General features: G+C 34.9%; 4 protein-coding genes across 7 annotated transcripts; 3 read left to right on the top strand and 1 right to left on the bottom strand.

The window, feature by feature from the left end:
- Positions 1–9,811: 9,811 nt before the first annotated feature.
- On the top strand, positions 9,812–18,569 carry LOC147394607 (ruBisCO large subunit-binding protein subunit beta, chloroplastic-like). Of its 2 annotated transcripts, XM_086453765.1 has the most exons (14): positions 9,812–9,976; positions 10,067–10,192; positions 10,917–11,054; positions 11,376–11,471; positions 11,749–11,991; positions 12,070–12,304; positions 12,980–13,149; positions 14,026–14,103; positions 14,206–14,277; positions 14,478–14,582; positions 15,534–15,626; positions 15,726–15,818; positions 16,688–16,835; positions 18,097–18,569. In XM_086453765.1, the coding sequence occupies exons 1-14, from the start codon at positions 9,833–9,835 to the stop codon at positions 18,117–18,119; spliced, it is 1,764 nt and encodes a 587-aa protein (XP_086309891.1). In that variant the 5' UTR covers positions 9,812–9,832; the 3' UTR covers positions 18,120–18,569. The 2 variants fall into 2 exon arrangements, 1 of the variants encoding a protein (XP_086309891.1); XR_015181403.1 differs by lacking the exon at positions 18,097–18,569 and having other exon boundaries at positions 15,534–15,597; positions 16,688–16,744.
- Positions 18,570–21,060: 2,491 nt separating this feature from the next.
- On the top strand, positions 21,061–22,307 carry LOC147394606 (chaperonin 60 subunit beta). Its single transcript, XM_086453161.1, has 2 exons — positions 21,061–21,296; positions 22,075–22,307. Exon 1 carries the CDS (start codon positions 21,117–21,119, stop codon positions 21,258–21,260), a length of 144 nt encoding a protein of 47 aa, XP_086309287.1. The 5' UTR covers positions 21,061–21,116; the 3' UTR covers positions 21,261–21,296; positions 22,075–22,307.
- A 370-nt stretch (positions 22,308–22,677) lies between these two features.
- On the bottom strand, positions 22,678–36,497 carry SPPA (signal peptide peptidase). The gene is made up of 13 exons (XM_086453160.1): positions 35,980–36,497; positions 32,515–32,698; positions 31,647–31,784; positions 29,731–29,901; positions 29,540–29,643; positions 28,403–28,467; positions 27,468–27,634; positions 26,449–26,518; positions 25,192–25,346; positions 24,238–24,343; positions 23,961–24,048; positions 23,733–23,876; positions 22,678–23,145 (listed from the first exon to the last, which is right to left on the bottom strand). Exons 1-13 carry the CDS (start codon positions 36,457–36,459, stop codon positions 22,915–22,917), a joined length of 2,103 nt encoding a protein of 700 aa, XP_086309286.1. The 5' UTR covers positions 36,460–36,497; the 3' UTR covers positions 22,678–22,914.
- A 6,994-nt stretch (positions 36,498–43,491) lies between these two features.
- On the top strand, positions 43,492–46,500 carry LOC147394604 (6-phosphogluconate dehydrogenase, decarboxylating 2). 3 transcript variants are annotated; one of them, XM_086453821.1, is made up of 2 exons: positions 43,492–43,651; positions 44,673–46,500. In XM_086453821.1, exon 2 carries the CDS (start codon positions 44,682–44,684, stop codon positions 46,149–46,151), a length of 1,470 nt encoding a protein of 489 aa, XP_086309947.1. In that variant the 5' UTR covers positions 43,492–43,651; positions 44,673–44,681; the 3' UTR covers positions 46,152–46,500. The 3 variants fall into 3 exon arrangements, with proteins under 3 accessions (XP_086309947.1, XP_086309949.1, XP_086309948.1); XM_086453823.1 differs by lacking the exon at positions 43,492–43,651 and adding an exon at positions 43,812–44,488; XM_086453822.1 differs by lacking the exon at positions 43,492–43,651 and adding an exon at positions 43,812–44,597.
- The last annotated feature ends 8,629 nt before the right edge of the window (positions 46,501–55,129 follow it).

The raw sequence follows: 55,129 nt of genomic DNA, 5'->3' as shown, positions 1-55,129 counted from the left end.
ACTACTGTAGACACCTCAATTTGAACGGGCCACTTCTCGAAAGGGCCCAAAAATATCGATTTTCTAAATAAATGGGCCAACGGGCCTTAAAGGCCCAAGTCATTGAAAAGCGACATTTTTACCAACCCGAGGCCCCTAAGACCTCTCAATGGTTTAGGAGGCCACCAAAAGGACTCGGCCAACCTTACGCTTTCCCAACATTCACCGCTCCGCTTCCAAAATAAAAAATGTCAAATTTTCGATAAATTTCACCAACGGGCCTAAAAAGCCCGATTCGCCAACACGTGGCATTTTTGATCAAACTAATGATTGCAAAAATCTAAAAAAATTAAAAAATTAAAAATGTGAGACTTGGGATGCCTACCCCTCTTCTACTACCACCGCTCCGCCTCAACCAATCCCTAAAATCCAAAATCATTTCTAAAACCCAAGCCCAACACTACAAAGCCCACAAATCATTAACCATATCCAATTCATTATCCAACCCACAACCCTAACCCATAAATCACAACCCACATCAACCAATCACTCTTTTATCATCAAAAGATGACACATGTCATCACCCCATCTCACCTCCCTCACCCAACTACCTACCCCATTAATTTGCTTTAAATCCCATCTACCCCACACATCAACCCATCACCTTTTCTCTCAAATCAAACACATCTACCCACACCCCTAACCTATACCTCCCCTAATCTACCCTCATCATTCCCTACAAAACCTATATCTACAACCTAAACCTACACCATCTTCTCAAGTCAAACACTCAACCTCTCCCATCAACCTATCCCAACCCTTCATTTCTACCCACTTTAACACATGGCATCATCTCCTTCACCCTCCCAAAATATCATCAACCACCTCTTTAAATCCTCCATTCTCTTAAATCAAATACCATCTTAAAATCACAACCACCAGGGTCCAAACCTGGGTAAAACTTACCCATTTAACCTCTTTACCTAAATACCCTCCAATCTCCTCTAAATTACACCCACTTCTCTCTCAAACTCATAACCATTCTACCCTTTTTCTTCACTTCACCCCATTATATCCCTAAAATAACTCCTCAACATCTATAAATACCCTCATCCTCTTCCCAAAAATAGCCCCCAACCTTCACTACAAAGTTTCTCCCCAACTCTCTTTCTACTAACAACTATCACCCCTCTCACTAAGAAAATCCTCATCAATTTCCTCACACTAATCCTCCCCAAGTCTCATAAAAAAAAATCACATACTCATCATCACTTCTTTACTCCTTCAACCAAAAAAAAAAGAGTTGTATTTGCTTAAAATACTAAGGACTCAAGAAGACTCAAAGAAGAAGAAGAAAAGAAGATACAAGGTGGGTTCAAGGCAACCCCCCCTCTCTCTTCTACATCCTCTCATCCTCCCTCTTCTATCACCCCTCTCCCCTTCATTTTATTTTTTAGGATGAATGGACCCCAAGGCTAAAGGTCTATAAGGGTCATTTCCATCAATGGAATGACCCTATGATCAAGTCGAAAATGAACTCCTATCTAGGGTACAAATGCACAACACGTGGCACATCATTTTTCGTAATTTTTTTAATCAAATGACAGAGTTGAGTTGAGGTTACCGCTATTTAGTAGGGAGAAAAAGGTGCCTAACACCTTCCCTTTTCTCCAATCGAGCCGCTTACCCCGGATCTTAAGGTTTGATCCGTACCTTATCCACGTGAGTCACTAAAATGCCAAAATGTCACTTTTTCAAAAATGCACATCGGGTGACCATTCACACCCACTTACAATATGAATGGTGGCGACTCCAAATCATAGTAGATGTGGTCGTCGTAATGACGAAATCACATGTCTACAACTACGTTATTTTCGTTGATCACTTTACAAAATATGTGTGGTTCTTTCCCTTACATCACAAATCAAATGTTAAAACAATATTTCATCATTTCTACAAAATGATAGAAATTCGTTTTAACACGAAAATTAAAGGAGTTTATTCCGATAATGGAGGTGAGTTTACTGTTCTTCGACCTTTCTTCATTGCCCATGGCATTAGTCATTACACAACTGCCCCTTATACACCCCAACAAAATGGAGTATCTGAGCGTCGTCATAGGCACATTGTGGAGACAGGTCAAACTCTCCTTAGTCATGCCTCTCTTCCATCAGAATATTGGGCATATGCTTTTGCTACAGCCACATATCTGATAAATCGACTTCCATCACCTGTTCTCCAACATAAAACACCTCTTCAAGTTCTCTTCAAGAAGCAGTCAAGGTATGAAAAATTACGTACCTTCGGATGTTTATGCTTTCCATTGATGAAGTCGTATAACACAAACAAATTCCAAAAGAAGTCTGTTCCTTGTGTTTTTGTTGGCTACTCCACTAGCCAAAGTGCTTACCTATGTCTTCATCTCCCAAGTCAGCGCCTATACATCTCCAAACATGTAACATTTGATGAGTCTGTCTATCCTTTCACACAGATTCCAATACAATCACCCACTGACTCACCACCACCGGAAATATCTTCTTATTCTGGACCAATTCTGCAGCTTGCTTCCAGGGAACTACCATCAATCACACGGCCTCAAAGAGATCTCCCTTCTGCTTCTTCCACTCCAAGTGAAGCTCCAACTCTTGTGCAACCTCGAGAGGCACCAATATACAATCCAGATCAGGTACCTCATATATCCTCTGCCACTCCATTATCTACTTCTGTCACCCAACCAGAATATTCAATACTATCTTCACCCCCACCACGTCCGAGAACCATCATTACTCGATCCATGAACAATATTTTTCGACCAAAACAACTGCACAACACCACCAAGCACCCATTACTTGAACCACCCGAACCTTCTTGTGTCAGTCAAGCCCTCAAAGACCCTCACTGACGCAAAACAATGTCAGAAGAAGTGACAGCCCTTCTTCAACATGGAACGTGGGACCTGGTACCTCCCACTCCCAACCAGAATCTTGTTGGGTGTAAATTTGTGTTTCGCAAGAAACGAAATCCAGATGGCACAATCAGTCGATATAAAGCTCGCCTTGTCGCCAAAGGATTTCATCAAAGGCCAGGCATTGATTACTCTCAAACCTTCAGCCCCGTGGTAAAACCAGCAACAATTCGACTTCTTTTAACTATTGCGGTTATGAATGGCTGGTATCTTCGACAGTTAGACGTCAATAATGCTTTCTTGCATGGCACTCTTGAAGAAACAGTCTTCATGCATCAACCTCCAGGATTTGAAGATCCATCTAAACCTAAGCATGTTTGCAAGCTCAAAAAGAGTATCTATGGACTTAAACAAGCACCACGACAATGGTATTAGGCCCTTCGAGATGCACTCCTCAGCCTTGGTTTTATTCACTCGGCCACTAACACTTCTTTGTTCATTTACAAATATCATGATATCTTGTGTTATTGCCTTGTTTATGTTGATGACATAATTTTCACCGGCAACACACTAAGCTTTGTAAATGACTTTATAAGAAAGCTTGGCTACACATTCTCAGTCAAAGACATGGGCCCCTTGCATTTCTTCTTGGGGATAGAAGTGATTCCCACAACACGATGGCTCTTTCTCACACAACATAAGTACATTCGGGAACTCCTTTCCCGAACCTCCATGGACAATGCTAAAGAAACACTCACTCCAATGTCCACAACAGCTAAGCTTACAACTCAAGACAATTCAGAGTATGTTGATAGCACTGAGTATCGCAAAACCATTGGAGCACTTCAGTATTTGGGATTCACTCTCCCAGATATTGCCTTTGCAGTCAATAGATTATCCCAGTTCATGCAGAAGCCAACAATAACCCATTGGACTGCAGCAAAACGTCTTCTCAGGTATCTCAAACAGACCATGTTTCATGGCCTTCTCCTACAAAAGCATGATCAATTCCAACTAAAGACTTTCAGTGATGCGGACTGGGCATCAAATACAGACACTCGGGTATCAACAACTGCTTTCATCACCTTCATTGGTCCTAATCCAATCTCCTGGTCTGCACGCAAGCAACGAGCTGTATCAAGATCATCCACAGAAGCAGAATTTCGGGCATTAGCAACTGCCACATCAGAAACAGTTTGGCTTCATTCACTTATCAAGGAACTTGGCCTCACTATCAGAGAAGCACCTCAACTGTTCTATGATAATATTGGTGCTAATCACTTCAGTCTAAATCCAGTCCAACACACACGGATGAAAAACATTGAAATTGATCTTCTCTTTGTTCGTGATCTTGTTAAGAAGGGAACCATTTGTGTGCATCACATCCATACAATTGATCAACTAGCTGATCTCCTTACAAAATCCTTACCACGTCAGCGCTTTCAACTATTAAGATCCAAGATTGGTGTTGCAGATGGCACCTCCATCTTGAGGGGGCATATAAGGACAGCTATCATTCATGCAGAAAATTAGCATCACAATCAGACCCCTTAATTGTCTGTGATCAACTAGTTTAGGAAATATGCACAGCTCACATTATTAGCTAATTTAGGAAATCTGTACAGCTCTTACTTTCCTATATCTTCATATATGCTGTTATATGTTCATTTAGGAAATCTGTACAGTTCTTACTTTCCTATATCTTCATATATGCTGTTATATGTTCATTTAGGAAACCTGTACAGCTTTTACTTTCCTATATTTTCATATATGATGTTATATGTCAGCATAAGTTTAGGAGTAATTTAAGTTTTTCAAATCTGTATTTATACATCTTATTCTAATAGAAAAGTGTGTGAACATTTTCTCCATTCCTGTCTAAACTTTTATAGTAACTACGTCCCCAAGTTCTTACGAACCAATCCACTATTTTCATATGTATATATTACGTTTGAACTTACAAATTGATATACAAAATTAAACACAAACATTTAACAAAAAATTAAAAAATTATAATTATTTTCAAATTGAATTTCTACATGTGGATCGATTGTGTCCAATATTTTCACAACGACTACAATGTAATGGTCACACATCTTGAACGCCAGTCTTCTTTCTATTTACCTTTGGATGATTAGGTCAACGTCAAGTCATAGGCGGCAAAATTTGTTCTTCTCGTTAAGGAGGATTTTCTAACTCATATGGATCAGGAATATCTTTTATAGAAGTTGCGTAACACTGTCTATATCTTTCAACACTAAATTCGTTAGAACATAATTGATATTTATCCCATCATTTTATATCACATACTTTGATTGTATGTTGGTATGGAATAAGTGTTTGAGCTCATTTGCCACAAGTACAATATCTATTATCCATTCGAAGTACATGCATTTTTTATTTCTCTCGATCATATACTTCAAATCTCATATCATTAATAATTAAAAGTTCATAACTAATAGTCTTTTGTATTCTTTTTCGAATTTTATTTTCAATCCTTAGAACTAATTGAGAATCTCAAGTAAGACTATTTAATCTATGTCTATTATGTAATTCAATTATTTTATACCTAATACCTTTTAGTAATTCGATTATTGGTTTCATAGGCAATTTTAATATCAATGAATTAAAATTTTCATTTGCATTTGATTTTATTATTTTAAAACGAGGTATTGAAGAATGATTTACTGACCAATGAACTAGTGTATGTTTTAGATCTTCCTCTGATATTATCCAATTATATATTTCAATATTTTCTCTCTTAATTAATTCTAACTTTGTTTTACAATCAATTTCAGTTTAAATTTTAGCAATTTTTTTTCTAAAAATTTACAAAATAAATCTGATTTATAAATTCTTTTTAAATTTGATTGAAAATGTTGAATGTAAAAAAAATGAAATGATAAAAGAAAATATTTATTAATTGCAAATATTATTCCTTTTTATTTATCTGATATAAATGAAATCTTATTAAAATCATAAGGTCTAAGTGACATTTAAAAACAATTTAAAAACTATTCTCAAGTATCTTTATTTTCTTGTTCAATTATTGTATATGTAAATGGAAAAATACCATAATTTGGATCATGACCAATAGTAGCAAACAGTATACCTTAATATTTATTTTTTAAGAATATATCATCTAATCCTACAATTAGTAAACATCTATTTTTAAAACTATCTATACATGCTTTAGAAAATATAAAAATACATTGAAAATGTCTATTTTGATTAATTTTAAGAAAATAAAAGTTTTTTGGATTTGTTTCTAAAATAGTTTGACAATAATATTCAATATTTTTATATGTCTCAATTTCACAATCATGTATTTCACGATTAGCTTTTTCCCCTTGCTTTTCAAGCTTTATATATGTGATAGATACATTATATTTATCTCTAATATCAGTCATTATAGATTAGACATAATAAAATTGATTATTTCTTACTCGAATTAATATTTATCTTTTATCCAGTTACTACTAACTTGAGGATGAGGTCGTGAGTCCATTGTACCCATACATGTGTGAGTTGTGTTAAATTTATGTATAGTAAATAAATCACCATTTGTAATTTTTTTTTTTGCATATATGCGCCAATCACAGTTTTGAATATCGCATTTAACTATAATTTTTTCTTTATTATTAATAACATATGTTATTCTAAAATTATGAGTAATAGTTAATGAAATTATATGTTTTCTTAATTCAATTACATTATTAAAAATTTTATCAATATAAATATCTAATATATTTTCATCATCGATGGATGACGAACTCAAATTGTTATCAACAAATTCATCTATATCACTCTCAAAATTCTTTTGTGTTACAACATTACATTGAGTTGTATTGTATGCAATATTATGGTCAGTATCAGTATTTTGATATTGATTTGAAAAACGAAGTTCACCTTAACTATAATTTGATTGATATATTATAAAATTTTCATGTTGTGTCACAAAAATAATTGTACTTTGAGAATTTTGATTATAATTTAATATATATTCTCAAGTTCCTTGATAAAAAATATCAATTAAAAATTTTTTATTATCTAAATTGATAATTGACCTTATTGAAAATTGTTGTTGAATATTGCAGATTGAAATAATTAGAGCTTTTAACTTCGCATAAGTAATTTCTGATGAAATTAATAAAAGTCATGTATTTCCACCAATATACGTGATACCTTTAACATAATCGCCATATCGACAAATAATTGCTCTTGAATTTATATTTGATGTAAATTGCGAGAAAATAAAAATAGGGAGAATTATGAGATAATCAAAATAGTGAGAATTGTGATAAAATAAGTATGTGAGATATATATATATATATATATATATATATATATATATATATATATATATGGGAAATGTTCAGCACCCTAAGTTTTACCACACACTTTAACAAACGTTTTTTGTCCTACATGGGTTAGAAGTTTTGGAATGAGCTGATTTTTGGTGAGGATGATCTCTATGATTAGAAGATCATCCTCCCCAAAAATCAGCCCATTCCGAAATGTTTAGCCCCATGTTTACACGTTGAAAAATCGTGGACCGTCCATTTTTTGTAAATCAATTTTGATGGGGTTAGAAGTTTTGGAATGAGCTGATTTTGGTGAGGATGATCTCCTCACCATAGAGATCATCCTCACCAAAAATCAGCTCATTCCGAAACTTCTAACCCATGTAAGACAAAACGCGTTTGTTAAAGTGTGTGGTAAAACTAAGGGTGGCGAACGGGACCCTATATATATATAGGATTAGGATCCGTATCCACATAAAGCTACTCATAAAGCTACAACGTGTTTTGTCTTATATGGGTAAAAATGTTTGGATTGGGCTGATTTTTTGTGAGGATGATCTCTATGGTGAGGAGATCATCCTCGCCAAAAATCAGCCCATTATGAAACTTCTAGCCCCATGTTTACAAGTTGAAAATTTTTAAACCATCCAATTTTTGTAAATCAATTTTGATGGGGTTAGAAGTTTTGGAATGGGATGATTTTTTGCAAGGATGATCCCTTCACCATAGAGATCATCCTCACAAAAAATCAGCCCATTTTGAACTTTTTTAACCATATAAGACAAAAACGTTGTAGCTTTATGTGTTTACGGAACCCCACCCATATATATAAAATATAATATAATATAATATAACGGTTAAACAACGATAAAAAAATGGCTAAAAAATGACTACGTAACGGTCGGATTGAAAAAAGAAAACGACTAGGTAACAGTCGGATTGTAAGAAGGAGAATTCAGCCCTTAAATGGTCGGTCAACGGATTTAAGGAGAACAGAGAGAAAAAAAAAACGATCATGAGAGAAAGGACCGGACATTGAATAGCGTTTCTTTTTAAAATAATTCGATTTTTTTATTTAAAAATCAAAAAGAGAGAGAAAAAAATCAGACATTGAATGATAGTTTCATTTTTTAAAAATTCAATTTTTTTATTATTTAAAAAATCAAAAAGAGATAAAGAAATAATCAGACATTGAATGGCCATTTCCTTTTTAAAAAATTCAATTTTTTTTATTTAAAAAATAAAAAAAAGAGAGATAAAGAGGAGAGAGAATCGAACATTGAATGGCTGTTTCTTTTTTAAAAAATTCGATTTTTTTATTTTAAAAATCAAAAAGAGAAAGAGAAAGAGGAGAGAGAAAGAATCAGACATTGAATGGTCGTTTCTTTTGTAAAAAATTTGATTTTTTTATTTAAAAAATAAAAAAGAGAGAGAAAAAAATCGGCCATTCAATGACCGGTTTATTATCCTTCTCGTAATTTTCAATAAATTTGATTTTTATTGTTAAATAATTATTGTATTAGATTTTTTCTGATAATTTTTCCTTTAATAAATTGATGTCTAATAAGTAAAAGTTGGAGTGTCAATATCAACTCTCTAATGTTAATAATCCAAAACACTAGGTTGTACTTGTAAAAGTAGACTAACCTGAAATCTTACCAAGCGTAATTGGGTGTCCACATTGATCACCACATTTGCAATCCAACATTTCACCCTTCTAGATTTCAAAGAAAATCTAAGATTTTAAAAAATAAAAATAAAAATTCCTTCAAATTTTGTGCAGTAAGAAAAATGTTTTTCAACTTGCAATCACCCAACACTATGTGGAAGCTGTAATTTTTTTTTTTTTTAGAATTCAACATATAATGGAAAATATGATAATCCACATGCATTGCAAAATTCGAGATCGAGATCTTGAAAGAGAGAACTCAATTAACTTAGTTTATAATTATTTATTAAAATATATTTACATATAAATAATTATAAATTTATGATCGAGATCTTGAAAGAGAGAAATCAATTAACTTAGTTTATAATTATTTATTAAAATACATTTACATATAAATAATTATAAATTTATTTTATAAAGTAAGGTAGATTATAAGATTATTACTCACATTACAAGACCATATTTTATTTACTAATAAATAGTTAAATTATGAAAATTGTTATTTTCATAAAAAATACAAAATCCCAAATGACTCGATCGAGTTTTATGAACTTTGCCAAAATTTTCAAAATTTCTTGAGAGTTATCTTGTTTATCTCGTGAGATGGTGTGAACTGAACTATACTGAGATGAGTTGGTCTCGAACAAGGTTTTGGAACCATATTACCAACAAATAGATTCAAATCATGCGGACCTGGCAAAGACCCGATCCGGCTTGGACTAATGCTAGTTATGAATTGACCCGTTCGGATTCAATAGACCGGACTTGGGTCGGGCCTTAAACAGATCACATTAATTGGGCTAAAAAACAAATTCAAACCCGGTCTGTTAATTAACTGGGACGGGTCGAATAACCCGGAATCGTCTCTGACTCGGACGAGTTTTAAAACCGTTTTGCTATCTATCTATATCTAATTATCTATAATAGATATAAGATATTTGGCACATTTCATCAGCAACTGAAACATAACCAACAATGGCATGTTTATGTCCACCAACACCTCTCTCTTTTTCCAATCCAACACTGCTAACTTCAACTAGAAGAAGACCTTTAAGTATCAGAGCCATGGCTAAAGAGCTACACTTTAACCATGATGGTTCAACCACAAAGAGACTTCAGGTCATAATTTGTGATGGGTCTTTAAAATTTCAGTCAATTTTTGTATTTAGTGAAGAAGATTTTCATGATTTGTTTGTTTGATTGATGTAGGCTGGAGTTGATATAGTAGCAGACTTAGTTGGGGTGACTTTGGGTCCAAAGGGAAGGAATGTTGTGTTGCAGAACAAATATGGTCCTCCAAAGATTGTCAATGATGGTGAGACTGTCCTTAAGGAGGTAACCTTGGGATTCCAGTCAACAATTTTCTTTCTTTATTTGGTACTAGTGGGTTTTCTTTCATTTTTTTTTTTTCTCAATTTCTAATAAATGTTTTTTTTTTTTTTCAGTTTAGATTAGGATTTATTTGGGTATATGATGTATCAGTTGGAGAAGAAACTGACTGTGTTGTAAAAAATGATAATTATGAGTTTATTCTTTTGATGGTATATATATATATATTTTTTGTTGATGGATTTATTTTCCTTCTAATAAAAATAGAAAAAAAAAATAAAATTGTGGATTATATTTGGCTTGGTAAAGTTCAATTAGAAGGTACTGATTTGGGTTTTTCATTTTTTCTTAGAAATGGGTGGTCTTGATTTTTTTTTTTTCCCTTTACTTTGTTAATGTGGTTATTGTAATAGTTAATTTGGAAAATCTTGAAGTAGATAATAGGTGTTCATCGACATCCATGATTTTTTGTTCATGTGGTTTTAGCTTGGTTGCAAAATTTGAACTTAAGAAACAATTGTTTAACAGCAAGGAACCGTTCTTTTTCTTGTATTGTGTTCTGTTTAAGAAATAAAATTTTTGGTGCCTTTGTTTGGACCTTAGAAGGTTGAATTTGGTGTTCTTCTTAACGTATTAAGATACATTTGTTTGTGTGGGTAGACAAAGCCAAAATCTGCAATTTTTTTAGATAAGTTCCCTATTAATTAGATTTTAATTTGGATATATCAAGATTGAATTGGAGGACCCCTTGGAGAATGTTGGAGCGAAATTAGTGAGGCTAGCTGGTGCTAAAACTAACGATCTTGCTGGTGATGGTTCCACCACTTCTGTTGTTCTTGCTCAAGGTCTAATTGCTGAGGGTATGAAGGTATGAATTGGAGCTGTACTTTAAGTGGCACATGTCTTACTACCTATCGATAAAAAAAATGTTTCTTATTGTCTTGTTTTTTGTTTTAATTGGGCTAAGAGCCAGACCCACTATGCATTGCACCATTTGTCAAGTACAGTGTTAGTGGGTTTTTTCGGGTTCAAGTCGTCCCCGGAACACATGATATATTTGTTCTAATTTCACATTGGTGTCAAAAAAGCTCAAAGAAACTTAAGTAGATTTACTTGCATTCGGACAGTTTATTTCTTGCTATGTGGTTCTGTTTGTTATTTTGCATTTAAGTTCATATTCATTTTATAGGTTATTCCAGCAGGATTGAATCCTATTCAGATATCACGCGGGATTGAGAAGACTGCAAAGGCCCTTGTTTCTGAACTCAAGTTGATGTCTAGAGCTGTATGTTTCAAACTGAACCATCTTTACTTCTGTGTTTTCTATTGGATCATAAAGCTAATATCATTTGTTAGAAGCCTATGTTGCAATAAGAGATTTTATGATTTAATTGATGCCAGCCAAGGATTCAAGTGCTAAAATTTGAGCATTTGTTCCCCATTCCAAGAATCAATAATAATATCCTTCCCAGTTCATGCAACTAAGAATTTTTTTTTTCTTCAATTTTCTGGGTCGATTTTGCCACTAAGAAATAATCTGCCCGAGATTTCACTTCTTGTAGGTTGAGGATCATGAACTTGCAGATGTTGCTGCAGTTAGTGCTGGGAACGATTATGTTGTAGGAAACATGATTGCGGATGCTCTACGACAAGTCGGTAGGATGGGTGTAGTTACGATTGAGAAAGGAAAATCTACAGAGAACACAATGCAGATTGTAGAAGGAATGCAGTTCGATCGTGGATACTTGTCTCCTTACTTTGTTACTGATCGAAAAAAGATGTTAGTGGAATACCACAACTGCAAAGTAAGTTTGCAAGTATTATAATAACATGGTATGTTGTATTATGGAGTAATTAGAGGGCTTGAAATTTTTTGGTTGCAGTTGCTTTTGGTTGACAAAAAAATAACGGACCCGAAGGAGATGTTCAAAATATTGGATGGTGCCGTCAAGGGAAAATACCCAATTGTGATAATTGCAGAGGGGATTGAACAAGAAGCCTTGGCTCCAGTGATTAGGAACAAACTCAGAGGTGTACTGAAGGCGGTTGCTATTAAAGCTCCTGCCTTTGGAGAGCGCAAGAGCCACTATTTAGATGACATTGCCATCTTGACTGGAGGTAAGGAATTGGTAAATAAATGATAGATCTTTAAATGTCTTCAGAGTTTCAATGAGAACTACAAATGTGAACTTTGCCTTAATAGTCATATTGGCAATAGGTCTGAAAAAGTATCTAATAGGGTGAAATTTAGATATTTGTACCTTGTCAAAGTAAGAAACCATGGCATATATGTTTGGAATCGATTCCATTTTGAGCGATTTGAGAAACACTATTTCAATGAAAGGTTCTATACATCTGCCGTTTCTCAACGCATTTCTTCGTATAAAGACTCCTTTTTTTCCTCTTTTCGGATGGTAAATATTTCTCAAAACATGGAGTGTGAATCAAACCCATGTTTGAATTGAAATTGAGATACTGAAAATCAAAATTATTCTTGTGCCCAACATATGGATTTTGGTTAGAATCATTAGCCGAAATAATCAAATGATTCTGTTGATACATTCGAGTAGTTCAACGTTTCACAATTAGTTACCCATATCTTTTGATTACGAAAAAGAATTAGACATTCTATATGTATAATTTATTATTAGTCATTAGTTCATGAATAATGATAAGCATTCTATCTGTATGACTATGGATAGAGAAAAAAAAAGATTTCTTGTTCTTTTTTGATATTCATGTTCATAGATGCACGGGCAAGTCTTATATGCTAAATTCTCCATTGTTTTGCAGCTACTGTAGTTAGAGATGAGATGGGTTTAACACTAGAAAAGGTTGGAAATGAGGTATTAGGCACCGCGACAAAGGTGGTGATAACTAAAGATTCTACGTTGATAGTTACAGATGGGAGTACCCAACCAGCTGTTAACAAAAGGGTTGCTCAGATCCGAAGTCTTGTTGAGGTGTGCAAACTGTTTCTTGTACTGGTTATGAAATGCATTTCCAGTGTTCTGTTATTCAATATTCATGTTTTTAGTTGCTAATACCGACTCTACTTGTCCGATTGGTACCTACTACCAAATCATTTATGAACATTTGGTAGTAATTTTCTTGCTCATGGATACTTAAATGTAGTCAACATCCCCATTTTTTTATTCTACATCCAATTTGTTTCCCTGAGAAATGTTAAGAAAACAGGAATGATGGAGAACGAAAAAAGAACAAAACAAGATGCAATCACACACGCAAACACAAAGATTTTATGTGGTTCCATCAAGATTGAGGTATGTCCACGGATCACACCAATTCCACTATGAAGAGAAAAATCGCAGTTACAAATTACACCCTTTCACCGAAAATATATATATATATATATACCCCCAAGAGAACCTAACTAGGGTTTTACATAATACCAGTGAAATTACGAAAATACCTTGGGAAATTTCTTTTGGGGGGATCTGCCCCCGAACCCCCTCAACACCGAGCTCGACTGGCGGGACGTGTGGTTTGATTAACAGTACTCCTTGCTGACCAGTACCATCAAGCTCCACAAACCATACGAGAAATTCTTTCTAAGAAATATTTTTTCGAGACGACGTTGATTGCAAAACTTGGTAATTATCCATATCTCAGACTATGTCCATGAGATTCATTAGCCAGAGTATCTTTCTTCAGCTTATTAGTCAAAGGCCTATTTCAAATTACATTTGTCAACCCTATATACAATGTGAAACCGGTGAGCATATTTATGAATTAAATTTCTGCTGAGTTGTTGAGAATTTCAAATATATGTTCAGCCTTCTTATCGCAACTAAAAGAGTTGATGGGTTGTTTTGCAGAACTTGGAAGAAAATTTTCAAAAGAAAATTCTGAACGAAAGAATAGCAAGGCTAAGCGGTGGAATCGCTATTCTTCAGGTGTTTTATGTGCTAAAAGGAAAAAAAAAAAAAATGGAATTTATGAAGTTTGGGATGTCCATGAGATCCTATATATATTTTATTTTTTCAATGGATTGGTAGGTAGGAGCCCAAACAGAAGTTGAATTGAAGGATAAACAGCTGAGGATTGAAGATGCTTTGAATGCGACTAAGGTGACTAATTGCTCATCTTGATGGTTTTCGTTGATAAGTTTGGGGTCCAACTCAAAACCAATTGGAAATGAGTGGAGAGGCCCAGGAGCTTACAAGGAAAGAGACAAGGCAATGAGTGGCCGATGTGGGATTAAACTCAACATTCGTTGCTTAAATTAGTAGTCCTTAATATTAAAATTTTCTAATTTTTTATGTTACAGGCAGCTATTGAGGAAGGTGTTGTTGTAGGTGGTGGTTGTAGCCTATTGAGACTATCTCTAAAGGTGGATGGCATCAAGGAATATTTGGACAATGAAGAACAAAAGGCATAACTCCATTTCCTCTTCAACTTTAAAATTTATGTAACTTCACTAGATCTCTACATGAAATAAATCCTCAAGAATTGAAGAATCGTTTTGTTACTATTGTTTAATTTGTCATGTAATTTGTTTGTTCTAGTACTACTTAATCATGATTTTGAATCTGAAACTAGTCACTTTCAACTTGTTAAAGTTTATGAGAATTTGAAATTTTCATTGGTTGAAAGTCTTACTTTGGACGCTCCCCCCCCCTTTCCCTGCATGAAAAATAAGAGAATCTCTTAACTGCAAGAATCCACTATTTTTTAATCATCTTTTTCTCCTACCATGGTTACACAAGACTGTATTTAATTCAATTAAATGCGCAATATTTATAGTTGCCTTCTTTGAATCTGAATGTTACATATTTTTATATAGATAACTACTAAACTAAACAATTTTACATTTTCATCTGTATAGAAAATGTTCCCTTGGACGTGTTGCCTTCGTATCTATTTATTTCTTAGTTATTTTTGTTTAAATATATCTTAATATAGTCAAACTAATTGTTGTGTAAATGTCTTGTATTCTGTTGTGCTACGCAGAGCTCCGGGGGGCAGAGCCCCCGTTCCGAATTTTTTATGGAGTATGAAAAGGCAATTGTGTAATATTTTCTTAAGGGGTTCTTTATTTTTGGGGGTTTCTGTTTTGGGGAGTTTTACTTGTTTTTGTAACTCGGTTATATAAATAGAGATCTCTAGGGCTATAAAACTAATGAGAGAAAATAGTGATTGTTCTTTTTCTGTTCATAGGCACACTGCCAAACCACATAAATCCTTGTTTGTTTGTGCGATTGTGTTATTGTGATTTTTTCTCACTAATTTGTATCTTTACTTATTCTTTTCTTTGTTATATATCAATGTTTTGCTCTTGGTATTTTTGAAGATCATGGCCTTATCTCTGAAAATACTTTTGCAGATTGGAGCCGATATTTTCAAGAGGGCTTTAACATATCCTTCAAGACTCATAGCCAAAAATGCAGGTGCAAATGGAAGTGTTGTAATAGAGAAGGTTTGCATATTAATGCAAAAATCCGAATTGAAAAAAATAGATAGACTTGTTTGTTACAGTGCAACTAAATAATGCAAAATGTTCTGTTTCATCCTTCAGGTTCTATCTAATGATGATGTAAGGTATGGATACAATGCAGCAAAAGACTGTTATGAGGACTTGATGTCTGCAGGAATCATGGATCCATCAAAGGTATCATCGAAGCATTGCATGGATACAAGTATGCATGTCAGAGTTCGACATCTTATACGGAGTGTCAAATTCTGCATGACCCAAAAAAAAAGAAGTCATAGAGTTGGCATAATATTTTAAATAAATTAAAGTATTTTTTATATGATAATAGGATTCCTAATGGATTATATGATGAGTATAAGAGCGTCACGGGGCTTACTGGAGTATGACACACCAAAAGTGGAGGAAAATATACACTCAACACTCCCCCTCACCCATAAGGGTGGAAAGATTCTAACGCGTGACCTATATGGACTTAGCGCTTTGATACCATGTTAACAACCAGCTACTCCAAAAGACCGATCTTTTGGAGAAGGGGAGAACTATGAATATAAGAGGGTCACGCGGCTTACTAGGGTATGACACACCTAAGAGTGGAGGTATGCGGACATTTAGGTATGCAAATATTTAGGTTTGGGACACAGAAACAAGGTATCGGATGTAAACCCAATATGCTGGCTCCTCCATGGAGCTATACGATAATGTTGAAAGATGTAGTACTACATGTATAACAATTCATAAAACCATATTATTCGAATAATATTCGGATAAATGGAGTTGTATTAAGATGACATAAATGGCACATAGAAAATAATTCTAAACAACGATTAAGGTAACCTATAACATGCTAACTATTGTCATTTGACATTACAATGTGTCATCAAAAATAATTTCTTGTTCCCTCCTAAGTATTAGAATTTACTGTCCATTATGTTAGGCTTAGTTTCAAATATTTGTTAACTGATGCTAGACATATAACTTGTTTAGGAACCAATGATTTTGGTTTTCGTTAAGTTGGGCTCAGGATTCTCCATCACACACTGGTGCAGGTGGTTAGATGTTGCTTGGAGAATGCTGCGTCGGTTGCTAAGACCTTTCTCACATCTGATTTGGTAGTTGTTGATATCAAGGAATTAGAGCCTATACCTATGCCTAGGAGAAGGCCGATGCCTATGAGAAAGCCGATGCCAAGCTCAGGTACTCCCTCTTTGTCACATTGATACATGTTTTTTCATAAATGCAAATGCACATAACTGCCCATCAACCATATCCATAGATAATTCAGAAAATTAATATGGTTCATGGCTTATATTTTGTAACCCAACTAGTAAATAACTAATAATACCTTTATTATTAGTTCAAGCATTGCTATGGATACTGAAATCAAAATGCGTGAGAAAATTTTAGAATTAACCCATTTAAGAAAGAAAAGAATTGGCAAACTATGCTATCAAATTAGGTGGTCAGCTTTCCCATACGAGCATCATCCATTCATCAAAACAGTAACAGAGCCCAGTCAAGTGAGCTTGCCCACTCCTCTTTGTTGATTGAATTACCACTCATTACAAAGCTGAGCTTGAGAATGACAAAAACCGTTCTCACAATTAAGAGCTTTGTTCATTTTCCATTTGAGGATCAATGGTTTGTGGCACAAGATGAGGTTTTATTCTCTTCTCTTCTCTTTACTAGTTGAAATTGAAAGTTTGAGGTGTATCACACATGAGAGCTGCTATTACCACACCAAATTTTAATAATGCCACACCACTTCCTATGTAAATTACCAAAGAATTGTACACAGTTGGTGTGGCATTAGTAAAAGTTGCTGTGGCAATAGTAACTCTCATCCCACATACTGTTCTTACTCATTTTTTTTGGGGTCAATTTTCACCAGTGCTGATTCCATTTATTCACATTTTTATTTAACTTGAAGCAGAATTTCTTTTACTTTATTGAAAAGAGAGAATTTATAAATTGGTGGTTCTTATCAAATAAAATATTTTACCATTACATATGTAAATAAAGAAGCATACATGATGTATATAGGGATGCAAATGCTACTTTCATTTTGTATGTATATGTATCTTTGGCTTTCTTTAACTAGCAACATCTACCACTGTGCACAACGTGAAAAAAAGCCTTTGACGGCCCAAGGCAGTCGAATCTTTCATTGTTAATTTTTCTTTTCTATGGACCGAAACCGTCAAATTAATGGAGGATGGGAGAAATTTGATGGCTCTAAGTCGTCGAATTAGGGAACGTAAAAATTTTCAACAGCCATGGGGTGTCGAAATTCAGTTTCTAAAAATTTGTGGGCTTTGGCCCGTCGAATTTTCTTGTCAAAATTTTCAGTTTTCACATAGTGGCAGGAAATAGTTTCATGTCCTTCAAATAACTAGAGTCAGCTATATTTTTGTGCAAACTACGTAATTGATTTTCCCATATGACTTGTACCATTTAGGTGTCGGGCCAATCGGTTTTTAGTGCAGTGAAGTAAGTCAGGTTGGGCAATTCAAACTCTATCCCTGACAGCATTTCCGAACTCGTAAAGGACATTGAGTTATCGAAGGCATCAAATTAGAGAGACGGCCAATCAGATATTCTTCTTCTTCTTCATCATCTATTAAAAAGGTACATTTCTGATGGACAATGAGAGTGGCTGTTTCGAGGTAAGCTTACTTCACACTAGAGAGATCACTCCCTATTATGTAGAATGAGCATTTCATCTCCTAAATCCAAAGTAAATATAAGGAAGATACTTGAAGAGGGTACGATGCAAAATGAAGTGTAGAGGGCAGTTCTTCAGTCTCAGTTTTGATAACAAAATGTTGATCGTCAGCTTACCCACCACGGGAAAATTAAAAAATGTTGTCCCCCTCCCCTGACATTGTTATGACTAAGCAAAATCAATGAAAGCTTACTACTTCATGATAATTTTAGTGAATTGTACTTATAGGGAGTGGAGTCTTTTTTGCTGATCTCAACTTCTTCTCCCCATCAGTACAAATCTAATGTGTCTACATTTTAATATTTTTATCTTCTTGAATTGTGGTTATTTTAAGTTTAGAGATAACAAAGTATGAAATACTAATGCTTAATGCTCATAATTTTTTTAAAAACTAGTTCTTTGTACTCTAACATTGCTATTTGGGGTCCAAAAGTTCCTTCTAAGATCTCATTGAGTTTGAAATACATCTCGCTACAAGAAAAGAATAATATGGACTGTAACCCCTTTTGTTGTATGTTGGGGTATCTGGTTGGAGCAGGATTTTCAAGGAGTTTCTTGAAATCTTTTTCGAGGATTTTTTTATTATTTATTTATTTATTTATTTATTTATTTATTTATTTATAGTTTAAATGAGTTTCTTTTGTTTAAAAGGTTAGTTTTGCCGTAAGATCAAGTTAGCAATATTAACATTAATTTACTAAAAAATATATTCTTAAATAATAAAGTTGTGAAATATAAATATTTTTGGGAAAATATCAGAAGGGTCGAGTATGAGATCAAAATTACTTGCTCAACCAATGTGCAATCACATTTTCTATTTTACTTTCTAGTATTTTGTGAACCTCAAATAAAAGATCGTAATCTTTTCAAAATTATGAGAAAGAAAAAATGTCATTGAAATTTAAACGATTAGATTTTCCTGTTTTGTAGATGTTGCACTATCTCAACCGTTCAAAAATGTACTGCATGTTACTATAGGAAATAAATACTTTGAAGGATCCACTTTCAATTTTCGGTACTAGTGGCTGTTCATATGGTCATCTTGAAGGTATGTGTAGATAAAATGGTTTACTTCATCCCCATATTCGTATCTCAAGAATGATCTCCCTGCTGTTTCATGCAAAAAAATCTCAAATTTGGGAGGGATTCCAAGATCAAGATCCTCTGGTGATCAAGTTAGCAAGAAATCAAGAAGGGTTGAGTTAGAGAACGAGTTCAAAGTCCTTTACTGGAATCTGTTCCATGATTTCCCCTTAACGAACTAATCACTCGGCCGTGCTTAGCCGAGTGCTTTAGCTTCTACTACATGTCAACTCAGACTGGGTCCTTTCGAGGACTCAATTGAGTTGGCATGTGGGTGTGTGGAAGTTTCATAGAAAATAAGACCTATAGAGATAAAAATATGTAATCAACCTATTTGTTAGAAGAAAAAAATTACTCACAAAAAAGTCAATCTAGGATTTCACAGAATCCTAATCAACCAATCACATGAATCCACATGTACTCTGGCCATCCCCAAATAACAAAACTACCCTTGTTAGGTTTTGTGCGATTGGTCATTTGGGATTCAATGAAATCCCGCATTGATTTTTTCTGCGAGCAAAAAGTCTGTCCGATTTGTACTATGTTCATTCCTATCTCTTGATTATATTTTACGATTGAGAGGATTTGGCTGAAACCTGCAAATATTTTCATAGGAGTCCATTTATATATTCTTTTTCACAAAAATAAATGTGACTTTCTTTGTTGGATGACACACCATAGATAAGGTATAAGACATGTCCATGGCCCAATGAGATAAGATAACTGTTACCACCTCAACTGCTCAACATGAGAGAGAGTGAGAGAGTGAGAGAGAGGGCACTATAAACGAGAAGATGGGAAGTTGGCTTTGAGACAAGCAAGTTGCACTCCAAGCCTTTGTTGTTTATAAGAGATTTTTCATACCATGTTGGTCTGGCCTGGTGGTGTGACAACAAATTTATTAATTTCTTTATTTTTGTGTGTGTGGTGTGGGATAATAAAATATTATTGTAGATGGGCTGGGCTTGGGTTGGGCTAGTATGTTAACCCGTCACTACTTTGCCCAACACTGGGCCCAAGATAACCGTATTCGAATATGAGATTCCTAGCAGTTCCGAATGTCAATGGATCAGGTATCATCGATCAGCCCCAAAATTGATCCAATGAGCATCAGATTGAATCCTTGTTGAATCGGTTTTTTTTTCTTATCGAACATTATCCTATTGGATCTGATCTGGATTGGATCAGTCAAGTCATGTTTGATATACAAAATCTAAGTAAACTTCATATAGTGTAATTTACATTGTTTCTCACATGTATGACTGTCAATGGATGGTTCCGAACCGGATAAGATCCAGAAGATTCGATAAAAGCTGGATCAGTATTGGATCTTTATATTAGGATCCAAACCATATCCATTAGCAATCAGATCACACCAAACCCTATTTGCTATACAAAATCTATATATTTAAACAAAAAATGTAAGGCCCAATATCTTTGGTGGCATAGTTTTGGGCCCATATATTATAATGGGTCAATAAAGAGAAGCCCGGGCCCATAAATACACTCTTGCTGTAACTCTGCTAGATGGACAGGTGGGGGGAGGACACTGTGTCAAGAACCTCAAGACATTTCTTCTCTCTTTTGAAGGAAACCACAACAGATTCTCAATCTTTATATATAGAGGAAGAGATAGAGAGAGAGAGAGTTCAAAGTGAAGGAAGAAAGAGATGTTGGGTCTTCTCTCTTTACAGGGCTTTGTTGACATAATTGTTGCTGGAATTTCTTTGATGATTGGTTTGGGAATTTTTGCATTTATTGCTTCTATTCTCTGTTCTGTTGCTTTCTTGCTCAACGCCAAGGACGTCTCTTAAGAACGGAGAGAAAAGAGGGAGAGAGAGAGAGAGGAGGTAATCTCTTTTGAAATTCTTGTGTGGGTAGTCACCCAATTGTGATCATATAATATAAAAACACCTTTTTTGGCAGACCAGGATGTAATTTAAGGATGGATTTGTTGTTTTCTTGTCTATTAGTTTCTGGGTTTTTATTGATTTCAAATGGTTTTCAGGTTTCTTTTGGTTTATGGGGGCATTTTTCTTCCCTTTCTTTAAAAAAAAAATTGTGGGCAAAATATTTTTTTGGGGGGGTGGGGGGTGTCAAGCAGTGGAGATGGATTTTGTTTGAAAAATTGCCAAATCCACTATGGCCAGATCAGAACAAAGTTGCTGGAGAGGTGGTTTGTTCTTGTTTTATGGGTTGGTCTTTTTCTTTTTTAATTTTTAATGTTGTTTGAATGGAGTTCAAAGAGTTTTACCAGCAATTTTCAACTCACCTTTCAATCTTATCTAAAGCTGATATCTTGAAACAATCCATGAAATATTGATTCTGAAACATTTAAGTTTGAAGGATATATGAACTCCAAAATGTAATGAACAGTCTTTTAATAAAGTTTGGGTTAAGGCTGTGTTATTTGTTGTTGTTGATACATGCAATCTTGATTTTGTACCAATCGAGAAATTTCAAACTTGGTTCCAATGACATTTACTATATTTTCTATTTTGTATGATGTTTTTTTTTTTTGTTCTTGGGATTGATCATATTGTCAAAGCTCTTTATGCCACTTATGTTCTTACTTGAGCTGCAAAATAAGAGAAATTATTGATACCTTTGCTTACTCGTCTTTGACAGTTAAAAAAAACCCAGCAGTATCAGCTTCTTCACACACAATGCTGTTTTTCAGACCCACACTTAAAGAAATGGAGGTCTGGGTTTGCTGATGAACATGGAAGGTTCAAAGGGATTAGGTTAGGTGTAGGACTCAAACACCCGTCTATGACTTCCTATTTAGTTAGTATGGCAAAAAGTATGTAAGCCCTTCCGTGACATGTTTGAATAAGAACAAACCTCTTTTGGAAATATAAGAGCTCTTTTAGTTTCAAATACATGCTTTAGGGGAAACTTCTACAAGCATTCAACTTTGAAGCATGGTTTTTAAACTCGTCCGAGACATATTGCCCGAGTTAACTCGGTATTAGAGTTGAACGAGACCAACTCACAAAGTCATTTTTTGACCGAGTTTTGTCTCACGTTCAATTTTTTGAGTTATCTCATGAGACATCTCAAACGTATTGGAAAACTCGTCCGAGATGACTCGATATCGGAGCTTAACGAGACGAGACATGATACCGAGTTTAAAAACCATGCTTTGAAGTCTCCATTACTTTGAAGAAACATAACTCAAGAAGAAATAAATAACAAAAATAAATGCTACTCATCAAGAAGAAAAACATATGTAATGGCAATTGGGGACAATTTCAATTGTTTTCTAATTTGGAGAAATCGTGTGCGACTGTGTGTCTACAACATGCATAATTGTTACATTTGAGATTTTGTATAAGAAGCAAAACAATATATGATAAGAGAATCACTTGTGTCCTCTTTACTGAAGGTGGATAGATCCCAAGGCCCCTCTCAGATCTTTGATTATCTTCAACCAGAAAAGGCAAATTACTGTTAGTAAGTTTAAGGTTAAATGGAGCTTAGGTAATCTTTTATCAAAGCAAATATGGGGTTGTCATTAGAAGCTCCCTCCAATCTCTCAAACATTATTCCATCCATTCTGGCTTGAACTCCATCTGAAGGTGTTACCTCTTGCAACAATACCTTCATGGTCTGGTCCAGTCCAAGTATGGAATTCCCAATCCCACTTATGATCTCTGGCAATGTGGGTGAGGGTCTTGACATTTCCACGAGTGTAACCTGAACCCACAACAGATATATTTAAAAAAAAAGAAAAGAAAAAAAAGAATTAAGTATGCAACCCATGGCATCTGAAAGCACAAAAATCTTAATAATCTCAATTAAAAAAAAGAAAAAGAAAAAAAGGAGAGCTGCTATTGGCACCCCAACTTTAACTTATTACACCCCCATTAAAAAATAAATAAATGAATGGTTGAGAATAAGTAAAAGTTGGGAGTGCCATTAGAAGCTCTCTCAAAAAAATTTGGTCAGATTTCTATTTTTAGGTTTTTGATTTTATATGAGGCTAATCCTAGTTGTAAACAACTACTGAAATTGTTTGAATGAGTGTAATTATGTTTTGTAATGTGGAGATAATAACTTCGGCCAAACCTCTCTAATGTTTGAACAGTGTGTTTTAAGCTCTAATGGAGGCGTAATAAGTAAAAGTTGAGTAGACCATGAAGATAAAAGTAGTTAGACAATTTTAGATTTTTTATAGAAAATAAAATCTAGTTTTTTTTTTCCTCGTCGACGATGTCAGCATTCTTATCTGTCAAATGAAACAGAGGAATATTTTGACTAGGAAATTTCTCTCCTGGATTCACCTGTTTGTCTTGTGGTATACTGGCCTTTTGTTTTGCTATGGCGACAGCTCGTGAGAACCCACCTAAAGCATCGACCAGTCCTCGAGATGCTGCATCCTTACCAGTCCACACCCTGCCTTGAGCAAACTCCTCCATTTGCTCTACCTGTTCACAAGGATTGGGACTTTAATGAAGTGAACCCAGAGAAAAAAAAACCCCGGCAATTTCAAGATACTAAGATTAGCATACAGTCATTGATCTTGAAAAAGCTGCTTTGTCTCGAAACATTCTATAAGCATTTTGTGCAGACTTGGCGAAGAGCTCTGCTTCATCTTGCCTGCAATTAAAATTTTCATTTATGTTACTCGTGCTGGGGTTGGGAAAATAAAGAAGAAGAGTGAAAATGCAAAGGAGAAGCGAAGGTTGTCAACCTTTCTCATATCCAAATATATGTTAGTGTGCGGATTATGTTAACTTGTTTTTTTGCCAAAAAGTTACTCTCTAAAATTGCAAAAGAGCTTCAGACCTGAATGGGCGTTGTTCAGCGACATTGAGTTCAGCAAATCTTCCCCTTGATATAATCTCCTTATTGAAGCCGATCCTTTCATATAATTTTCCCAAACTAAACTTTCCTATGAAAAGAAATATCAGATCATTAGCATATGCATTTCAAAGAAGCTAAAGTGTCTTCAAATGGGGAAAAAACAAAAATTGCTACAAATTTACTGCAGTTTCCATTAAGATCACACATTAATAGCGAGTCCCAATAGGAAAACACAAATAGGAGTTCTATATAATGTAAACATACAAAGTTTCTTCGGTAAATTGTTCGAGTAACTTTAATATTCTTAGTTTCTCACTATGGTTAACATGGAGATGTACTTCTGAAGAATAACGAGACTGACGCTTAACCATCAAATTAGAAGGAAAATTTTATAGGATAACAATGAGACCATCAATACTCTATTGAGTTGAATGTTGGCAATCAAAAAACTTGTTAACGATATGAGCATAACAGGGATAAGAATGTTTAGATGGATGAGTGGAAAGACTAATGAAGATAAAATAAGAAATAGATGCATTCATGGAAAAAATTGAAGGAGATTCAAATGGAATGGTTTGGGCATGTGCAATGAAAACTGATGACCACACAAATGAGACGGAATATGGTTTGAAGATTCTAAAGAGCGAGCAGGAGACCAAAAAAGATGTGAATTGAGATATTAGACAAGATATGAAGATACTTGAATTAAATGGGAGGGTTTAAATAGAATTGAATGGAGGAACAAGAATCCCTTAACCAACCCTAGATTATTGGGATGAGGTTTTGATGATGATGATACTCGGTTAGTTAGCTTGAACCTCGTTTCTAAAGTGCAAAATGAAGAATGATAAACAACCTGTGTACAAAAAATTTCTAGCTCAGGTACATCTTCAATTCCTATCCAGCAATCATCAAAGCACAAGTTGTTAAATTCACCTGTGACAACTCCAATTGAACCTGTTAAAGTAAGATTCTCTGCAACAATACATCCTGCTGCCATTGCCATGTAATACCCTCCACTTGCCGCCACATCAGACATTGATGCAATTACGGGTTTAGAAGCAGCGAGAAGCTTGATCTCCCTCCACATTCTGTGTCAATAAACAGGAGGGACTGATTGGTTCAAATAATAAATTCAAACAATAAACATTTAAGATAAAGTTTTCATGAATATTTTTTTTCCAATTCAATAAAATTTAAAATCCAACATCCATGACTATAAAATTTTATAGTTCCAAAGAAATGACAACCAAAATTAGAAAACCGATTACGTTAAACAAATAAACTGTGATTAGAAATACTCAAGCATCTTCTTTCTGCTTGTAGTCACATTGCATTGTGTTTCTTTCTTTGTTTATTTATAATATCCTACTCTCCTTAAAAAATAGCATTTTAACTTAGTAAAGATTTTGTACAACTAAAGATCTATTTATAGGATTTTTGTTTCCCATAAACTTCCATGGTGTCAAATTAGGCAAACTGATATAGAAGGTTCCAGCTATCACAGATATATCAAAAATATCTGAAACAATCAGTCTTGCGTGAACCTGTTTTGAGGGATCTAGTGTAACTGGCCACACTACATCTAATGTAACTGGCCTCCACGATGTATTCTTCTGTCAATAAGCATCAATGGATCTTAAAAAAGACCCAAACCTGATAACTTTTACAAAATTTTGGGGTTCCACCCTACCAAACCCCATGGAAAAGGTCCTATGAAATATTAAACATATTCGATGGCCTGAAAAATCTGTCTTCTTTCAATTGACAAGCTCTAAATTGTATTAACTAAAACATGGTCCTGTTTCCATCAGCAATCTTATTCTTCCTAATATTTTCAACATTCCGAGGTCAAGCAATCATTTATTGAAACATTAAATTGCAACAACCCAACAAAAGATAAAATACCATAACATTTTGAAGTCAATATCTGCAACTATTATGTGCAAGTAAAAGATGATACAAACAGATAATTTGATAAGATGCTTCTAAGGATTTATAATCAATATCACAAATGACTCAATACAGACAGAAATTTTGGATACTGATATACACATTTTATGCTAAACCCATCTTGACTTTTCTTTTTAGGAGTCTTTTGAGGTTTGATGATAAGGTGCTTATTGCTTATAAAAGAATAAAATTTCACTTCATGAACAACTATATAATATAAACATACTATATGGCACTTACAAGTCAGAAGCAAGAGCATCACCACCAGGACTGTCAATTCGTATGACAACAGCTTTATATCTTTTCGACTCTGGAAAAAGATATTAAACATTAAACTGGAGAGATTTTATTCTTAAGGAAGATCTGCACAAAATAAAATGACCTAACAGAATTTGCATGGCATTCGTATGGAGACACACACACACATGGGGCCTAGAGGGAGATGAGACAAAAACAGATTTTTGGTGAAAATGATCTCACCATGGAGATAATCCTCATAAAAAATCATCTCGTTCTTGAAATTTTAATTACATCAAGAACTTTTAAAAACCTAAGGATTTTCTTCATCGTTTGCCAGTGAGTCATGTATCTCTCCTATGTATAACTGGTCGTTTTGTAATTTTATGAAGGGCAGTTATGTGAATTTTTTAGATGGTTATGTTAAAGAGACGATACAAATCAAGGTTGAATCACAACAGCCCATCTCCATGCCCTTATCAACATATCGTGATCTATTGATTCTTGAACGATGAACCAAGTGAGGGGATGCATCTACACCTAATTAGGTCTCACTTCCAACAGCATAGCACAAAGCAAACAACAAAGAGAAGGAAATAAAACCAATGTCGAATAAAAGTAATGAGATCAATTATTCAAGCAATCCAAGAAAGAACAGAAATGCATTTCATTCAATAACTGAAAAGATTCTGGTCTCCTTATCAAGATGGAATCTAGGCTCTTGCCTTGAGCCAGAGAGGGCCTCAATAATCACCCTGTAAACCCTGTGTTTTCTTCACGTATAACTTTGTACCATTGCTTTGTTTTCCTCCAATAATAAAATGCACGTTACATTCTATCATCTACTCGGGTAATGCACTATTGTTAAGTTCAAAGAGAAAGATAAATGAAAGAATGCAATTTATATTCCATCATCTAATAGGTCCACTACCATGTAATAGTATAATAATAAAAAATATAAAAAAGTAGAGAAGACGGACACAATCATATTGCTATATTTTGACATAATAGATGAGACTTACCTCTTACATTACGGATCTTCTCAATGAATTGCTCACCAACGATACCCGAGCTAGGTACACTAAGTGGACTACGAACACGACTAATGCTTCCGGAAGCTCTGAGTATAGCTATTTGATCTTTACCGCCTGTCAAGCCTAAAGTCCAATTTCTTACTCTAGAGTATTTCCTGTAGTTAGCATGACAAAAATACCCTTCAACATCTTTGCATTCTTTAGTGTGAGCAATTGCACTAAATGAGATCACTGGACAAGTGAGAAGTTGAACTCTGGGCATGCTATGCATATTCACATAAACATGCTTGTAAACTCAGAATGAAAATGGTGAATTCCACAATTTTGCTGAACTATATGATCTCAAATGCCAAGATGTACATACATTAGAGAGCGCTTGTCAAAGTAAATTCTGAATGTCCAATCTTAATTAAGCATATTTTACAATTTCAAACAGGCTAGAGCTGGATCATCTTGCAGAAGACATTCAAGCAATAGAAATGATAACAGGTAGAACAAACTGAGATCCCTTAACAATCTAGTGGAACACCAAGAATCACAGATATGATGGTCAATTTAAGCAAAAATAAATAAAATTGAAGTTTGTAGATAGGATATCTCTATGACATTGGGGTCAAATTTTCCTCCTAAGCAAATGAAGAATTGAGCGGAGGTAGTACAGAGTTCACTTACCATCCAAGAGGATCTTGTCGTGGAGCACAACATATCAATCAAGCCATAAATTGATAGTTAAATGATTGTGTGCAAGTTCAAAAATATTGTAAACATAATGAGAATTCTAAAGATCCAAAAATTTATCACAGCTATCAAAAGAGATGGGACGTTCAATAGATAATAGATATAATGATATACTGCCAATATTTTCTTGATGATATCCTGAGCTAATTTGTTAAGTTGTATTTCACTATTCATAATATAAATACCTGTAATCAGTCATTGGAAGATTTTTCTCCTTTAGTCCCAGTCTCTCTTTTAGCAGTGCAATGACCTGCATGTGTTTACACAAAATTCAGGTAATATTGCCAAATCACATAAATTCTGTGTTCTCTTTATTTTGATTTACTTTTTTCAATTGTTATCGTTGTTACTTGCCGTCTATTTTTCAAAAATATCCATAACTACTTTTTACATGGTGATTAAACAATTGGCCTGAAAAGTAATAAAGGACTATTAACCAAACTTTAATATCCATACTTCACTAATTACGCTCCCATATTTACTATGACAAGCCTGCTTCATAGTATTGATGACATTTCCATTTCTACCTCTACGATGAACAAGTATGCTGGAAATGGAACTGTGATGGGAGATTCTTAGTTTGATCCTTTTATGTGGCTTTGGGAATGTCTACTACACTTGTTTTTCTGGCTTTTATAGAATGGGAACCTAATACATCTTCTACGGTGGCTTCCTTTGTGTGGACAGCTGCCTTGGATAAAAATTTGATTGTTGGCCAGTTGATCAATCACAAAAAGATCATTGTGAATCTTTGCTCTACATGTAAGATAAGTAACATGTCTATGGAACCATCTTATTCATTTTGATTAGGTTAGGGAGGCCTGATCATTATTCTCCCTTTTCAAAATAGAGGTCCATCATGGGGCTTCTTCAGAGTTGGTCCTCCAATGCCTTTTGTACCAACGGTACATGTGCTTTGGAGGTTACTCCCTTTTGCAATTTGGTGGTGCATCTAGAAGGAGATGAACCAGTGTGTTTGATAGCAAGGAAAAAAAGGTGCAATCAGCCATTCTTAGGATCAAAGCTATTTCCTTCAAGTGACCATTAGTGCTCAAAGAGTGTAGAGGGATTTTCTATGATGATTTTGTATCGGATGGGATTTTCTTGTTTCTGAAGGAGGATAGTGCTTTGAGGGAGCAATGATTGGAATTGGTCATTCAGATAAATATTTCTGAAGTGGAACCAACACCAGAAAGAACCATCCTTCTCTAATGATCTCTAACAAATGTTAATAACGAATATCACACAAATGATTACTTAAGTTATTTAAAAAATTATCATATGTGTCTCCATTTCAATGAACAGCTCAAACAAAGTCGTACCTCATCATCATATAGTATATTTGTTATCCAACCTTGTTCTTTCAGCCTCTCTATTTGGTAAACTCCTTCATTGATGAAGTTCTCAATTTCTTCTCTTGTTTTCCCTGGAACCAAAACATTCAGGAAAGCATGAAACCAATATTGATGATTACTAATTTCAAGTCAAATCTTTAGATGTTCAAGGCAGTCACCTTGAGTGGAAGCAATTTTATCCAACCAATTGCCATAGATATTATCAAGCAATGAAGTCAACATCTCACAATTTTCTGGCGACATGTTTTTGCGTGTTAGCTGATCTCCAACACTTTTATATTTACCAATTCGTTCCACTTGGGGCTCAATCCCTACTTTCTCAAAAAGACCTGCAGAACATTTTGAGGTGAAACTATTCCGTTGGATGTTAAGAGAAGAGCAAAATGATGAAAAACAAGTAGCACTAGCTAGTAGAATACCTTTCAATCCAGTAATAAGCTAAGGCATGCATTATTATAGACTAATCATTTGCGTTAGAAAACCATGCAAAAGCATGATTAATTAAAAACTTTGCCTACTTAGATGCAATTTATAGGATGTATGTGGGGGCGGATTAGTTGTTGTCACAAAAGCAACTACCACATGTAGTCTTCACAGCTATGCTATCATTTAGGATTGCATCCATTATGTATTTCTTTACTTTTTTTCTTGCCCATATTATCAAAATATCTAACCACTAACTTGCTTGCTTATCAAATAATAATGTAGGAGTGATAGGAGGACACGTAACCAAAGAGCGCTGGGTGTAGTGGCCAAGACCTCTCTCTAGAAAGGGAGAGGTCTTGAGTTCAAGTCCCCTCATTAGCTACCCACAGGAATTTATCCCGGCTTACCTGGGAAGTGTGGTTTGTGGGGTATTGGAATTTCGCGAGATACTAAGAGGCTAGTTGCCTCGCCCCTGCTAGTCAGGCCTATGGGTCCGGACACTCCTATGAGGAGCACTTTGGTGCAAGATGAAGGCTTTAAAAAGGTAGGCTTAGATGATGAGGATGATGATTGTGGAGTATCTGCATCCAAAGCCTATCTAGCATCTCTATTGCCGGAAAGTAAAGATTATATTGAATCAAACTTGTGATACATAACATAGGATATATTATGTGAGATCTACCACTACATACATGTGAGATGAGAAACATATTGACAGATTAAATATTACCATATTGTGGATTATCTGCATAGCCTATTTAGCATCTGCACTTCCAGGAGGTCAATTACATTGACAACTTCCATATTTATTTTAGGTTAATCCACAAGAAAACCTAATTCTATTTCATAACACAAAAAGTTGCCAGTTGGATGAGCGGGTGGGTGGAAAACTATCTAAATGCTTCAAAAAAATAAAAAAAAACTGAAGAACTTGTTGGAGAAATCACACCTAATATGAAGATCAATGGTGAATCAGGACCACCTAGTTAATAGGATAAACCATGATAAATTGATGCACAAGCCTACATGCATTCTGATAACAGGAATCATTTAAGGAGTCGGGAAGAGGAGATAAGGCATGCACCCCAGTGAATGTAAAGTTGTGAAATCAAAATTATCAACAGAATTATATGTGAACAGAAAGCAGAACCCATAGGGGAGCTGCTGCCCGACAGGGAAACATCAGTGGCCACAATGAGTTTTGGATCACCATAGTTGAATACCTGTTCAGGGCAGAGTGCAAGAAGCTGTCTTTCCCTGCCTGCCCATGTTGTACGTGTGACAAACATATAATGGGGCTTAGACTGGCCATTTAATGGGTCCCACCAAGGCACCTTTTAGGTCAAAAGTTAATGAGACCAGACGAACATAGGTATCCAATCTACTGTAATAATTTTAACAATTGGAAGAAAGTGAGAAAAAAAAGGTATATAGACAAAATGGTCACAATCATCCAATCAGGTTGATTATTAACTTAGAAGATGTCCATGGAATTCCTTATATATGGCATGTAAATGAAGTGAAGATTCTAGCCAATCTCCATTCCTGACACACAAGTATTCCTTAGAAACTCAGTAGTTCTGATCCTTTTAACATATATCTGTATTTTGTCCACTTGGTTAGTAACCCCCAAGGAAAATCAACTTACCCCCAAGGAATGATGCTTGAACAGTCAAACCATACAAAGAAAAATAAGCACTGGGAGGGGCATATAGCTCTCCACAAGCACGACCAAGGTAATATTCCTTCTCTCCACAAGCAGGGACATAGGCCACGATGAATTTACCTATATAGAAATATGGAAAAAGTTGAAAGTTAAAGGTCCTCCAAAACGAAAAGAAAGTTAAAAACATGACTGACAAAAATGAAAAGAAGATGAGGAGATGATAATAAGGGATATAAGATTTCAACAGCTACATAATATCAAAGCAAAAGATGGTAAATAGCACTATCATGAGTATACAAGAATCAGGAAAACAAGAGAAAGGAAATCCAATATCAAGTCAATCAAACAAGGATTTGTGATACGACATATGCTATATGTATGCATATTTGCCTAATATAAGCAGGTGCATATGTGTGTATATCTACAAATAATAAACAGACATTTGTGCATGTGAGTGAGTGCGGAAGTGGAGGTGACTCCCTATTAGTGCATTGTGCACCTAATAATTTAACCCCTGTATTTTGTGTGTCAAGTCTATATCGATAAAAAAATGAATGCATGTAGCATATGGAATTGTACAAGTTAGAAAAATAAAAAATAATTGATGTGCCTTGTTTTCATTGCCATGTACTGTCTTGCATCATATCATAGTGTATAAAGCGATATGGGAGTGTCTTGTTGATGCACATTGAGATGAGCTCGAAATAAAAAAAATGAAGGTATATCTTCCAGCAATACAGGAGGATATTGATATGTCATGAAACTATAGATAGGTAGACTGTAATTTAAAATAATTTTCATTAAGCATGTACAACCGATAGAAGTGAAATTAAGAACATTATAATGCTACCTGACTTCCTAAAGTTCAGTATATGCCTCCGTATCTCTTCAACTTTTCCCCACCCACAGCTCAAGGGATCTATCTGAAGATATACACCAGAGATACGAGGATCGTATGCTGCTTTTATTAAATTCTCACAAATTTGAGGTAGCGATAGCCCCGAAGAGAAACGGCTCTTTAGCTGATCAGATATCTGAAACGAGAAGAGAACTAAATGGAACAATTCAAATTAAGACCTGAATGAAAATGCATAAACGTAGGTTATGACGTAATGAAAACCTAGACATGATCAAATCAACAAGTAAACATAAAAGCAGTGGGTTCATGATGTTTGCACGGGCAAGGTTTGAACTCGTAAAATATATCAAGTAACCTTGGACATTCAAGTTTGGGAGGAATCCATGGTGTCTGGGACGGATCATTTGAAGTAAGTACAGTCCAACATGCGTTATAGTCTTCTAGGGCACATGCAGCTAAATATATTTATAGGGAGCTAGCAAATATTGTCTGAAATAAGAAAACCAATACTCAGAATAAGTAGACAAGTTATTCAGAATAAGAAAACCAATCTATTTCTTCTCTCTTTTCTCGGTCCCTAGAAGTGTGGAGTTGAAGCAAGACAAGTTATTCAGAGATTTCTTGTGGCATGGCAAGGGTGGGAAAAGCAAACTTCGTTTAGTAAATTGGAAAAATGTATGCACAATTAAGAGCTTGGGGGTTTTTAAGAATTTTGCATCTATAAATGGGGCTTTACTCGGAAAATGGCTTTGGAGGTTTGGCGTGGAACGGGGAAATTTAAGGAGAAAGGTCATTGCAGCTAAATATGAGGAGAAATATTATGGTTGGGAAAGCAGGGTAGCAAAGAACTTGTATGGGTGTAGTGTTTGGAAAGGCATTCTCAAAATTCTACCCCAATTCAAAAACATAGTAAAATTTAAAGTGGGAAGGGATGATAAAGTTAAGTTTTGGGAGGACCCATGGTGTGGGGAGGGCACATTAAATGAAAGATTCCTGACAGTATTTGCCTTATCAACTAAAAAGAGCTCCTTGATTGCTAGCTTCACGGTCAACGGCATACGGAACACAGGGTGGGACTTGGATTTTAGAAGAGTGTTAAACGATTGGGAGGTGCCGGAGGTCATAGAATTATTGGGGTACCTAGACAATATTCCAAGAGATTCAAATGGGGAGGACTTGAGGTGGTGGACCAATAATTGTAAAGGTATTTTTTTTTGTCAAAAACTTTTACAATGATCTAAATAAGAGTGGGGACACAACGTTCCCTCATACCGTTGTTTGGAGACCAAGGGTGCCGTCGAAGGTGGCTTTTTTCGTGTGGACAACTATTCAAGATAAGATTCTTAATCTTGATCAAATAAGGAAGAGGGTTTTTTGTGGGCCGAATGTTTGTCGTATGTGTATGAGTGACGAGGAGATGTCGACCCATTAGTTAGTCCATTGCGAAATGGCTAAGAAAATGTGGGCTAATTTTTAGCTCGTTTTAGTGTGAAGTGTTGTTTGCAAGGTTCAATGAAAGGCATGATGATGGAATGGTTTCAATTGGGGCGAGCTTTCATTTGTCAAAGAGATTGTTGTGGAGTCTCACCCTTTTGTGATCACTTGGGGCATTTGGAGGGAAAGGAATGTAAGAACCTTGGAAGGAAAATCGAAATCTAATCAAGATATTTTTCTCGAGATTTTGGGGTTATTGTTCTTTTGGTGTAAGATTTTCAAAGAGTTTCAAGGGATCTTTTTTGAAGACTTTCTAGTCCGTTGAGAAGTTATTTGTAACCTTGTAGATTTGTAGTTCTCTTTTCTTCCTTTTTTTAATCTTTTCCTTGTTGTTTTCTTTTTCCTTGGTTGGTCATCTCGACCTTCCCCTTGTAATGTTTTCATTTCCGTTATTTATCAAAAAAAGAAAATAAATAAGTTGAACCAAGACAAAGTATGTAGAGAGCAAATTTAGTTTTGGCACCCATGAATATTGTCTAGTATAAAACAATGGTCTAGAAATACTCCAAAGCAACTACTTTCATTATCCAGGGTCTATTATACATAAGGATGGAGAGAGTGATGAAGATTAAAGCATTATATTTGATTCATTGTCATAAGAAAACCAATACTTAAAGAATGCGACCTTGGTATCTAGCTTTCTGGCGAGAGGCGCCACCACTGTCATCGGACCTTTTTTTATTCATTGCTATTATATTATTGTTCAAATATTTGTTTTATGGTCAACAGAGAGATTACTTTTTGGAAATTAGAACTAAGAAAAAAAAAATACGGGTGATTTACGAAAGCTTGCGCTGAAAATTGAAAAATTACCAAAAAGTCACTGTTCGTTTTAATTCCGAAATCAGTAATATACCACTTTTGGAATTAAAATATCTTCATTAAAGTAGGGAAAAACTTCACTTTTATAAAACAAAACTTTTTTTGACTGTTTTACAGAGATTAAAATGGGGAAAGTATTTATTATTTTATAGAATAGGAAAAAAAATCCCACTAGTAACGAAAATATCATTTTCAGAATTAAAATAACGTACTGTTTTCGGGATTTTTCAATGAATAATGATTTTATAACGCCCCCCTCTGACATACGCCACCATCATAGAACCGTAGATCATTTCCTCGGGATACATAGAACCATAAATCTTTTTGTTATGTATCCCGAGGCAAATGATCTACGGTTCTGTGATGAGGGCGTATGTCAAAGGGGGCGTCAAATTATTACACTCTTTTTCAATTTTTATCTACCTTTTTGGGAATCTCTCATAAAATAAATGCAATACGTCAAGTATGAGAAATCTTGTCATCAATCCAATTCAATATCATACCCTAAGAAATAAAACCATCCAAATTTTCTTTTCTTTTTATAAAACATGGTTAAGGGGCCGTTTGGGTGGATATAAATGCAGCTTGAACTAATCAAATTAGCGCCAACTGCTGCATGTACATGAATAGATAGCTTCCATTGCCACACCAACTTTTACAAATAGCACCCCAAGATGTGTGCTAATCATGGTTTCAAAACTCATCCGAGACCGAGACATATCGCCCAGCAACGCAACAGACAAGTCAATGTATTGGATGAGATTTAAAACCCCACGTTCATTTTTCTCATTGTTGAACGAGAGGTCTCAAACGTATTGGAAAACTCATCCAAGACAACTTGGTCTCGTTCACAGACGAGACATTAAAACGAGTTTGAAAAACATGGTGCTAATTCTTTGATGGTATGCATATGAAGTGATGTGCTATTAGTAAAAGTTGGTGTAGCAATAGAATCTCTCATATGAATATTGTGTCACCAAACAGTCCCCAAGTCGATCAAAATCTTGGTCCACTAAAATTAAACATTTTTTGAGTTCCTAATCAAAAATGTCACACTCAACTATTAAAACTTATAAGAATCTTTTTTCATTTTCCAAAAATTGAAATTAAAATTTAAAAAGAAGAATCAAGAAGTCGAACCTGCCCTCGTAATTTCATCGACAACACGCTTCCCTTCTTAATTCGCTCCCACGGGAAGGCGAACAGCATTCGAAGCTTCACGATGAAGCTCTGCCACCCAGTAATCTCCTTGAACTCGAATTCACCACTCGGATAATCATCATCACCACCTCTCAAACTTCCATTATCATCCAATGACGTAGTTTCACTCTCAGAAGCTTTTTTCTCCTCCTCCTTCGATTCCTTCTTGTCTGTAGCTTCAGAAGAAGATTCGAAAGCTCGAATCGATAAATCTCTTCGAGGACTTGAATTGGGAAGAAATTGAAGAAGAATTTGAGGTTTTGTGAGTGATTTTTGGAGATAGATTTGAGGTTCAATGAGAGAACGAGAGATTGAAGTCGAAGAACTGAGTTGATTCAGACTCAGAGATTTTGATAAAATTGTATTTGAACTTCGGCGATGAAAGACGCCCAAATGAGAAGTGCAGAGAAGCTTCGACATCTCTCTCTCTCTCTCTTTCTCCGTTTGAGTGAGAGTAAGGTTTTTTGTTTATTTGAAGGTGTAGATGACAAGGTTGCCTCGTGTCCACGTCATCACTTTTCCTCCTCGTGTGGACTCATCCAAATGCCACGCAGACGTGTTACACGTGCCAAATCGCATGATTTTAAAAGAGAGCTTCTCTCAATGCCCAGCTATTATTTATTACACTCCAATTGAAAATAGAGAGTTACTATTGCCACACCAACTGTGTGCAATTGTTTTTAGTAATTTACCTAGGAATTAGTGTGGCGTTAGTAAAAGTAGGTGTGTCAATAACAGCTCTTTAAAAGTAAGATTAATGACTGACAGATTGCAGTAATGTTTCCCGAGGAAAAGATCTATGGTTTTATGTCTATGCCATGTCAACCAGTATTTGACCAAGTGAAGGCTTTCTAGGTAAAAAAATAAGCATTCAAAAATAAATAAAATAAGTGAATGGTTGAGAATAAGTCGTCATAATGACAATGACACTAACATACAACCCCCATCCGCCCCCATCACAAAATCGTAAATTATTTTTCTTGAGATACACAAGAAAAATATTTATGATTCTGTGTATCCCGATGCAAATGATCTACGAATCTATGATGGGAGCATAAAAAAATCATTATGGATGGTGTCAATCGACATGGGAGCTGTGTGGGCCCTGTAATGACAACTGGCAATACCTCTATCGACAATCAATAAGAGACCAAGGGTCGTTGATGGAGGAACATGAACAAGGTATCCCAGTTAGGGCGTGACACCCTAACCAAGTACAAGGAGAGCCATGTGGGAAAGTGGATCCAACTGGGATGGGGGGAACCAATGAGTGAAATCCTTCATCCACTAATAGGAGAGATGCACACCCCAAGTGGGGATTGGCTACATTGCAAGGGAGCACATGGTGATCGAACATAGGTGCGCTCAAGGAAAAACTAAAGACAAGACAATGCACGAGAAAGGGCTATAAATACCTCACTATCCAATGAGCACAATACAATTTTCAAGATCTTATCCACGAGAGCAAGATCATTTTATATTTTGGGCATTTTGTGCCATTACAGTCATTATTCGTAAGTAAAAGTTGGTTTCATTCTCTAATTTTTTAGGAAAAATTACTTAAAGGACTCTGATGAAGGGATTCATTTCTAATTAGTCCTTAAATTTTAGCGCTTCTCTTAATAGTTTATTTAGTAAAACTTTTATTTCTAATTAGTCTCTAAATCCCACTCTACATATCTTTTATGATTGAAATGTCAAAATTGCCCTAATCATTCGAATTCACCATTTTTGTCATGTCCTAGTTGAGTTTTGGAGACTCTATTCCGATGGAAAGGATTTAAGAAGGAAGAAGATTTCAAGGTTTTTTTAAAATTTTTTACTTTTTTTGTAAAAGAAAATTGATCAAGGATGGTTCTTTTGGTTTGAAATCATCTACACAAGTTGTTAAGTCAAGTTTTTAATTAGCCTTTCCATGTATTTTAGTTGGAAAAACTCAAAAAATGAAAACGGGTGGGTTTTACCGACATCGAACTCATAACTTTTTATTTTTTAATCAACATTTTTATTGACAAGTTCAAATTTTTTTAAAAATTTGTCAACTCGCCAATAACTAAAACTGGTGAGCTCGACAATAAAAATGTTGAACTCATCAATAAATAAAAAGCAGTGAGTTCGACAATAAAAAGTGTTGAGCTTGAAACGTATAAATTTTTTTGAATCTCAACTTCGTTCTTCATTATTCGTTATAAATCATTGAAGTATTTAAAAAATACATCGTAATGTTCACAATTAGAAATATATAATTTTTATTCGTCATTCATGATAACAAATTGTTGGAAATGATTGGAATTACCATTGGAAAACCTAAGTGTGTGAAGAAGATAAAAATTGGGTAGTTTGGGTATTTCAAAAATATTATTAACTGAGATGAGGTTGGTTGAGGGACCATTAAGAAATAAAAATTTGACTAAATGGACTATCAAGCAACCGCCCAAAACTCAGGGACTATCAAGCACGATCTAATACATTTCCTGCTTTTTAAGACTCCTGATTGAGTACATGTTTTTATAGAGTCATGATAATCTAACGTCGCTTTTTGACACATGCCCCCATCATAGAATCATAGATCATTTGCCTCGGGATACACAAGAAAATTTTATGGTTCTATGTATCAACAAATGATTTACGATTTTGTGATGGGGGCATATGTTAGAGGGGGACGTCAGAAAATCATTGTTCAGCTATAAAATAGGAATGATGTCTATGTGGTATGCTTTAGTTGTTTTTAAAACTGGATTTCTACATTTTAAAGTCCAATGCATTTTTTTTTTAACGAAAAATTGAAGAACTTTATATAATATGTATTAATATTAAATTGCAAATGAATATTAAATCATCTATAATATAAAAAGAAATGACAAAATAATTGATTCCGAAAACCTACGAGTACTCATCAAATGGAACTTAATGGTTCTGATTCCTATTAGTTCGGTTTCATTTTAGACTTGATTCCAACCAGTTCCAATAAAAAGGGAATCGAAAGCAAGGCTTTTAGAATCAATTCCATGTAATTAAATGGGTGCCCACATTTTATGTTAATCCACACGAAAGACCATAATCAAGGGGTATGTGATCAATTTGAAAACCCATGAGGGATATCTAAGTTTCACCAAAACTTGGAGGAGTACTTCAGATTTCCCAAAAGTAAACTAATTTTATTAAGGGTATGTTTACAATGCAATCAATATGAGAGATAACCCTCTATTTTCAAATTCATGACATACTTCATTGACGTAGACATTTTGTGAGATAGTAAACTAAATGCTCTCATCTTCAACCTCAAGTAGAAAACCTATTTTATTTCAAAGAGTCATCTTTAACCTTAGGATCAATTTTTTTTTACCCTTAGTCACAGTTAGGTTTTATCTTTTCCAAATGCCCTCATATTTGACTTATAACTAAAAAACCTATTTTATCCCCTAATCCAAGTATCTTTACCTCAAGATTATTATTTTTACCTTATCTTTAACTTTTAGATTCTATTGTCTTCAACCTTCTAATCTCAATAGTAGGATAGGATGTTTGGAGAAATACATGAATGGATGTTCACTTTCCTAAAATGTCATTTTCATTCATTCAACCTGAAAATTCTTCCTACTTCAAAGTATAAACCTCGAGAATAAGATATGATTTTTGAGAAATAGAAGATGACGACTAATTTTTAAGTAGAAAAATGAAGGGTTTTCTACAAGAGATTAAGGTGAGGTTTGAAGACAACTATGCATAGATTGAAGAGCTTGAAGATTATAGATTTTCAAAAGAAAAATCAGGGGCTTTTGGTTAACTTCTTTAAAGATGATAGATTTTCTAGTAAAAAATCAAGAGATTTTGGTTGGAGATTGATGACAAGGGCTTTTCGATAATATTACATTAGTCTCTCAGAGAAACCCATGTCAAGGGGATCATGTCTTCATTTTGAAAACAAAAGGGTATATCTAATATTGACCAAAATGTAGAGAGGCATGTCTAAAGTACCCTTTCATTAATTAGTTGTACCTTAAAAAATTGTGACATTATTATTATTTTTGTATGATGGGTTCTCAATCATAGGCCCAACTAGTAGGGGTGAGGCAACTAGCATCTTAAAGCGCTATATCTCGCCTAAATCCCCATGTACAGGCAATACCCCACCAACCACACATGCCGGACAAGATAGGGGAATCCTTGTGATTAGCCAACGAGGGGACTTGAACTCAAGACCGCTTCCTTTTTGGAGAGATGCCTTGGATTGCGACGTTAGTACCTATTGATAGAACTTTTAGTATTTTAATAATTGAAAATTTAATCTATGACTCAAGAAATATTGCATATTTCTACTCATTTTATGTCAAAATACATTTTTAATTTGTAGGAGGCAAATGAAATTATGGAATATATATTGTTTCTATAAAATTTCTAAAATTTACCGTACAACTTGTAATTTAAGTTATTCTATGCATCCACCCATTATTCTTTATCAAAGTTACCAAACCTCATTCAGTCTTCTTCTTCTTACACTCTCATTCCTCCTTCCTGAATTAAAATCAATTACAATCCCACGGTCACGATTTCTTTTATTTCTTGAATCAAGATTTTCTTATTTTTCTTAATTTCAAGCCTCATCGTTGGCTACTCATAGGGATTTATCCTGACTTACTTGATATGTGTGGTTTGCGGGGTATTGCATGTACTCAAGGGATTTCGACAAGATAAGGAGTTTTACGAGACCAATTGCCTTGTCTCATTAGTTGGGCATATGGGTTCAGACAACCCCATCATTTAAAGAAAAAAAAATATTTCATACAATATTTGTGTGAAATTTTGAGAGAAAGTTGTCTTTCTTCAAAATATTTCAATTATGGGTTGGTGCCAGGATTTAGAAAATCTTTTCTAACAGCTAAGACAAAACAAAAAAACAAAAAATAAATCAAATGAAGATTTCACTTAATAGATTAGCAAATTTCCCAATAGAGATTTAATAAGGTCTTATCGAATATAAATTAAAAAATAAATGGGTGTTAAGAATTTTTTATTGGTTTTGTTATCGTGTTAAGATACCTTAATGACACCTTGGAATCAAGCATTTGAGGGTTTTTTATTAGAAAATTTTTGTTAGTGAACTCTTTATGGAAAAATCAAGTTTGGAGGTGTATTTAATGCATCTTAATGTGTACCCTTAGGGCACATGTTAACACAATTTTTATTTATTTGGAGAGCTCCTATTGGCACCCCAACTTTTACTTATTACACTCCAATTTCATAAATTATTTACTAGATCCCAAATAAAGATTAAAACACATCATCTAAACATTATAAAGACTTGGCTCAAATTATAATTTCAAAATTACAAAAGACTATAACACTTCCTTCAAGTACTTTCGGTGATTGTTTAATTTACAATTATAATTAATCTCATGAAAAATCCTAAACCCAAAAAATAAAAATCTAGTAAAAAATAAAAAGAGAGAACTTAAATATCAAAGATATTTTGATTTTAAATTTACCAATACGAATTTGTCATTTTAATACTAATGAATTCGTTACTTTAATTTAAAAATACCTACCAGCTAACACTGGAAAATGATTCATGCATATTTTGGGAATTAAAATCAACGGTGTATCAAAATCAGAATTTGGACATAATTTGTGCACATTTTGGGAAAGATCTCTATTTTTTTTATGGGTTTTAATTTGTGAGGGCAAATGTTAAAATACAATAAATACACTTTGAAAAATGGATTTTGTATAAAAAAATGCCCTTAATTTTTTTATACCAAAAATACCCTCACATTCTAATTTCCAATGTGCATTTATTGCACTTTAACGTGTGCCCTCTCTTTATTAATAAGGGTGTAATAAGTAAAACTTAAAGTGCCACTAGTAGCTCTCGTGAACTTGATCATTTGATTTTTATTTTAAGTAAGGTGGTGCGTGGAGACAAAAAAGTTGGTGGAGTGAGAACGGATCCATAATTTATATTGCCAGCTCAATAAATAACTAACTCAGAACGAATGAAAATTAAGATTTACAGAGAAAGGTCTGGTAAAATAGAAAGCATGACTGGTAAAAACCAAACCTTCCTATTATTAATATTATTGGTATCTATCCTTGTTAATGTATCGGAGAAATTGACACTACATTTACGAACTCTAAGTGAGAATTTAAATTATCGCGAGAAATGACTTACTTTTCCCTATCATTTTCTCCAAATCTTCGTTTATTATGAAGTATTTTTTTTGGGTATTTTAGAAACACCCCCCCCTAAAATTTGGTGATATTAAGTTTACCCTCTTGCAAGAATAGACTTACCGTTGATCGCAAGTCAACGTTATTTTTTCTTGATGATTTAATAATGAAAATTTGATATTTACCAAAATTTATTTAGTAATATTAACTATTTAAAGAGTATTTTGAAAAAAAATCAAAATTTTATCATTAAATCATTAATAAAATGCAATTTTTAGTTTATTGAATATAAAAGAGATGTTAGAGAGACCCCCCACTAGAAAACAAGAGATTATGTCTTTTCATAAACGTGCTCACAAGTATCTTTTCATAAAATGTCCTTTAATTTCTTAGGGAGGTCCAAAGGATCTTGTCTAATGCTACCTGGAGAGATTAAATAAAAGGAAAAAAAAAAAAAAAAAAATCTACAACTAAGTTATTTTATCTAAAACAGGACGTAAAATCAATGCTCTGGAATTAGGTTGATCTCATTTTAATAGTTTTTAGGATTCTGTCTTCTCTCCAAGATACTATGAAATTCCCATTGATGCAATCAATAGTTACTTTTGAATAAACTCTGACCTTTATAGAACTAATGTTTAAACTTGCTGTCAAGGTAAGGTCTTTCAGGATGGCTTACAACTCATGATGAAGAATCGACTTCCCAATGGTACTTTCAACAAGGGCTCTCACGATAGCTCCTTACTGTATTTCATGATTGCTCCATCTCCTCCTACATTACCTCTAAAGGATACATCCGAGTTCAACACATGGAATAGTTCGGGAGGCTTGGTCCATATGAATTTTATAGGGGCTCTATGTTCGAACTTTGGGTGCAAGTTCCAAGAAGATAAGAAGGCTCTTACTGAAGCATTGTCTTGAGAGGTTGCCTCCAAGCTTTGAACTTTGAATTGGACATCACCACCTATGACTTTGATGTTCTCCAACAATTCTAAGGAAAAAAACTCATTTTGAATAAACGTTTACATCTTTCTAGTCAAAGATGATGGATGAAGGCATTGAAGGCCAACCTCTTGACCAGGGAACTCAGGGACTTCCCTTCCTATTCCAGTCCATGTTAGAAAATGCAACGTTGACTAACGGTAGGGTAAGTCTAATCTCACATTTTGAAATGGTGTAAATCTAATATCACCAATTTTATAGGGGTTGCTTCTAAAATACCCTTTTTTTGTGACTTCTGTCCTTCCGCGTTTGGTTGGAGGACATAAAGTCTCACCAGATTCGACTTTTATAACAGAGACAGAGTGAGTGAGAGTAGACGAGCGAGGCTTCAAGAGTGTCTCTGGTTCTCTCAAACTGAGTTTGTGTATAATTTATTCGATTAACTCCTTAGTTTTCTACAAAACCCATATCTTAAATTCCTTAGATTCGAGGGATTTCTCAGGTAATCTTCATTTTCTTTTGCATTGGGGACATAATAAATATTAAAAGTTTCGATTCCTCTCTATTTCTTCGGCTCTGATGTGTATTTTGATGACTTAGATCTTCTTTTTATTGAGTTTTGATTTATTAAATTAGTTTTATTCGAGAATTCCTGATCTGAGTTTTTTTGTTTTAGTTTTTTATCTGATGGGGTTTTCTATTTATGTGATTTTTGTTAATGGGTTCTGATTATAAGTTGATTCCCTTTTCTATTTGAGGATTACTAGTTTGTGATTCTTACTATTTGTTTAGTTTCATCAAAGCTTCTCATGTAGATTTGTTTGTTTAAGTATACCCATTTAACTTTTTTGGTGAATTTTATTGAAGAAATCTCAAATCTATTTTTATGGTGCTGGTTCTTATTAAAATCCTACCTTTCCTGCTTTTGAGAATCAAAGTGGTTGGATCTTACTTTTATTGGTCTTTTATTCCTGAGAGATCTCACCCACACATTGATTTTGCTTCTAAGAGTTGCATTGAAAAGTTGTGATTTTTGTGGTGTTGATTCTTATTAAAATTTCACCTTTTTAGCATTTGAGAATCACAAATGGGTTGGATCTGTCTTTCATTGGTTTTTTACTCCTGAGAAATCTCACCCACGCACTGGTCTTTGTTTCTTAGAGTTGCATTAAGAACTTGTGATTTTTATGGGGTTGATTCTTATTAAAATCCCACCTTTCCTGCCTTTGAGAATCACAAAGTGGTTGGATCTTTCTTTTATTGGTCTTTTATTCTTGAGAGATCTGACTAACAAACTGATCTTTCTAAGAACTAATATCTTGTGGATCATACTATTGAGGTGAATTTCTTTTCTAGTTATTATTTTATGGGTGATACCCTTTAGTTGAATTTCTGTAGAAGACACCGATGATGATTTCTTCTCCAAGAACGTAAATTGTGGCCTTGTTGTGAGTCAATGATCTTTGTTTCTCATTTCTATAGGTTTTGGTGAATCCTAATTCACTATCTTGCTGTCTGAACAGGAAAAACAAATGGCTGCTCCACCGTCAACCCTCTCAAGAATAGGCCTAGCAGGACTAGCTGTCATGGGGCAAAATCTCGCCCTCAACATTGCTGATAAAGGGTTTCCAATTTCTGTTTACAACCGCACCACCTCGAAAGTCGATGAGACGGTCGAACGAGCAAAACAAGAAGGAAACCTCCCCTTATTCGGCTTCCATGATCCCGAATCCTTCATTAATTCACTCCAGAAACCTCGGGTCATAATCATGCTTGTTAAGGCCGGGGCTCCAGTCGACCAAACCATCAAAACCCTATCTGTGTACTTGGAGAAAGGTGATTGTATAATTGATGGTGGTAATGAATGGTACGAGAACACTGAGAGGAGAGAGAAAGCAATGGCTGAACTGGGTCTTCTCTATCTCGGAATGGGTGTTTCAGGCGGTGAAGAAGGGGCCCGACATGGGCCTTCTTTGATGCCCGGGGGGTCCTTCGAGGCCTACAAGCACATCGAAGACATTCTTCTCAAAGTGGCAGCTCAGGTTCGTGATAGCGGTCCTTGTGTTACTTACATAGGCAAAGGAGGATCAGGCAATTTTGTTAAGATGGTTCACAATGGGATTGAGTATGGGGATATGCAACTAATTGCTGAGGCTTACGATGTATTGAAATCAGTTGGAAAGCTTTCAAATGAAGAATTACACAATGTCTTCTCAGAGTGGAATAAAGGGGAGCTTCTTAGCTTCTTGATCGAGATTACTTCGGATATTTTTGGAATTAAGGATGATAAAGGAGACGGGTATTTAGTTGACAAGGTATTGGACAAGACGGGTATGAAGGGTACCGGTAAATGGACTGTTCAACAAGCTGCTGATCTATCTGTTGCCGCTCCCACGATAGCTTCATCTTTGGATGCTAGGTTCCTTAGTGGGTTAAAGGAAGAGAGAGTTGAAGCTGCCAAGGTGTTCAAATCAGGTGGTTTTGGTGACATTTTGACCGACCAAGCTGTCGATAAGGAGAAATTGATCGATGATGTGAGGCAAGCTCTTTATGCGTCCAAGATATGTAGCTATGCACAAGGGATGAATCTTATCCGTGCAAAGAGCACTGAAAAGGGTTGGGATCTGAAGTTGGGGGAGCTCGCTAGGATATGGAAGGGAGGTTGCATTATTCGTGCCGTGTTCTTGGATCGTATCAAGAAGGCTTACGACAGGAACCCGGATCTGGCAAACCTTCTTGTTGACCCGGAGTTTGCGAAGGAAATAATTGAGCGACAGTCCGCGTGGCGACGAGTTGTTTGTGTTGCTATCAACTCGGGTATCAGCACCCCGGGTATGTCGGCTAGTCTTGCTTATTTTGATACTTATAGGAGGGGTAGACTGCCTGCTAATTTGGTTCAAGCTCAAAGAGATTATTTTGGAGCTCACACCTATGAGAGGACTGATATGCCAGGGTCGTTCCATACAGAGTGGTTCAAGATTGCTAAACAGTCAAAGATTTAGGTTTCTGTCTGTTGTCTTCTAATTGACCGAATTAGTCACTTGAGTCTAATAATGTTCCCTTGGGACTGAAAAAATTGGGTAGATAAGCTACATTTCGGTGAATTGTCTGTCCTGAATTAGATATATCGGATGAGTTGTTTGCATTTCTGTTTTTTTGAGTCTGTTGTTCGTGCCCATTTGCTGTCCTGTTATCTTTGTGATTCGTAGGAAGGTTCTAAACCCTTCTAGTTTGAAGCTCCCTTCTCTAGGATTAAAAATACCCATGTTATGTATTAGCCTCTAGGGAGCGAGCTTAGTGTTGTTTCATGTAATGTTTGATGAATAAAATTTAGGAGAACATTTCATTTCTCTTCGTCGGATAGCAAATATTCACCCCACAAGCACACCTGTTGTGTGCGCATACGAACATCGGCACATGTATACACTCAAATGTACAGACACGCACAGGCACAAACACATGCACACACACATGGAATCTTTTATAGGATTGCATAATGAATCTTTCGGGTTAACCCACTACACACAAGATATATTTTTCATTCTCCATTTGTTCGCAGCATATAGTATTCTGAAAAATATTGTTGTCTTAAGTGTTAACTAGAAAATTATTTTTCTGTTTCTTGCACGCAAATATTTTCCACAAAACTGTGTATGGCAAACCATAGAGAGCCAAAGTAGAATTGAACAACATAATCACTTTCGTCTTGCATGCAAATATGTTCCACAAAACTGTATACAATGTTAGCCTCAGCAAAAATCATTGAGGCTTACACCTTAGAGGTGTAAGGCGTACGCTTCATGCCTCACACCTCAATATGTTTGACAGCCACCAAAGTTGTGGATAAAAAATACGAATTTTTTTTTTCTTGCTTTATTTTACACAAATCCCCCCCCCCCCCCCCCCCCCCCACCCATGTCTTTTATTTATGAAAGTCTACTAAATAGAAGTGCTTTTTGTCTTCTAAACATAAGTTATCAAGAGATCTCTCAAAACCACTCTTTGAAACCTTAAAATCTCCTTACACCAAGATTTCTTCTTAGAGGCTCAAATACTCATCCAATTTTTAATCTGTCGGTTCCTACAACTTTCTTATGAAGATTGTGATCAAATAGAACCAACAAATCAAATATTTTCTAAGGTTTTCAGGTATGTGTTTTTTCTATGTATATTTTTGAATTTTTTACCTTTTTTTTTTTTCAAAATCTCATATTTCTTTCTTGTTTTTGTGTTTGATTTTCTTGTTTTTTTGTTTTATTCTACCTATTTATGATGATGGTCGATAGAAATGCTTAGAGGCAACGGATTTTTAGGTTTTTTTAATTCTTCTCTAGTTTGTAATAGGGTTTAAAACTTTATTCCTAGTTGGTTCTTAATTCTTCTCCATTTTTCTACTATATTACATTGCTACTTCCCTATATTTTTGTTGTTTAATGTTTATTTGATACTTGAAGGTTGTTTACTTGTTTATATATATATATATATATATATATATATATATATATATATTAGAACCCAAAATGCCTCAAGTACACCTTAGGTACTTTAAAACACTGGTTGGTATAAGGTGCTCCTAATAGACCTGAATGGGCTATTCTTTGCATAGTGATGTTGTCATTTTTCCTAGTTTATCCAACAAGAAAAGTTCATTTTTAAAAGTTTAGCATGTTGGGACACATGTTTGTAGGCATCAACATGCTATTAAGAACTTATTTTGAGTTTATCTTTCGGCTAACACTTGATGATGATGATGATGGTCTGCATAGTATTAAGTAGTTTCAATGTGTTCAATAATCATCTAGGGGCTTGTTTTCAATGTACGACAACAAACTCTTCGAAGGCACTAAAACATCTTTGAGTACGGAAAAAAACTTAATATTGAGATGGTTGAAAGGAGCAAATCTGGCTTGGTCATTAGACCCAATGAATATGATTCGAAATATGCTAAACTCTCTCTCGAATGTTTCTTGGAGGATTTCTCATGTATGGAGAGAAAGCACCTCAGTGGTTAATGCATTGGTCCAGAATGGAGCAGATAGGAGAAGATCTAATGTTTTCTATGATCTTGACTAATTGCCTAATATCGCAAAACAATCATTTGTATGAGACTCGTAAATTTCTATCCTTTGCAAGCCTTAGAACATTATCTGTTTGCTGCTATGGTCACTGATTTCACTCTACTGTGTTCATAAACCATGTAAACTAACCAATGCTTCTCATATTGCTTCACACTGACATTCATTTCTACCTTTTAGAATACCCATAAAGATGAAACATAGATTCTTATTATTCGGAAAGATCGAACTGTATTGCATGAAGCCACTTCTCTTACAAGAAGAAAAACATTTTCAGTTAAAAATAAGAATGGTAGATGTCATCCTATTGAGCCTGCGAATCATTTATTATGTGAAAAGTTATTACTTCATTTGAAGTTCAAATGAAGCTTATAAGTGCATTATCATTTTATGAAGGTCATGTAATTCCTATTCAAGACTAAAATAGATGTCCTGATACCCCAAATCTAAAATCATTAAAAGGCCAGCTTTTGTCTTCCCTTCAGAGTTCATCACAATTTCATAGTATAGATATTACTATATAGTTCCATATTTATTTAATTTAGAGAGATTCTATTGTGACACCAACTTTTTCTAAGAGCACACCAATTCGTATGAAATTATTTAAGAATTAGCTTGTCCAGTATCCATTCTGAGTGGAGACAAGGGTTTCAGGGAAATTATGAGATGTGTTCTCGTACTAAACACTTTTCAAAATGCAAAGGCACTCGGCACAAGAAGGCGATCATTGACAGTAAGCAATTGGTGGCGCGATGAAGGCCTACTGTTGCCTCAATGCCTATTAGGGTAGGGTCCCAAAAAAGAGAAGTCTTTTGCCGACCAAGTCGAGTGGGGAACAGTTGAGGTATGCCATGCTATACTGCGATGATGGCTCCATATAGGAGGGAATCAGGTAGGAGGAAGGGGGGGGGGGGTGATGTTTGGATTTATCTCCAGGCCCTCACGACCTAAATGAAGGATTCTTCAAAGTCCCCCAACCCCCCCACCAGGTGAACTAGAGCTGGAAGACAGCACTCACATACTGGGGTGCCATGAGTAAAAGTTGGTGCGGCAATAGAAGCTCTCTTACTTTAATTTTGATGCATTATTGTTCATTTTTTTTTTTTTTCCTTTTATTGTTACTTGCACATAAGACCTGATAATGTTGTGAAAACCATAACCATACCCATTGAAAAAAACAAAAAAACCCTTTGGTGAATATGTTGAATGCCTTTCGATCCAACCACCGTGGCCCAACGTTGTTACTGTCACTCTCACTTCATGCTACTAAGCTTTATATATTGTGTGTGAGTGTGCACTACCCATCCTCCCATCCCCCACAACACATGTACACACAAATCTTCCATATGTAGAACCTTGAGCTAGCTGAACGGACCATTATATTTATATCATGCTCCAACAAACATAATGGAACTAGAGAACATGAACATATAGACTATTCTTGCTCAATTAAGAAACATAAATAGCAACCTACTACCACTCTAGAAGTAAATTCTGAAGAAAATAAAGAGAGCTTCTATTGCCACACCAATTTTTTACTAAGAGCACCCCAAATATGTACTATATTCTTTTTTGATATCACATGAATTGGAGTGCTCTTAATAAAAGTTGGTGTGGCAATAAAATGTCTCAAAATAAAACATAGTCACTATTTGGTTTTTCTCACCTTGGTACCACTGGAAACAGAACATGTCCTCTCTTCATCTTTTTTCTTCTCCATTTGCTTTTTAGCTTTCTTCTTACATGAATAATACCTACTGTTATTATCATCTTCATCATTGTTGAAATAAGCAGTTTCATGACCACCATCACCATCCCCATATCGATGTTCTCGATGACTTGGACCAGAAGAAGCATCAGAAGCCATTGAATCATCACTATCATCATTGTCGTCATTGTCGTTGCCACTATCATCATCATCATCATCATCAACATCAATAACATCAACATCATCATCATCATCATCATCAACATGTGTGGGGGAGGCAATATATGTGGTCCAACCAGATTCACTACTGTTGCATTCTTCTGAACCATCAAAGAGTTGGGTAGACTCCATTACGACACCACAAATATGAAGAAGAGAAAGAAACCCAACAAACCAAGAGACCACAGAACTTGAGTTCTTAAACAGGAAACCAAAGATCTTACTTTAAAACACCAATATCATCATACCCACCATTATATTTATGTCTCTGATCACTCTTAAACCAAAAGGCAGCTTTTTGGACAACTAAGAGAGAGACGCATCTCCCCAACAATTTTGAAAGCTATATAAAACCCATATTATTGAATGATAGAGTAAATTTTCACAACCTGGAGATCCTAACCCCTTTAATTCTCTGACTCTTAATTAGAACAAGGCAGCTTTTTGTGCTAAAAAAACAGAAGAACACATCTCACAAAAAGAATTAAAATCTAAGTCATTAAATTTGAAAGAACTGGGGTTGCTCACCTGCTCATTATGTTTCATTCCTGAAAATCTCATCATCTTTATTTGTCTGCCTTTGTCATAAATAATAAAGCAAACTCTAGCGAAAAAAAACAGATAAGCCCACTTCACAAATTGGACAGAGTATAAGACACCCATACTCTTAAATAGCATAGAACAAGCTTTCTTTGGTACCTCTGTTTGTCCTTCTCATATTTAATACTGTCTTGTCATCAACACTGTACAGCCTTGTGTATGGGAAACATGTAGAGAACCTAACTTGGGTCTTTGGGTTTTATGTCAAGCTTAGATCAGATGAGTTGTGGACAAGGCTTGTTTCTCTTCTGCTCATATCTTTTCCATGTTTATTGTTGTCTCTCCCCATAAAGCAAGATTATGTCTTTTGTGTCCTTGGGTGAAGAACTACTAGCAATCTTACAATTATCTTCTACTATATTGTATATATCAAAGTATAACAATGTTGATTGTGGTAACAGCTAGCAAGGAGTAGCATAATTTAAAGTATAGTCTCGAAATGTTTCGAGACAGACTAGAGCGAAACATCGGCACCGAAAAAATTGAATAATTCAGGAATGTTTTGGTTTGTGTATCTCATAAACAGATTGTCTCGAGACGAGATTTTAGACCTTATGTAATAGTTTAAGTGATTCCTCATTCTTTTTAATTGGACATGAAATCCACATTTGATTCAATTTCCTTTTTTTCTTTCTTTTTTTTGTTTTGTTTTTGGGTTGATAGGACAGCCGGACTTTAACTCACAACCTCGAAGTTGCTTTGCGATTTGTCAAACCAATTGAGCTATTGGATTAGGATCAAGTACGGTGTCCCGTTCTTAAGGAATAGGAACGGTGTCTACGTGGCTTAAAACACATTGGGTTTCTAACCAAGTCATTTACTATAATGCACGTAGCTTGATGTGTTTAATCTTCCAATTAAAACGTGCCATGTAGACATCGTGCTGGATCGCAACTCACTCTTTGGAGCTTGGACATTACCTCCCCTCTTTATCTATTTTGTGGCTTTTCTTATAGAAACCCTTTTGAAAGGAACAAAGGCTATTGAGCTATGTATTACAAATGGGTTGGGCATGCTTGCCTTCATATTTTAATAGGCATGTTTTTTATTGTTCCCCACGTTTATTTCTTCCTTGACTTTTTATTTATTTATTGTAGACTACTATAAGGTCTCCTACTTGTATTATTCTTACGGCCTTCCTTCTAAGTATTATATCTTGGACTTGTTCTTCTATTGGGCTCCATGCGAAGAGTTATTTTTGGAGGTTTTCTTTTATTATGATGGGGCAACAACAATCCCAATGCTTTAAAAGATTCGATTCTGCACTTTCACCTTTGCTTGTATACAACTTGTAAAAAATTTCATATTTTAAACATTTGCAATAAAATAACTTTAGGTTGATTCCCTGAAATTACTAAAAAACTTTAGACAAAACATACTTGAATATAAATTGAAAACTTGGGTTCATAACTATTACTCATACTATTCGAAGCCTACCTACCATAGTTTAAACATGGCTTTATCCAAACTTGGGCCCAACAATACCCACTTGCCCAGTCGACTTTTGTTGAACAATTTTTGGATATCAAACGGATCTCAAGGCGAACCTCCTGACCTGATGTGAGGTGAGTTAATCGGTTGAGATGAGTCGGGACTTGGTCATGGATTCGAAAATATAATATTTATCGGGAAATTTTAAACCGACATGTATAGTTAAAAGAATGAATTTCATCAAGTTGGAACCAAAAGGGGATGTCAATTATTCTAGTCTAAGTGGCTTTTGGAACTTGGGTTCAACTCGGCAGGTATCCTGATTTGAACCGATCAAGTCAGGTTTTATGTTGGATTTTTTTTTTCGTTTCCAACCAATCCTGTTATGATTCATTGAGTCAAATGGAGATTGGTCTAATGTGAAACCATCGTTTATTAAGCTTAGAATATTTAAGTGGAGACTAAGTAATCTAGCTTATTAAGGTTTGTTTATTTAATCGCAAAAACTTGTGTTCCATTAAATAATACAAAAATGATGGTCTATAAATAGCATAATATAGATTGTACTTATGGTATATAGCATGAATCATACAAATAGAAGGAGTTTTGGGCCTACAAATTAGTGGGTCCAAAAGAATTAATGGTTTGTATTTGTGAACATTTAATTTATTTTCCTTTTGTTTATATAAGGTTTTCTAAGTTAGCTCAAAAAATAATGTGGGGACCGATCCAACGGTGTTCAATGTAACGAAGATGAAGATTACTTGTCTTATCAATCTAGACCAGTCAAACCACTGCATGACACGTATAGCCTAATGAGGGTAATCTTGTAAATTTGGGAATGCCCTCAATACACACGGGCTAATGTGATTGGATGCCTTGTGAGAAATTTTTTTTCCAACTCCAACCATTCCTTGGATAGATCATAATTTTTTTTAAACCCATTATGGCAATCCTAACCATCAGTTTATAGAAGGATCTGTTGTCGAATTCTTTCTTGTCTCACAAATTGATACAAAAGTGAGTTCGTTTTGGGTTCATGGAATTTAACAAACCATGTAAGAATTGATTTGTGAATCCATAGAGTTTATTGAATTTTACTTTAAACTAGGTTCCACAATTCATATAGTATTTATTTGGATGAACTAAAATGTGAAGATACAACCTACTTGTTTGAAAGTTTTGATTATTATTATTATTATTATTTGGGCTTTGCCTAGTCCATAGACTATTGTACTATCCAAGGACTAGTCCAGGGGCACATGCAACCCCCGCACATCACACGCACTAGGTAAGTGTGCCCTTGCGGGCGGCCTCTAAGGAATTAATGCTCATATTGAGTATCAAACTCACGACCTACAGACATTAACCGTTGGAATTAAAAAAAAAAAACCTTCCTATTATGAGTTTATGATAATGTGTTTTCCAACTCCTTAAAAAGGATCGTTGATCTTCCTGTAAACTTTCTTCGTTGTGAGAGTAGTTATTTTTTGTTTTTTTTGTTGTTATCTTTCAATCATATCAAATAAACATTTAATTTTTCATATGCTTTTTGAAATATAAATACTTGATAATTATAATTAAATTAATCTGACACTTAAACTTGATAAGAAAACGATATCTAAAAGTGATATTACTTTAGATATATATACTTTTAACTTTATTTTCTGAGTCGTGATAATATGACTCGCCAGGGGGCATACTCAAATGATTCCATGACGTGAGAAGTTCAAGTACTATAGATCTGTAAGTCTTGGGATACACGATTGCACTTCCCCATAAAAAAAAGTGTATCATGAGGGAACTATGTATCCCGAGGCGTATAGATCTACGGTTCCTGAATTTGTCAATGTCATGAGTCATTCGAGTATGCCACTTGGCAAGTCATATTATTAGGACTCTAATTTTATACAACTTAATTTTTTAAATGACATTATGGTTGTATTTGTACCTTTTATTTCTTTCTATCCCTATGAGCAAGGTTTATTTTAGATTGGAAAACTATTAACCTAAATTAAAACTGATCAGAACAATGAACCAAATCACATTGGTCAAGAGAAGCTGTTCCGAAGAGGGATACATGGCCACCTTTAATGAGAGGTATAATCGACTTAAACGGGTTTATTGATGTAGAAGTCGTGCATTGTAGAGCCACGCCTATCATGTATATACGATTGACTTGTTAATTGATTTTGATTCATTTTTAATTCGTTTATATGCTTCTGTTTAGTCGATTTAACACTCAATTTTCTTTGATCTCTTACTTTCAAAAATTTCATTGTTTTATCATTATCAATATATTTGTATTCTTTGTTGTGAGAGCATACAACATTGTCGAGTTCGAAGTTACGTTCCAATTAGAGTACCCTCTTTGAAACATGGGTTGTTGTATCCTGGATAGCGAACCTCTATAGATTGTGGTATTGTAGTATAGGCAAATTTCATTTTAAGATAGTGTTTTGTGCATGCCTCACCCATTAAATTTAGGTAACGTTTTTTCTGTTTCATTTAATTAAAAAATCAGGAATTATTTCAAACTTCTTGTAATACCCCGAATTTTTAATTCGTATCTCAAGAAAAAATAAATAGTGAAATTTTAAGAAAATTCTGAAAGTGGGACTCAGGGTAAAACTTTCGGATTTTGTTATGTTCACTTTTAATAAAATTTGACTTAACTATTGGATTCAAAATGATTGAAAAATATACTTTAGCTTGTAAGCACGGTCAAATATGAATTCGATCGAAAAAATTACAAATCCTTGATTTTCGGGTCGGACGGGGTTAGAAAAAGTGAATTTTTGTTCAAATGAGAATTTTAAGAATCCGATTTCATCATTAGCACCGTAATGAAAAATTATAAAGAATGTAGTATTCACTCATCAATTTTCAAGTCCGAAAAGTCGAACTATCATACAAATATAAAAAAATTAAAATTTTCTTTTTTCGT

The sequence above is a fragment of the Akebia trifoliata genome, chromosome 9 (genome assembly GCF_017979445.1).
Source record: "Akebia trifoliata isolate Shusen 1 chromosome 9, ASM1797944v1, whole genome shotgun sequence".
NCBI lineage: Eukaryota > Viridiplantae > Streptophyta > Magnoliopsida > Ranunculales > Lardizabalaceae > Akebia > Akebia trifoliata.
This window is presented reverse-complemented; position numbering and strand designations above follow the sequence as displayed.

Excerpts from the sequence above, each read along its gene's own strand:
- LOC147394607 (XM_086453765.1), top strand. The coding sequence starts at position 9,833 with ATGGCATGTTTATGTCCACCAACACCTCTCTCTTTTTCCAATCCAACA. Across the intron at positions 14,104-14,205 it reads GTGGAATCGCTATTCTTCAG|GTAGGAGCCCAAACAGAAGT; the intron begins GTGTTTTATGTG and ends ATGGATTGGTAG. Across the intron at positions 16,836-18,096 it reads AAAGCCGATGCCAAGCTCAG|GTGTCGGGCCAATCGGTTTT; the intron begins GTACTCCCTCTT and ends TGTACCATTTAG.
- LOC147394606 (XM_086453161.1), top strand. The coding sequence starts at position 21,117 with ATGTTGGGTCTTCTCTCTTTACAGGGCTTTGTTGACATAATTGTTGCT.
- SPPA (XM_086453160.1), bottom strand. The coding sequence starts at position 36,459 with ATGTCGAAGCTTCTCTGCACTTCTCATTTGGGCGTCTTTCATCGCCGA. Across the intron at positions 29,644-29,730 it reads TAAAATTGCTTCCACTCAAG|GGAAAACAAGAGAAGAAATT; the intron begins GTGACTGCCTTG and ends TTTTGGTTCCAG. Across the intron at positions 25,347-26,448 it reads GATGCTCTTGCTTCTGACTT|AATGTGGAGGGAGATCAAGC; the intron begins GTAAGTGCCATA and ends TTATTGACACAG.
- LOC147394604 (XM_086453821.1), top strand. The coding sequence starts at position 44,682 with ATGGCTGCTCCACCGTCAACCCTCTCAAGAATAGGCCTAGCAGGACTA.